At 32.6% G+C, this 72,089-nt stretch overlaps 3 protein-coding genes across 4 annotated transcripts; all 3 read left to right on the forward strand.

Annotated features, from left to right (window-relative positions):
• The first annotated feature begins 11,207 nt into the window (after positions 1 to 11,207).
• On the forward strand, positions 11,208 to 22,122 carry LOC112707148 (probable aminotransferase TAT2). 2 transcript variants are annotated; one of them, XM_025758757.2, is made up of 10 exons: positions 11,208 to 11,717; positions 12,268 to 12,610; positions 12,693 to 12,911; positions 13,053 to 13,112; positions 13,202 to 13,357; positions 13,935 to 14,028; positions 14,122 to 14,247; positions 20,895 to 21,139; positions 21,688 to 21,781; positions 21,875 to 22,122. In XM_025758757.2, exons 1-10 carry the CDS (start codon positions 11,470 to 11,472, stop codon positions 22,006 to 22,008), a joined length of 1,719 nt encoding a protein of 572 aa, XP_025614542.2. In that variant the 5' UTR covers positions 11,208 to 11,469; the 3' UTR covers positions 22,009 to 22,122. The 2 variants fall into 2 exon arrangements, with proteins under 2 accessions (XP_025614542.2, XP_025614543.2); XM_025758758.3 differs by lacking the exon at positions 13,202 to 13,357.
• Positions 19,288 to 20,310, forward strand: LOC112705288 (probable aminotransferase TAT2). Its single transcript, XM_072201166.1, has 2 exons — positions 19,288 to 19,624; positions 20,060 to 20,310. The coding sequence occupies exons 1-2, from the start codon at positions 19,377 to 19,379 to the stop codon at positions 20,286 to 20,288; spliced, it is 477 nt and encodes a 158-aa protein (XP_072057267.1). The 5' UTR covers positions 19,288 to 19,376; the 3' UTR covers positions 20,289 to 20,310.
• Positions 22,123 to 34,751: 12,629 nt separating the features above from the next.
• LOC112707149 (reticulon-like protein B17) lies at positions 34,752 to 37,806 on the forward strand. Its single transcript, XM_025758759.3, has 8 exons — positions 34,752 to 35,249; positions 35,472 to 35,646; positions 35,754 to 35,828; positions 35,917 to 36,058; positions 36,175 to 36,244; positions 36,349 to 36,414; positions 36,500 to 36,622; positions 36,965 to 37,806. Exons 1-8 carry the CDS (start codon positions 34,868 to 34,870, stop codon positions 37,228 to 37,230), a joined length of 1,299 nt encoding a protein of 432 aa, XP_025614544.1. The 5' UTR covers positions 34,752 to 34,867; the 3' UTR covers positions 37,231 to 37,806.
• Positions 37,807 to 72,089: the final 34,283 nt, after the last annotated feature.

Consider the following 72,089-nt stretch of genomic DNA (forward strand, 5'->3'; position numbering starts at 1 on the left):
AAGAATGAAAAAAACACATGTTTATATACGTATGTTTTCTTGAGACCGAAGCAAAGAGGAAAAGAGATCAGCCAGCTCACTTGAATTTCAGCCCTGATAAGTCACATGGTTTTCAAGAGAAAAAAGAGAGGATCACTTTAATCAGTTTGAAATTTTGATTTGAGTTCCAGTTCAGAAGAAATCAAGTTTTGAAGATTAAGAACTAATAACTTTTCTCTCCTTTTTCTCTTTGTTATTTTCGGCCACAAAGGAAATAATGAAGCAGATCGGAAGGTCTTGGGTGAGGGGAGAGCCGTGATTGGCTGGTTTGGGTGGTGGATTAAAATAAAAGATCTCAAGTGTATAATTACTAAAACTAGATGTATTAGAATACAAGTAATAACACATCTAGAGATTAAATTTGAGGTACTAGTATAGATGACACTAGTAACATGTTTAACATGAGAATAGAAGGTATATGATGAGGCATTAGCATTACTAAAATCATCAAAGAGTGCTGGTGTTAACCTGCACTAGTAGACAATGAGCTTGGTTAAACTTATTTCTTATTTTTAACTAAAGCAGATCAAATAATATTATAATATTATCCAAGCAGGTCTAATATTAATATTATAATAATAATAATATATTATTATTTTTCTTCTCTCATGTATCGAGTCTGGCTCGTCAAATTGAAACTAACTACGGAAACCATAATCTAAAACTCCTAACCGATGCATCTCAAAACTAGGCTCTTTGTGACTGTGTCATCGAGCTTATCTCAGTAGAGGTGTGTGCTTCATGATGATGCAGTAGTAGAGGTGCTTGCTTACTCAATGATGATGCAATAGAGGTGCTTGTTTTACTGAACTTTCGAAAAATTTTGTTTCATAAAAACTAGGTCGTTACAGAGTACCTTTTGCAGTTCCCCACCCTGTTTGATGTTCTTTGAAGTCTGGTGTATAACAATCCATGGAGAAGATAGGACAACATTCCCCTTCTACGACGAGCTATACCCTGGATAGATTTCTTAACAGTAAGAACAATTATTATTATTTCTCTCTTTTTCACAACAAAACAAAACTCATACTGACTTAGCTTATCTACTATCACACATCAAATAATGCACTAAACTAAATGCCTATTTAACCGATCTATACATCTAATACAAACAATTACAATTCCAAGATATCTGCAACTGATTTATTCTAATGCATATCAAAAGTTGAAACTTCAAATCTCTTTTTCGCAATTTATTTTGCAAGGAATCAACCGATTATTCAATACAAAAAAAAAACTCTCAAACAAACCCATCCAAACAAACCGACACCTATAAGTCATAATCACCTCCAATAAACAGACAATTACAAGTCAAAGTCACTTCTAACAAATTGGCACCTATAAGTTGGCATCACTTCCAATAAACCAGCGACTATAAGTTGGAATCAATCCACAGAAACCCAAGCTTTCCTTAATTAAACCCAATCCTGATTACTTTCCCTCTTAGCACCGTCTAGAACTCTGGTTACACCTCCTCAAACGTGCGTTGATACTATGTTGAAGTGAGGAGAAGATACGAAGCCTCTGCAATACCTCACCCCCACTTTCTTTTCTTCCACCTAATGAATCTAATGCTCTTCATTCTCTTCAAATCGAAGACATGCACAAAACAAAGGAGAAGAACAGAGAAGTCAAGCAAAATGAAGCTGAAGAGGAAGGAAGAAGCCATCTGCAGCAAGAAGATAGGCGCCCCACCTCTCATCACTCTGAATCTTTGAAGCATCCTTGCTGGGTGAGAACCAGCAACTTTCCTTTTTCCTCTTCTTCAAATTCAAAGAAAGAAATTCTATTCTTCCGCTTGTTCTATCACTACTATTATAATTTTAATTTTTGATAGAACAGTAGTAACCGTAAGCAAGAACTCTTCTCTTGCTCAAGCTGAGGTCGGCTATTTGTCCTTGGAGGAGAGGCTGAAGCTCCAATTCTGTGTGGCTAGGGTTTTGATTCAGGAATGAAGCAAAAATAGAATTTTTTATCTTCAAAAAGAGGTAAGGGTTAGAATTGTAGATTAACAATGGGTAATTGTTTAGACATAATTTTTGATTGATAATGATGAGCTAGTATGGTTGATGCTGCTAAAATTCTATTAATTGTTTGAATTATTGTTGTTGGATGTAGTGCAGATTTTTAATGTTGTGAAAGTGTGATTATATGATGTACATTATGTAAATTTCTAATATATATAGAACTAAGGCTTTTGAGGAGGGTTATGACATAATTTTTGTAGATATGGTAATGAGTAATGGGAAAAATTGATTGGTATAAGTCAAAAACTTAGAGGAATAAATTTGGTTGTTGAAACTTAGGAAACCTTGTTGCAGAAATTTTGAAACATATTGGAGAGCAACTTAAAATAAATTTTGGGAGCAATTTGGCCTGTTTTTACGAGAAAAATCATTTTTCTAGGAAACTTCAAGAGGTCAAGATTCCTCCATAAAAATTTCAGTGAATTTGGCCAAATGGTTTGGAAGATGTGAATTTTTGAAATTTAGTGATTGCTGCAGAATTTTTTTATTTTCTGGTTCTGTAGTATCAACTTCTAGCTACTAGAATTTTTTATTTATTTTGGTATTTTGAGTTGTTTCCAAAGATATTTTAAAGATCTATCAGTCTATTTTAAGTGAGTACAAATTTCATATCCATATCTATTTTTTATAGTTGGTTATGTCTCTTGGAAGTTGGGCTGTTCGTAGGAAATTCAGAACCAATTTAGAGAAACAAGGCAGCACTTCCAATTGACATTTAATTAACCAAACAAGGTGCTATGGACCTGAAACTTATTTGTCCTAAGATTTATGGGTGTTAAGTTTATTCTCACCAAAATTTGAAAGTATCGGATTAGAATTGGATTTATCATAAATTTTTCAAAAATAGAGCTGCCTGTTGTGTTTTTCTGAATCTTCTTAGGGCAGCAGCAAATTTTTATTAAGTTTGCCATCAAATCCAATTATAATCCAAATACGATAAAAATTTAATTTCAATCTAAAGGGGTATGTCCAAATTTGGCAGCATACATGACCTTAGTTAAATGAAAAGAAAATGATAGATTTTTTCCAAAAGAGTTGATGTTAAATGGTGATGCAGAAGTACGTGTATGCAATTGGTGATGTGATGCATGTGCATCATTAGTAGTTTTTACTTATTATTTTAGCAGTTCTTAATTTGTTTTCATGCAAATTTAGTTAATAAACAAGTGGATTTATGAATTATCTCTGCATGCATTGATTCATCAAACATGAATTAAACTTTTGATCATTTCATGAAAATACAAGAATTATATAATGCAAGAAGTGGTGTGAAAGAAATGAATTGATTAAGTGAATTACATTGCACTTAGAGAGGATGAAAGGCCTTTTATTTAATCATGGTAATCAAAGCTTTTATGCATTTTATTTGACTGATAATAGGAGAAATAGAGATGGAGAAACAGAGCCTTTAAGGAACAAAAGTAGCACTCAAACTGCAAGCGCCAGCAATGAAGTAATAGGCCGGCGCTCAAAGTGGCACTCAAATTGTAAGCGCGAATGATGAAGGGCATTCATTTACTAAGTGCAAAGAGCACCTGGAGCTATCCTTTGCACTCAAAGTAGCGGTCACTTGGCGCTCGAATTGCAAGCGTCAAAGAGCACCCCTGGAGCAATCCTCAGAGCTCAAAGTGGTGCTCATTTGGATGCTCGAATTGCAAGCATCAAAGAGTACCCCTGAAGCAACCCCTGGCGCTTATTTGGGCGCTTATTTTCACGCTCACTTACTCAGCACCTTCGATTCTTCACTTGGAAAATTTGATGGCAACGCGTGCGTGTGGGCAATGCGTACGCGTGAGGATGAGAACTTCGCTACTGGAAGTGACCTCCTGGCACTCGAACTGGCGCTAAGTTGGGCGATCGTTTACTCAGTGCCTGCGACAAAGGATACGCGTACGTGTCGGTGATGCGTACGCGTCAGGATGAAAACGAGCGCCAGGATTAAAGGGGCGCTCGTGTACTTAGTGCCCTCGATAAGGGTCATGCGTACGCGCGGGCGACGCATACGTGTGACAAGGGAAAAGTGCCAACGCTCATCTAAACGCTCAGTTACTCAGCGCTAGCATCCTGGGAGGATCCAGTGCTGGATTTAGGCAGCGCCAACCTATCCCCAAATGCATCCAATTTTAAGCCCAGGAAGTCCATCTCCATAGCACACTTTGAAGGCACACCTGAAGCCTAGAATTAGTATAAATAGAGGTGACTTTGAACTGTGAAGGGGGGTCCCTAGCTGGGATTACACATCACTTTTCGCTTGTACTTAGATCTTAGTTTCTTTTCTAGCTTTGTAATTTTGAATTCCTTTTGTAATGAGGCGATGACTCACTAAACCCCTCATTCATTAGGGGGAGGAGCTCTGTTTGATTGTAATGAATTAATGCTATTTTTTCTTCTTGATTAAAGTGTTGTTTACCTAACAGAGAGTCTTTATGCTTCATAGATCCAATTACTATCAAGAGAGGTATTGGATCTACTTGAATTGTATGATGAACTTGAGAAAGAAGTCATAGAATTCAGTTTGAGACTCTTCTCTCATAATCCTCTTGATTGATAATTCTTAGTTCGGTATGTAACATGTAACCACTTTGAATTGATGTCTTGAGGGTTGTGTGGCTTTAGATTAGCAATTGAGCTTCACCTCTTCTCATGAGCAATTAGATCAAGAGATTGACAATTGATTATGATAAGAGAAATTGAGTCACCAAGAGATTGGGACCCAATTACTTACAATCTACCATAGATCTACTTCACATGATTGAGAAGGAGTTGAGAACCATTGATTCAGGAAGAATCAAACACCTCCAATCCCTAATGATCATACCCATTATTAATTCTCACTTTAATTTCTTGTCTTAGTTTCCGAATTGTCAATTTCTCTTTGATACCCATTTTTCCAATTCCCTTTACGTTCTTGCAATTTACATTTCATTGCGATTTACTTTTCAGCACTTACTTTCTTGTCATTTAAGTTTATGCTCTTTACTCTTCCAGTTATTTACATTCCCACTTCTACGTTCAATCATTTAATTTCATGTTCTTTACTCTTATGCAATTTACTCTCTTGTTAATTTACTTATTGAATACACATGCAAAAATCATTAAATATTTGTTTGACTGGAATAGACATTTAATTAAAGTTGCTTAATCTATCAATTCTATTGGGATTGACCTCACTCAAAATGAGTTATTACTTGACTACGACCCGTATACTTGCCGGTGGAATTATTGTTCATAATTTCCGTATCATGATGTGGAGGTATAATAAAAAGAAAAGAAAATGAGAAACAATGAATGAAATAATAGTTGAGAATTGTATGTTGAATAGGCCTTGTGCCAAATTGCTAATGCAAAAGTGTCCGCCTAACTGATAGACTGTCTCTTACCGTGATGCCAAGATACCCTAACTAACATGGGTTCACCCATGATGATAATTGTGCCTAACTAACATGGTAGAGATCATATTCGGGGTTCGCCCCAAGTAATGTCGGGTTACGGGTAGACAACCGACAGATGAGCTCATGGTCTGCGCTAGGAACAGGCATGCATCATTTTGTTTGCGCATATAAACTTCTTGTGAATTATTTATTGCCATTTTCTAATTGTTTATACTATTTACTTGTTGTATGTATGTTTGTGCCCTGTGTTCTCTGTTGTGTGTTTGTTCTTTTTTCTGTTTTACGATAACTTATAGACAAAGACCTTAGGTTCTCCTTTTACCTTTCTGAGAACTCTAGGTTCTCACCATTCTTCTTTTTTTTCTCCCCTCCCCAGATGGGATCGGTAGAGGAGTCCGTTGAGTTTCAGAGTTCAGTACATCGCCCATATTTCGATCCCGGCATGCCATACGTGTTCGCTCTAACTGAAGACCATTCCAGAGATTGATATAGCTGACTTTGTACTCCTTTTGATGATTAGTAGTATTATTTTTCCCTCGCTTTTTTAGTACTTTTAGAGGGGTAGGACCTCTTAATAATTTGTTTCCAGTTTAGGAAACCCGTGTGAGGGTTGTGACTGACTTCCTCTTTTGTATATGTATATAACTATATATAACTTGGTGTAGTACTCGAATTTTGGATAAATGACATGTATCTAACCTTAACTCAGGTGTATATTTGTATATATGTATATATGATATTTTCTGTTATCATGTATTTATCTCTAATATAGCTTAAGTATTAACCTTGCGAGCAACTAAATGATCTTTCATATTAAGTAAGTTAGTCACGCTAAACCAATAAAGGCTTATATTAACATTTGCTTATGAAATATGAGTTTAGATCCAAGTAGGTCCTTACGATAAGTAACACCTAAACGATTATCATTGGTCATAACTGATGCGTGATATTTTGTCAGTATAGAATTTGCTAGTAAAATTCCGTCGCGAGTATAGTCTAAACCAACAAGCAATCACGTGCCAAATTTAGAAAATGTGTCACCACAATTCAAAATCAATAACTAGGAATAGAATCCCGAGTCATTCTCCCTAGGAGTTGCCCTAAGATGCACATCATTGATTATGAGTTCTCTTGGTATTTTGAAGTTGAATACAAGAAAATTAAATGAACATAAATTGAAACAATGAGCAATTAACAATTAGAATAAGAGAACCAAGTAATTGAACTAATAAAGGTGAATGACAATCAATCAATGTAAAATCCTTGGCTAGTGGTGAGAATTGGAAGTCCTTGATGAGTCCATATTTTTTGATATATTTTGGCTTGATTTGAATGGATTCTAGCATACTTTTGTGTTTGATCCCTAATTTGATCCTAAATGTGAAAACATGCATTTTAATGCTTAGATTAGTGATTTTTAATTCCACTTTTATGTCATTCGATGCCGTGATATGGTTTGTGAGTGATTTCAGGCCTTAGAGGCAAGAATGGATGGCCAAAAGTGGAAGAAGACATGTACAAGGGAGAAAACATGAAGAAAACAAGAAGCACACAAAGCGAAGTGTGCGTGCGCACAACCTTGCATGCATGCGCACAAGCAAGAAAATCCATGTGTGCGTGCGCACAAAGGTCAATTTTCAGCCGAGTGTGTGGACGCACACGTCTGTGCGTCCGTACAGGTCCCTGCACGTGGTTGCATTAATGAAACACGTGCTGCCAAATTTGGAGGCCCTTGGCTCATTTTTGGAAGGCTGAAATGCTATTTTGGAGTGCTATATAAAGGAGAATTCAACAACTATCAATGGGGCTCACTTTTAATTAGGTAGTAGTAGTATAGGAAGCTTCCATAGGAGTAGGAGTAGTGTAGAGTAAATTGCTCTACTAGGGTTTAATTTCCATTTAAATTGTAGCATTTTATAGAAGCTTTGATCCTTGATTTTGCTCATCTTTATTGTAAGTACTCTCAATTTCCTCTTCAATTATAGCACATTTACTTTCACTTGCTTTGGTTCAAGTTACTTGCTTATAATTGCAATTTTGAGTTTCTTGAAGTTTTGATTGATGAATTTAATGTTTCATGCTTTCTTTATATTTGTTTGGATGTCTATTGTAGATTTTGTTGATAGTTGGTTATAGTTCTCTAATTTTTCTTGCAATTTTCTATGCTTTACTTTTATGCACACAAGGTGTTTGTGAAAATACCAACTTTTGGTTTTGAATAGATTTTCACACCTTGGCTTGTGGTTTGAGTTCTTAGAATACTAGAGTCATAATGTCCGACATTTAGTGGTAATTCTTGGATAGTTAGTTGACTCTTGTTTTCATTAACGCTAGTCTTTTATCAACTAGTTTGGTAAGTTAGCTAGAACTTATAGATTAAGGTCAATTATGCTTGCTTGACTTACTCCTCGATTGTTGGGGTTAACTAGGCGAGATTGACTCATCATAATTACCATAGTCGTGGTTATGACAATGATAGGATTCCTTGGATCCTCATTCCCAAGTCAAGGCTTCTTTATGCATTTATAGCATTTTTACTAGTTTTGATCTTGCTTCCTTTTACTACTTGCTTTAATTACAATTTTGATTATCGCTTTGTTCTTTTATTTCTTAAGTTCCTTTAATCTTTCGTTCTTCGATTCTAAAACCCCTTTGTTCTAACAACCGAAAGTGTGACATCTCAATCGCATCCTAGGGAAGAACGACCCGAGGTTGAAAGACTCTCGATTTATATGTTTTGTATTTGAATTAAACTTTGATGTTGGTTGATTGTCGGGTTGGGACTATACTTACAACGCCAATTCTATTTTTTGAGAAAAATTCCTAACCCACTTTGGGCCATCGTCAATCCTATCATTATAATCTCCATCAATTGTGACAAGAATTGTCCATTGCTCCACTTAGTTAACATCTAACTATGAAGGAAAGTCAAATGGAGATAATCAATTTGAGTCCACAAGTCCTAGTCAAATCTGAAGGAAAGACTAGCTTTAGTGGCATGCAAATCAACTAGAAATTTCTAATATTTGTCAACAAAGGACATTGACAATTCAAGTGTCTCTAATTACCCAACTCCCAAGCCAAGAGTAAAAAATCTACTCCATAACTATAGTTGGCAATTTTTCAAATACTTGGTGAACAAAATTGAAAGACATTGTGAAATTGAGAAGAAAATTCAAATCAAGATTAACTACTACAAACAACTAACAACAAGCAAGCAATTAACAACAATGAACACGAAATTCCTCAATGCATTAATAGAAATCAATGTAACAAGATCCAAATCTAAGATCCAAAATAACTAGAGTAACAAGAACACTAAATGACAGTAGGTGAATTAGATCTACAAATTAAAGCAAGATAAAAGTGAATTTAAAATAGATCTAACCAAAGGATCCAAATGAATTTCAAATTGAGAAAGCCAAAATCTAGAGAGAAGTGAGAGTTTCTCTCTCTAGAAACATCAACTCCAAAACTAGCTAATAATTTTCTAATGTGTGAATCACCCCTCAATTCTTAGTTGCTTAGGTCTTTTCCCTCTAGAATTCAGCTCCAATTGGACCTGGAGCTCTCCTGAAATCGCTAGCCAAGATTTCACTAATGAAGTCACGTGTCGAGTGTCACGCGTACGCGTCAGGCACGCGCACGCGTCGATAGTATTTTTGCTCATCCACGCAAATGCGCCAACATTTTGCGCCAATTCCAGCAACATGCATCCACGCATGCGCGCAGGCCACGCGTGCGCGTCGATTCCAAATCTCCAAAGTTCCATTCTTCATGCTCCTTCCACTTGTGCATGCTTTCTTCCTCTCTTCTATGTCACTTTTGCCCTATAAACTCTGAAATAACTTAACAAACACATCACGACATCGAATAGTAATAGGAGAGGATTAAAATATAGCATATTTAAGGTCAAATAAGCATGTTTTCAATCATGAAGCAAAATTAGAAAGGAGACATAAAACCATGCATTTTATATGAATAAATGTGAAAGAATGTTGATAAAACTGCCCAAATTCTACACAAGATAAATGCTAAAAGTGGAGTTTATCAATGACATATCAAAAATTAGGGTGTTACATTCACCATATTATCAATATCCATAATAATTATGTTCTATTTTATTTTATTTTAACTCATCTATCTGACATGACTATTATTTTCTAAGTAGTTAAGTTGAGTTTAGAGGCTATTATTTATTATTGCAATGCCGATTTATAGGTCGAAAAATTATCTAAACTAGTTCGGTCTTATTGCAAGCATGTGGCTATGATTTGTTACTAATAACTTGGCCTACACTCTTATAAATCGAAACTATATAAATAAAACGTGTTAAATCAAAGGTATGTGTTGAACAGACTTTTTGGTATAAGCTACATTTTTAGGAGCAATTACCGCAAAATCAAATTAACATCTCCAATAGCTTCGCAGTACTAGGTCCACAAAATAACTGCTTTTTATCATGACAATTTTATAAAAAGAAAAAAAATCCTATAATGCCTTTGTAGGTATTTGCTGCTGCTATTTTTCTTAAGACAAACTCAATATTGAACCGGACGAACTATACCTCTCTCTCCATACTCATTACACAGAAACACTTTCCAAATCATTAAGAAGTATTTTAGATATAGTGCTCACTAGCTTCCATTTCTTCTGGGTGCTTTTACTACAGTACTAATTAATATAAACTGTTGGCCGAATAAGTTGTAAGCACAAGCAACCCAAAGTTTTGATCATATTATTGGGATCTTTAAACATAAATAAAGGATTCTGTTAAAAAATTAATTAAGAGTATAGTCAACTAGAATTAATTAATTAAAAAATAAGCTTGTTTTTAAAAAAATAACCTTTTATTATCTTGATTTTTTATATTTTAAAACTAAAAATAAAAAATTAATTTACATTGTAGTTGACTTCTTAAATTTTTTCATTTAATAAAATATACAACTTTTGTAATCCTGTGATACTTTTTAAAAGTTATTACAAACAAATAATTTGATAAAAAAAATCAACTGTTAAACTTTTAACCTTTTTATTAAAAAATTAATATATTAGAAAAATTAAGTTTTTTCTCTTTCATTCATTGGCTTTATCTGATTTCCCTTCTTTCTTTGATAAGATCTGTTGGGAAATATATTCTTTTTATCTTGATCCTGAGTTTTTTAGTGCTAGAAGAAGGCATGTTTTGGGTTATTGTTATGAGTTGCTAGCTTGCTAGGCTACTAATCGGGCCGAGTTGAGAATGAGATACAAAGACACAGAAGGAATGATTGGGCTCCGGCCCTCTTTTTTCAAACACAGTGCCACAGTGCGGGGCAGGTAGCCCCAAATCAGAGTCCCCTCTTTCCGGGACCACTTTGCTGAATGTACGAAGTATTGAAAGCACACCTTCCACTAGACCACGACCTATATTGTCTATTGAGACGACATTAATAATTTAAATAGCATAATTTTTTTATATTTATCTAAAAATTATAAATTTGAGATTAAAATTTAATATCAAGTATTAATCTAAAAATTGATATTAAAATTTAAATTTTTATTTTTAAAATTTTAATATTTTACTATTTTTAAAAAATAAAAATCTAAAAATTAAAATTTTTAAAAACACACATTAAAATTTTAATAATATTTTATATATAACCACACTTATTTTCGTTAATTAATTTTAAATTTATTTTTTGTAAAAATTAAATTAAATTTTTATTTTTATTTTAGTCTCTTTCTCTTATTTTATACCAAAAACAATATTAAAATTTATTTTAATTTCTATCTCTCATTTTCTCTCTCTCAATTTCAGTCTCTGAATCTCTCTGTATCTTTTTTAAATGTTACCTAACAAATTAGCAGAGAGATCGGAAGAGAAATTAGTACATACCCCACCATGTGAATGGAGGAGAGTAGCGAGTCACACACTCACTCACAAGTCACAAGGTAGCACACTAACTCTGCCTAGTGGCTGTATGTATCTGAAAAAGCTGAGAGGGATAAAGTAAGATATTATCAGAGTAATGGAGAAGTGGAAGTTCCAAGGGAACCAAGGGCTGAAGAGTTCCGCGGTTTCAGTGAGAGGCGTGTTCAACGTGCTCATGCAGAGCATCAGTAAGGAGAAAGAGGTGGTTCATCTTTGTCGTGTTGATCCTACGGATAACCCTTTGTTTAGTGCAGATCCTGTGGCTGCTCATGCTGTCTCTACCGCTGCTCACTCTGGCAACTTCAACGGTTACCCTCCCACCTTTGGCCTACCTCAAGCTAGAAGGTTTCTAATTTCTTGATCATTAATTGTCACATGTTGACTTAGTGGCAATTATTATTATTAATCTTCATTTTCATACGATCAAAATATCTTCACGTGAATTGCGACTATTTAAAAAATTGTACATTATGATAAAGTGTATAGTGCTCACCTTCTAGATGATGCACATGTTCCAAAATTGTAGGAACTGATGGCTTGTCAATTTTTAGTCATCAATGGGTTCCATTTTGGTGCCTGACTCTATCATTATAATGTTAAACTGAAATTGAGAATGGTAAAAATTCACGGGTAGTTCTTTTCATATAAAGTTGATAGTTGAGTATCATTAAATGATTTGATAGATTTCACTAAATTATCGTCTAACGATTATCGATTATCAACTTTATATGTAAATAAATGTATGTGAGTTTCTATTTGTGAGAATATGCTCATTAATATTTGGTATTTGCATATTTGGTAATAGAGGAAACTCACTTGCAGTAGGTGTAGATAAGATGGAATAATATATGGTCTAAATCTAATATGATGTACGAGATGGGAACTTTGGAAACAGGGCTATTGCAGAATATCTGTCTAGAGATCTTCCAAACAAGCTGTCAGCAGAAGATGTATATGTTACAGTTGGTGCCACACAAGCCATAGAAATAATCTTACCATCAGTGTTTGCAACTCCAGGGGCTAACATTCTCCTTCCAAGACCAGGCTTCCCTCAATATGAAACTCGTGCTGCTTTGTGCGGCCTTGAAGTCCGCCACTTTGATCTCTTGCCTAACAGTTCTTGGGAGGTAGACATTGATTCCCTTGAAGCTCTAGCAGATGACAAAACTATGGCCATGGTTCTCATTAGTCCTAGCAATCCTTGTGGGAATGTCTTCACCTACCAACATTTAAAGAGGGTACATATGATATATGGACTATTCATTTAGCTTCTAGATATATGGCGTTTGCTATAGAACCAACAACATGTGATTATTGTAGGTTGCAGAGACTGCAAGGAAACTGGGGATCTTTGTAATATCTGATGAAGTTTATGCCCACATAGCTTTTGGGAGCAATCCATTTGTGCCTATGGGAGTATTTTCGTCAATAGTTCCCGTGATTACACTCGGCTCTATATCTAAAAGATGGATTCTTCCTGGTTGGAGATTTGGTTGGATAGCCACTTGTGATCCCCATGGAATTTTCCAAAAAACGGGGGTTAATTTCATTTTATGCTTTTCATCTTAATCTTTATCTCTTTCTTCTTATAATCACCACTCTAAAAACTCTTAATCTCGTTTATCTGGGATTATTATAGCATTTAATATTAAATTACTTTTTTTTCCTTCTTTTTATCAGATTGCGGCGAATATCGAGAGAAATATGGAGATTACTAGTGACCCTCCAACTTTCATGCAGGTAACAAATGGAAACTAGCTTTTATTTATTTTTCTTTAGCGGTCTTTTTTATATCAAAAGAAGTGATGACTAGTAATGTATGCTCACAGGCAGCAATTCCTGAAATACTTGAGAGAACAAACGATGAATTTTATTCAAAAAATCTTGATATAACGAGGGAGGCTGCAAACGCACTCTATGAAAGATTTAAGGAGATCCCTTCCTTGATATGTCCTCATAAACCCGATGGAGCCATGGCTGTGATGGTACATAATAAAATATACAATGAATGGTCAAATTTATTCAAGAAAGATCACTTCTTTTTTAAATTGATTCCTCTTTTAAAAATTTTAAATTAATTATCTTAGTTTTTTGGTCACTTTTTTTATTGACAGAGTCAAAATTTGACAATATATCATGAATACTTAATAATCTAATTGGCGGTTAATACAATAACTTTATGATATTAGGTCAAATTAAAACCTAATTAAAAGGAGACTTTGAGGTATTGAAATTTTTCAATTTGGTGTTGATTTGACCTGATTTCATAAACTTTTCATATTAACCGCTAATTAAAACTACTAGGTATACATTGTGGTATTAATTAACATGTCACATCAGCAAATTTTTATATTATTAACAGAAATGACTAAAAAACAAATATGACTAATTTAAAATATTTAAAAGACAAATTTAATTAAAAATTATTTAAAAGACTAATTTAAAAAATCAGTGATTTTTCATGCATTAATTCGACCAACTACTTATAAAATATGTTAAGAGTTACTAAAACAACGTTTTTATAAGAATTTAACGTGAAGAAGGGATTACTATATGGAGCAGGTGCAGATAAACTTGTCACAAATTGAGGGCATTGCTGATGATGTGGACTTCTGTGTCAAGCTGGCCAAAGAGGAATCACTACTTATTCTTCCTGGTAAGTGATTGTTTAGACCAGAAAAAAAATACGAGAGGAAGAAAATAATGAAGTATCTCTGAGAATCTGTGTGTTGAAAAATAATAATTATAGGTGTTATTGTTGGACTGAAGAACTGGCTTCGGGTTAGTTTCGGTTTGGAGCGTTCTGCAATTGAAGAAGGCCTTAGCAGGTTAAAAGCATTCTGCCTTAGACATGCCAAGATGTCTCAGCAAATTAGTGCGTGATTTGATTTGGATTTCAACGTGAATTATGGATATCTATTCCCCGCCATTGCTTTGTTGCAACGGTGTTTAATCCTATATTGTTATTATTGTTAACAATAATGAAGAAGCTGGATTTGGTTGCTTCAGCTGCTATGGTTCTTCTGTATTATGTTTTCATTTCATTAATAAACTTTACACTTTTTATGTTATCACTTTATGCCTACATCGTACAGATGTTCTAATGGTGCTCTGTGCAGCAATTTTATTGTCAGAAATTGAGGTGTGGTGCATGCACGGGTGGAAAAAGGCTAGGCCGTCTGTAGTCTGGCCTCTTGTCCTGTTATAAAATAGACACAGATTCAAATTCTCATAAAAGTCTTATTATGTTAATAGATCATGTTCAAACTTACTAATTAGCCTTATTCAGGTCTGTCTTATTCGTTTTCAGTTTTTTTAGCTAAAAACAATGAAAATATTTCAAATCTGTATTTTGTGTTGAGGATCCCTGATTTATTGTGGATCCCTGATTTATGGTCTTCGATCCTTTGCCTCCAACTCTCTTTCCATTCCTTTGTAGGCAGTAGCCCTCTTGATCTCTTCTATTCACTTCCATTGATTTTTTCAGATTTTTCTGTACATTCAAAGGTAAAAGACTTTTTTTTAAGTTTAGTTAAAAATTTTGCTATATTTATTAAATTAAATTTTTTAATATGATATCAAATTTAAGTTTTAAAATGAGTATTTTCATTTTCTTTGTCTCTTCACATTGTCAATTCGTCTTCTATTAGTTGTCTATTTTTGTTAGCTTTTTTCTATTCTCGTATTTTCTATTGCCTAAACTCTTTAAAACTGTTTAACTGCTTGAAAACTTTTACTATTTTATTTTTGTAAATTAAATTGTAATATTAAATAATGTGAAATTTAAATTGTAATTTTTTTTGTTATATTTAGCTTTTTTTTTTAATTTCAAACTCTAAATTTTATTTTTGGTGTTTATCTAAATTATTTTCGATGGTTTATTTTTCAATTTTATAGGGATATAATAATTTGTCTGCTAATGTATTTTTTATTTTTTCTTCTGCTGTATTTTTTGTTGGTTCTTATTTAATTCAAATTCCAAGATGATAACAAAAAGGAATATAAAAAAAAAAGAGTAAATTCAACAATAATAAACATGAGGCATAAAAATTTTAATATAAATATTCATTTGTATTTTTATTCAATATAATATCTTTTTTTGTACTCCTATTTTCAAAGTTAAATTTATCTTTACTTTTATTTGTATGTTTTATTTATTTTGTATTTGTACATTATATTTATTTTTTAATATTAATATAATTTATTTTTGTATCTAAAAATATTAATTTTAAATATTTTTTATTTTGAAAGGTTCTTTTTATGTTATTTTTTCAAATGCCATATGACGGTCTCTTCTTTAACAAAACAAAAAAATAATTTATTATGGAATAATTTATTTAATCAATAACCAAATAATAGAGTACCAATGAATTAAAAATAAAAAAGCTTAAAAAAATACCAGTAAAAAAATTGGCTTTTTGTTTTTTTTATTTTAACATTTTATTCATTATTTTTTTAATAATTTATTTGTTATTGAAAAATGTTTAGATAAAAAATTTTAATATTATATTTATATATTCTTATCTTTTAGTATACTTTTAAGTAATTTTAATGAATTTATTTTATTATATTATATTTTATATATGTATATATATTCTATTATTTAATTAAATAAAAATAGATTTTTTATAAAAAAAAATTAACAACCAAACTAACTGTTATGTATAGTGTAATAAATCAATTGTCAAGTTTTCATACGTGTTTATATTCTTGATATTTATGTAGTCAATATTTTACTAATTTAAATTTGTATATGCACAAACTACTTGGGTTTAAAAATTTTTCTTTACATGGTTCATAGTTGATGAGATATATTTTTTATAAAATAAAATAGTATAAGTTTTAAAATCTTTATATATTTTACATTTCAAATTTGAAGACTATCTATACTGGGATGGATGGAAAAAGTGAAAAAAGAGATAATAAAAAATTATAAAAAAATACAATAGTATTTATTGCAACAATTTATACTACGTGGTTTTTAAAAGGTTTGCGCGCAAAATCAATGTGCCGTAGATTAAGTAGTGTCTACCATGTCATGCAATTGTACTAGATCAGCATTTCGGTGACGAAAATGATAGTAGGGACAAGTTGGAGCCACAATTATAAATTTAGAAATTCTAATTGGAGCCAATAAAAACTGTAAAAATCATTCTAATAATCAGACCAAATTTCAGAGGTTAAATTGAGATTTAACTCTAAATTAGATGTTAGCATGAGAAAAATAGAATAAGTAAGTGCACGAACAAAAATATCAAAGTCAAAGGCTAAGTATAATGCATATTCTATAGCAGCATGCATAGAAGTGTTAAATTCTATGAAAGATGTTTCAAAAATTATATACAATAGAGCTCTGCCCAAATTTGTTACTATAGAATGAAGATGTATTTTTATGACAATACCTGCTGTTAGAAGGATAGAGTGGCTTCATGATCTTGAGTAGTGCTTTAGATAATTAAGTTAAATTAGTTAATATTATTCTATTTTTTAGATTTGATATTTTCTTTGATTTAGTACTTTATTTTTGTTTAGTGCTAGCTATTCTATAATTTTTCTATTTATGTTTGACTCTTTTATTCATTCAAAAAAAATTGTTTGCACGCTTTTATTCAATGATTATTGGAGTAAATTCAAATAAATTATGTATGAGTAGGAAACTATGCCTTTGTACCGATTAGATCATAACTCAAGTATTGAGATTGAGAAAGATGCAAATGAATTTGAACAAGAAATAGGAGATATTATTATGTTTAGAATGATGGTTGACTACAAAATGAAAAAAATTGACAAAATTGTAGAACTTCTGTTTTAACAGAAAGAATGAATGCGGTTGAATTTTTAGCTGTCCATCCAGCTAGATGTTATGAAAATTTTTATATGGAGAAAGAAGTGTTCTTATATTTTTGCAAAACCTTGAGAGAATTTACAGATTTATGTGATGGGAAAAAGGTGAGTTTAGAAGAGGAAGTTGAAATATTTTTTATAATTGTGTTCCACAATTTGCATCATAGAGTTGTCGCAAAACGCTTTTAACATTTATGTCATACTGTAAGTACCTAATTTAAAAAAGTTCTAAGAACAATATATAAATTAGAAACACAGACCACTTATCCGGGACACTGGATGAGAATAAGATGAGAGTGAACTTGCAATGACACTCTGAGAGATGGGTTTATCGTGCATATTTTGAGAGAATCGTGGTTCTCTCTATAAAACTCTAGTGTTCCTTGAATTGAAAAAATACGATGCATATCTGCAATAGTAAATGTCGAAAAGATGTAATAGGATTTTTCGAAATGTGCTGGGTTATCGCATTGGTTCCCGATGAGTCGAGTCTGGGACTCATCCGTCATTAGGACGTCGAGTCTGAAATCCGAATCCAGAATAACTCTAGAGTATTTTTAGATGCATTGAATCCTAAAAACAATTTTTTAAAATCTCATGGATGTATATGTTTTTTTTTACATTTTTTATTACTGTAAGTTCTTTTCCTATTTTTAGTTAATTCTTATATATTCTTTAACTAGTATTTAATTTTTTATACAAATGAATTTTATCTTGTTGATTCTGAATTTTGTTCCAATATGCCAGGCTTTCTTGCTCCATTTCATAAACAAAGATATTATTTTCGAGACTTTCACTTAAAAGGACAACATAGAATAAATTTGAATTGTTTTATTATCGACACTTCTTATTAAGAGATGTTATTGAAAGGTATCTTGGTGTTTTAAAAGTAAGGTTTTCAATTTTAAAGCAAATGCCTATTCTCTCAGCGGCAAAGACAAAATCCTACTACATGCTGTGTTATATATAATTTTATTAAAATACAACACAGGGATGATAACTTTTTGGTAAATTGCTGAAATGATCCAAATAAAAAAGACAATTGCAAATTAAATGTGAAACAATTATCATAGATGAATTAATTATTACTTTCTTAAAGTGTTGAATAGTGATACATTTTTTTTATTTTTTATTTTTAGTTTTAGTGGTGAGTTTATTTTGTTTATCAGAATTATTACACATTCAAATATTTTTTTTATCCAATTAGATCTAACATTAACAAAAACCATTTTCATTAAAAAAGCTGTTATTACACACATTTTTTTTCTTTTCTTCTTCCGCACTTCTTCGTCTTCTTCCTCTTACATACCTCCTCCTCCTTCTTTGCACACATAAATTCTTCTTTTGCTTCTCCTCACATAAATTCTTCTTTTGCTTCTCCTCTTTCTCCTCTTCTTCTTCTTCTTCTCCTCTTTTATTATTATCATCATCAATAACACTAATATTTTGCTAATGTATTATTTTTTTATAAGATTTATTGGGAGATATATTCTTTTATCTTGATCCTGAATTTCTTAGTGCTAGAAGAAGGCATGTTTTGGGTTATTGTTATGAGTTGCTAGCTTGCTAGGCTACTAATCGGGCCGAGTTGAGAATGAGATACAAAGACATAGAAGGAATGATTGGGCTCCGGCCCTCTTTTTCCAAACACAGTGCCACAGTGCGGGGCAGGTAGCCCCAAATCAGAGTGCCCTCTTTCCGGGACCACTTTGCTGAATGTATGAAGTATTGAAAGCACACCTTGGCTTCCATGAGATATTGATGCATGCATAACACAGAATTTAAACTTTTCACATTTGTTTAAACATACCAATGAATTGACCACTCAGATCAATCTAAACTTGATCAATCTAAGTTTTTTATTAATCTTGTCTCTTAAGGAAGTATAAATTTGATAGTATCATAATAATAATAGTATAATATAAACAGAGGAACACTCAATAATTCAATATTGCATTGCATTACATATGCGTAAACAACGTGATGTCACGCATCTATAAAAAATTAGCAGAGATCGGAAGAGAAATTAGTACATACCCCACCATGTGTTCGGAGGAGAGTAGCGACACTCACAAGTCACAAGGTAGCACATTACCTCTCCCTAGTGGCTGTATGTATCTGAAAAAGCTGAGAGGGATAACGTAAGATATTATCAGAGTAATGGAGAAGTGGAAGTTCCAAGGGAACCAAGGGCTGAAGAGTTTGGCGGTTTCAGTGAGTGGCGCGTTCAACGTGCTCATGCAGAGCATCAGCAAGGAGAAAGAGGTGGTTCATCTTTGTCGTGTTGACCCTACGGATAACCCTTTGTTTAGTGTAGATCCTGTGGCTGCTCATGCTGTCTCTACCGCCGTTCACTCTGGCAACTTCAACTGTTACCCTCCCACCTTTGGCCTACCTCAAGCTAGAAGGTTTCTAATTTCTTGATCATTAATTGTCACATGTTGACTTGGTGGCAATTATTATTATTAATCTTCATTTTCATACGAAGAAAATATCTTCACGTGAATTGCTACTATTTAAAAAATTGTACATTATGATGATGACGATGATTCGTTTAATTTAGTGTATAATGCTCACCTTCTAAATGATGCACATGTTCCAAAATTGTAGGAACTGGATGGTTTGTGAACTTTTAGTGCGTGACTCTATCATTATAATGTTAAATTGTAATTGAGAGTGATAAAAATTCAGGTGCAGTTGTCTTCGTATGAAACTCATTAATGTTTGGTATTTGCATATTTGGTATTAGATAGAGGAAACTCACATGCAGTTGGTGTAGATAAGATGGAATAATATGTGGTCTAAATCTAATCTGATGTACGAGATGGGAACTTTGGAAACAGGGCTATTGGAGAATATCTGTCTAGAGATCTTCCAAACAAGCTATCAGCAGAAGATATATATGTTACAGATGGTGCCACACAAGCCATAGATATAATCCAGTATTTGCAACTCCAGGGGCTAACATTCTCCTTCCAAGACCAGGCTATCCTCAATATGAAACTCGTGCTGCTTTGTGCGGCCTTGAAGTCCGCCACTTTGATCTCTTGCCTAACAGTTCTTGGGAGGTAGACATTGATTCCCTTGAAGCTCTAGCAGATGACAAAACTATGGCCATGGTTCTCGTTAGTCCTAGCAATCCTTGTGGGAATGTCTTCACCTACCAACATTTAAAGAGGGTACATATGATATATGGACTATTCATTTAGCTTCTAGATATATGGCCTTTGTTATAGAACCAACATGTGATTATTGTAGGTTGCAGAGACTGCAAGGAAACTGGGGATCTTTGTAATATCTGATGAAGTTTATGCCCACATAGCTTTTGGGAGCAATCCATTTGTGCCTATGGGAGTATTTTCGTCAATAGTTCCCGTGATTACACTCGGCTCTATATCTAAAAGATGGATTCTTCCTGGTTGGAGATTTGGTTGGATAGCCACTTGTGATCCCCATGGAATTTTCCAAAAAACCGGGGTTAGTTTCATTGTATGCTTTTCATCTTAATTTTTATCGCTTTCTTCTTGTAATCGCCACTCTAAAAACTCTTAATCTCGTTTATATCTGGGATTATTATAGCATTTAATATTAAATGACTTTTTTTCTTCTTTTTATCAGATTGCGGCAAATATCGAGAGCTATATGGAGATTACTAATGACCCTCCAACTTTCATGCAGGTAACAAATGGAAACTAGATTTTATTTATTTTTCTTTAGCGGTCTTTTTTACATCAAAAGAAGTGATCACTGGTAATGTATGCTCACAGGCAGCAATTCCTGAAATACTTGAGAGAACAAACGATGAATTTTATTCAAAAAATCTTGATATAACGAGGGAGGCTGCAAACGCACTCTATGAAAGATTTAAGGAGATCCCTTCCTTGATATGTCCTCATAAACCAGATGGAGCCATGGCTGTGATGGTACATAATAAAATATAGAGTAAATGGTCAAATTCGTTCATGAAAGATCACTTCATTTTTAAATTGGTTTGTTTTTTTTAATTAAATTTGTCTTTTAACAATTTTAATTTAATTACTTTAGTTCTTTCCTCATTTTTTTTGTTGACGGAGTCAAAATTTGATATGACGATAAATATTTAAGAATTCTAATTGACTGTTAATATGATAGGTTTATGATATTAGGTCAAATTAAATCCTAATTAAAAGAAACTTTGAGGTATTGGAATTAATGGATTGATTTGATCTAATTTTATAAACTTTTTATATTAGTCGCTAATTAAAATTATTATGCATATATTGTGGTATCAGTTAACTTATCACATTAGTAAATTTTAATACTGTGGACACAAATAACAAAAGGACAAATATAACTAATTTAAAATATTTAAAAAATAAATTTAATTAAAAAATATTTAAAAGACCAATTTAAAAAATGAGTGATTTAAGAGTTACTAAAACAACGTTTTCATAAGAATTTAACGTGAAGAAGGGATTACTATATGGAGCAGGTGCAGATAAACTTGTCACAAATTGAGGGCATTGCTGATGATGTGGACTTCTGTGTCAAGCTGGCCAAAGAGGAATCACTACTTATTCTTCCTGGTAAGTGATTGTTTAGACCAGAAAAAAAATACGAGAGGAAGAAAATAATGAAGTATCTCTGAGAATCTGTGTGTTGAAAAATAATAATTATAGGTGTTATTGTTGGACTGAAGAACTGGCTTCGGGTTAGTTTCGGTTTGGAGCGTTCTGCAATTGAAGAAGGCCTTAACAGGTTAAAAGCATTCTGCCTTAGGCATGCCAAGATGTCTCAGCAAATTAGTGCGTGATTTGATGCTTTGGATTTCAACGTGAATTATTAACAATAATAAGAGTATTTTAATTATTCTCTATAATAAAAGTATTGTAGTTATTTTTTATAAAAAAATATTAATTTAGATCAATTCAATATTTGATTTATTATTTTTTTGATTTAATAAATTTGTCTAGTCTAATTTTAAAAAAATTAACATAACTTAATCGATTATATATGTTAAATTTTAATTACTGAAAAACATTTTTAAAAAAAGATATTTTAGGCATCTTTATTTGAGTGGCTCCCATAATTTTTTGTGACTAACTTTGATGTATAGTTAACCATTATTAGATAATGATCTATTTAAATATATCAAATAATTTAATAATTTTTAATTATTAACTTAAATCTATGTGAATTTTTATTTTATTTTTTATTTTTATATAAAATTTTGATCCAAATTAAAAATTACTATAATTTATTAATTATTAGTTATAAGTTCTAATAATTAGTTAAGTAAATATACTAGAAGCAAATTGGTTTGGCCATTTTTATTTTTATTTTTAATAAAAATGAAAATAAAATATAAAAACATATTTGGTTGAATAATTTAATATTATTTTCAGTCAAAATATTTTTAAAAAGAAGTATAAAATTAAAAATGATATTTTTTCGTTTTCAATATTTTTTTTTAGCTAAAAACAATGAAAATATTTTTAATCTATATTTTGTGTTGAGGATCCCTGATTTATCGTGGATCCCTGATTTATGGTCTTCGATCCTTTGCCTCCAACTCTCTTTCCATTCCAGGCAGTAGCTCTCTTCTATCGATTTTTTTAGATTTTTCTGTAAGGTAAAAGACTTTCTTTTTTAGTTTAGTTAAAAATTTTTGCTATATTTATTAAATTAAATTAAATTTTTTAATATAATATCAAATTTAAGTTCTAAAACGAGTGTTTTTATTTTTTATTTTTTGTCGATCTTTTCATATTGTCAATTCATCTTCTATTAGTTGCCTATTTTTGTTAACTCTTCTATTTTCGTATTTTCTATTGTCTAAACTCTTTAAAACTGTTTAATTGCTTGAAATTTTTTACTATTTTATTTTTGTAAATTAAATTGTAATATTAAATAATGTGAAATTTAAATTGTAAATTTTTTGTTATATTTAACTTTTTTTTTAATTTCAAACTCTAAATTTTATTTTTGGTGTTTATCTGAAATATTTTCGATGGTGTATTTTTCAATTTTATAGGGATATAATAATTTGTCTGCTAATGTATTTTTTTTTCTGCTGTATTTTTTGTTGGTTCTTATTTAATTCAAAGTCCAAGATGATAACAAAAAGGAATATTCAAAAAAAGAGTAAATTCAACAATAATAAACATGAGGCATAAAAATTTTAATATAAATATTTATTTGTATTTTTATTCAATATAATATCTTCTTTTGTACTCCTATTTTCAAAGTTAAATTTATCTTTACTTTTATTTATGTGTTTTATTTATTTTTTATTTGTACATTATATTTATTTTTTAATATTAATATAATTTATTTTTATATCTAAAAATATTAATTTTAAATATTTTTATTTTAAAAAGTTATTTTCATGTTATTTTTTCAAATGCCATATGACCGTCTCTTCTTTAACAAAAAAATATAATTTATTATGGAATACTTTATTTAATCAATAATCAAATAATAGAGTACCAATGAATTAAAAATAAAATAAACTTAAACAAATAACAGTAAAAAAGTTGGCTTTTTTTTATTTTAACATTTTATTCATTATTTTTTGAATAATTTATTTGTTATTAAAAAATGTTTAGATAAAAAATTTTAATATTATATTTATATATTCTTATCTTTTAGTATACTTTTAAGTAATTTTAATGAATTTATTTTATTATATTATATTTTGTATATGTATATATCTTCTATTATTTAATTAAATAAAAATAGATTTTTTTTATAAAAAAAATTAACAACCAAACTAACTGTTATGTATAGTGTAATAAATTAATTGTCAATTTTTCATACGTGTTTATATTCTTGATATTTATGTAGTCAATATTTTACTAATTTAAATTTGTATATGCACAAACTACTTGGGTTTAAAAATTTTTCTTTACATGGTTTATAGTTGATGAGATATATTTTTTGTAAAATAAAATAGTATAAGTTTTAAAATCTTTGTATATTTTACATTTCAAATTTCAAGACTATTTATACTGGGATGCATGGAAAAAGTGAAAAAAAAAGATAATAAAAAATTATAAAAAAATACAATAGTATTTATTGCAACAATTTACGAATATGTTAAGAAAAATATGTTATAACTTATAAGGATTGACATTTAAGAATTAAGTTTGAAAATATATAAATAAAGAATTGACGTTGAGATGATTATGGTGCGGAAAGGGTGAAAAAAAGGTTTAATTGATTACGCATACAACATCAAAATTTTTTAACTTTATTAGCTAGAACTGAAATTATATGAGATGTGCAATTAGACAAAGTGTTAATAGCCAAATTCGTCCCTGAAAGATACTTCGATCTCTATTTTAGTCCTTGAAAGATAAACTTAATCAAAAGAGTCCTTCAAAGATACCCGACTTAATCAGGTTTGTCGTTCCGTTAACTCTCTTGATGACTTAGCTAACGTCTCTGACGTGTGACGTTAACTGCTACCGTGGCAGACAACGAAAATGATGCCGTTTTGATTGAATGCCCTGCTAGCCATGATTTGGCGTCGTTTTGTGGACAGAGTATATTCAAAACGTTGCAAACTCTCACCCCATTCCATAGCAACTATTTCTATGTTTCGCTCCAAAATGTTTCGTCTCCCTCAAGCCATGCCCCGAACCTTTCACCTTGCATTCGAATGACGCCATCCACGTTTGTCAGTGTTGGTTGACGATCAAAGCAGAGTAGGTATTGCTACTGAGAACAGAGTTCGTCGTCTCTTGGAGAAACATTGATTGTGGAAGAAGCAATCGTGACGGTTAGAGGTAAGAATGAAAGCTTTTTCATGTTTTTTGAGTCATTTTGTGGCCTGATGTCTTCGTAGTGGTGTGTTGTATGTTTTCGTCTGAATTAGGATAGGGTTTGAGGAGGCTAAGGGTTTGTATGACTGTTGTTGAAGATTTTGAGTGTGTCAGAATGCATTGCTTTGACTGCCGTTGTGATGATATTTAGCTATGGGTCTTTCATTTTAATGATGGTTCTTTTTCGTTGTTGCATGTTCATTTTGGGGTTAGGGTTTGTTTTGTTATGATTGAGAATAGCTAGTGGCAATCTGTAGGCTAAAGGTGTTTTCTTTTTTGTTATTGTAGATGGAAGGTCCTCCGATGACTTTTGTGTTTCACCATAGTGGATTGTTTAAAAAGATTGTGGAAGGAGATATGGTATATGAACCTGATAACATAGAGGTGTTAATGGGGGTTGAAGGAGACACGCTTGACATCTTCTTTGTAAGGGATTACTATAGGGAGTTGAATTACATTGAAGCTGGAAACTGTTGGTGGAAAGATCCTGGAGTTCCCCTTTCATCCGGGTTGAGAAGGTTAGTCACAGACGCAGACTTGCTTGCCATGTGCAAGGATTGTAGGAGAAACCAACATGTAATCAATATCTACCTGGAGAATTGTATTTCACAGCCTTGTATAGTAGACAACATGGAGGAGGAAGTAGTAAATGTGGAAGCAGAAAGCTTGAAACAGAGGAAGTCTTTCGAAGCTAAGAAGTGCAGTTCTCAATCTACTAAGATACCCACAACAATGGTTCCTCAGTCCAAGAAGCAAACCTCTCAGCCCAATAGACCAACCTTACAGCCCAAGTCACAGCCCAACAAACCAACAATGAAGACCAATTCTGAGCCCAACAAACCAAAGATAAAGCCCATTTTTCAGCCCAATAAACCAGTCCATATGCCCATGAAGACAAAATCTCAACCCAAAAAAAACAACATCTCAGCCCATGAAGCCTGACCCTCAGACCAAGAAGACAAGCTATCAGGCCAAATCAGTCCCACCTCAATCAAATGCATCATCACAAGCAGCTAAAAACTCACAAGAGAATAAGAATAAATAAAGTAGCAGTGGCTGCATACTCACAAGATCTGGAAGACAAGTAAAAGAAGCTCCCCTCCAGGAAGATGACAGTGACTCTCATGACTCTTATGAAAGTGCTGAAGATGAACTGTACAGGCCTTCCAAAGTTGTAGGAGACAACTTGTATAGTAGTGACAGTGATAGTGATTCTGGTAACAGAAAAAGAAGTGAAAAAAGGGACCGTAAGTCTGAAGTCAGAGAGAAGCACAAGCCCGCTAAAGCCAGATTAGGTGATAAAGAAATAGACACTGATGACTCTAACTATGAGGGTTCTGAAGATTAACAAAGCTCAATATGGGTTGGTGTGGGGCTATGCCAATGAGTTGCTGACTAGCAACCCCGGGTCCACAATACAAGTAGCTGTTATCCCCATGCCTCAGAGTCCTCCCCTGTTTGATCATTTCTATGTTTGTCTTGATGCCTGCAAGAGGGAGTTTAAGGCAGATTGTAGACTCTTAATTGGTCTTGATGGAGCATTTTTGAAGACACTACATGGGGGTCAAATTTTAACAGCATGTGGACAAGATGCTAACAATCACATCTTTGTGATTGCTGATGCGATTGTCAGCGTCAAAAACAAAGACAATTGGAAGTGGTTCCTTGAGTTACTACACAAGGACCTGGGAGACTACAGGAAGAACAAATGGTGCTTCATTTCAGACATGCAGAAGGTGAGAATGTTAATGACTCACGATAAGAAACTGTTAGGGCATATTTAATTTAATGAATAACATTTAAGGACCAATTTGATTTAATGAATATAGATGTGGGATTATATTGATTTAACATCTTTTCGTGTGTTTGTTTCCTTACAGGGTTTAATACCAGCTGTTCAGGAAGTGTTTCCTAGGGTATACCATCGATTCTGCGTGTGGCATTTGTGGCACAATTTCTCAAAACAATGGTCAAGCATTGAACTAAAAGATTTGGTATGGGAATGTGCTCAGTCAAGGATAACAAATGAATTCAACCGAAACATGAACAGAGTTAAGTTAATCAATCAAAAAGCTTGGGAATATCTCAACAAATGGCCTAAGGATGCATGGACAAAGGCGCATTTCAGTGAAGTTCCAAAGGTGGATAACATATGCAACAATGCTTATGAGTCTTTCAACGCAAAAATCAAGCATGAAAGGAGCAAGCCCATCCTGACATTAGCTGAGGAAGTTAGAAGAATCATCATAAAGAGTATTGTTGACAATTAGAAGAAGTTACAAAAACTATCAAGGGATTCTCTCCCTTGTTCAGTAGAGTAGACTTGAAGCCATGACAACGTTGTCTAGCCACTGGACTCTTCAATGGTCCGGTGATGAAAAAAAAGAACTCTATGAAGTTCATGGCTGGCCAACCGATATGGTGGTTGACCTGGGAAAGCACACATGCAGCTGTCGCTTTTAACTCACAGGTAACAAGTTCAACAGTTACTTATTTTCATCTACATTCATGCACGATTTTTAAATAATCATTTAATTGTCTTTGTAAGGGATGCCGTGTATGCATGCAATATCGGCCATACAGGATAAGAATGACAAAAGGGCTGAAGAGTATTGTCATGACTGGTTGAAGATGGAAGCGTACAGGAAGACTTATTATTTCAATGTCAACCCAGTGAAAGGACAGGATCTGTGGGAAAAAATTCCACACCCAGCTCCAGTCCCACCACCATTTAAGGCAAAGTCTGGAAGACCAACGAAGAAAAGGAGAAGGGACAAAGATGAGCAACCAACTGGGTCAAAGACAAAGATGAAGAGGAAGTATAATCCTATCAGATGCATGTATTGTTGTGAGATAGGACACAATAAGAGAAGTTGTGCAAAGAAGAAAGCTACGGAAGCTGAGGAGCATGCCAAGCAGCTGCAGCTGCAACTAGCTGTGGTTGCCCACTTGCCCCTGCTGCAGATGGGGCTGAGCCTGAAGTAAACTCTATCCCAAATGAACATAATCCAGCTCCAGCAGATATAGCACCATTGCCTGCACTTCCATCACCAACACAACCTCCAACAGTGATTGACATTAGCCAATCTGAAAACATTCCACCAACCCAAGATACACAACAGGTTGTATAATGACTACTCAACTATTAAACATATGTGATTTCTTTTATAATCTAAATCTAACAAATGCATCTGCCATTAAATTATGTAGGAACAAGTCACAGCTAGGCCACCCAAGTTACAGGTCATTAAAGGGAAAGCCAGACTTAGGTCCTCTCCTAAACCTATTGTAGCCGCACCAGTGGCTGTCTCTGCTAAGACAATCAAGGGGACTAGTTTAGCCACTGCTAAAAAGCTGGCCAACGTTATGACCTTCATTTCTACCCCAGGCTTCAAGTCCCAAGAAAGACTGATAAATGACTTTGATTGGTGTTGAAATGTATTCTGCTTGATTTTTTTGTATGAATCTACTTTAGATTTTTTGCACAGGGCAATTGAAGTTTCATTATCAACATTGTGCTTATCTATGTAATTGAAAGTTGTACTATGCCCTTTTATTTTGGTCTAGCCTATTTTTTACGTTTGTATCCTCATGTAAAACCTTATGACTTTGCTGTGGTTTTTATCTTTAAGACAATGTGACATTTAGCCTTCTATGGCAACTCAATGTTTAAGAGTACTTTGACTACTGATTATGTTCATGTCTTAATACATCTTACTGTAACAATGATTCGAATTGATTTGGAACATTTGATGGATTGTGTTGTCTTAATCTTAAAAAATCAAATGCAAACATCTATTCTCATTCAAGGCATTCATCTTATTACACCATGACATATCAACAGAATTTGGTTTACTTGGAACTACATAACAAACAACAAATGATCACATTAATGATAACTACCACAAACATGAAAACTATCAACAGTTTCAATGCTTTAACTTCAGTTTTCAAACTGTCCAGTCTCCATGTCACCTTCAACCTCCATTCATCATAGTCACTTTCAACCTGCAGCTCAGCCCCATAATCTTTCTTTGTTCCACCTTCGACCACCCCTTCATAGTCATCATCGTCAACCCACTTAAAGTAATTGCAGTGAATGCCCTTCTGCAAATTCAAAAATTAGAAAACAAAAAGATGAAAAAACCCAACCGTACAAAACAACATGAAAAACCTTTAACTCCTTCCACAACACTCACCCGATACCTTGGACATGCACGAAATAGTCTATCTGAGTTCTCTGTTGTCCCAGATTTTTTTATCGCAACCTTCAACCCACAGAAACATGATTCTTCATGGGTTTTCTCCTAATTCGCATTGAAGCGCCGGAACCATTACTGCCGTTCGACAGAAACAATACACCACCGCCACGGCCTCCATTTGCTGCCTCCATCGTCGCCCCAAACCAGCAATTTCAACACTTACCCAGACATATGACCCTCTGATTGTTGAATGCGACGTATTTATCGTCGAAATTAGGATTAGGTTTCAAATACTAAGGGACTAATTTGAACTGTTTTTCTAAAGTTATCTTGTCAGCAATAGTTTATGACACGTTGGCTTCTGCCACGGTGGCAGCTAACGTCACACGTTAGCAGACGTTAACCAAGTCATCAAGAAAGTTGACGGAAGGACAAACGTGATTAATTCGGATATTTTTGGGAGACTCTTTTGATTAAATTTATCTTTCGAAGACTAAAATAGAAATCAAGATATCTTTCAAAAATAATTTTGAATATTAACTCATTAAACAAAGTTAATGCTCCTATTGATGTATAGAAGGACATGTATACGATATGTATACATTAATTTTATTTTATTGTCATGTTATAATTTAGGATAAATATAAACTAAACAAATTATTTTATTACATAGAAAGAAAGATATTTATAAACAATTCAAAAGGAGTGAATTTGAGTGGAATTATAAAATTCTCGGAGAGATATTCAATAATAGCATGAACAATTAAGACATGTTTTTACTAAGGAGCCACCAACTTTAAATGAGAATAAGTTATTGGAGAAAGACTTTTTTTTCGAAAGGTGTGCACATTGACCCAATTGTTAATCTTAATGATGAGGACTATGAAAAAGGGGGTAAAAGATAGAAAACCATTGAGTCATTAGGTGAACGACAAGGTAAAGAGACCAACAATGTAAGGTTAGATAAATTGGATGTTGCATGGGAAAAATAGACTGAATCAGTAAGTGCACGAACAGAAATATCAAAGTCAAAGGCTGAGAAGTATAATGCATATTCTATAGCAGCATGCATGGAAGTGTTAAATTCTATGAAAGATGTTTCAAGAATTATATACAATAGAGCTCTGGCCAAATTTGTTACTATAGAATGAAAATGTATTTTTATGACAATGCCTGCTGTTCGAAGGATAGAGTGGCTTCATGATCTTGAGTAGTGCTTTAGATAATTAAGTTAAATTAGTTAATATTATTCTATTTTTTAGATTTAATATTTTCTTTGATTTAGTACTTTATTTTTGTTTAGTGCTATTCTATAATTTTTCTATTTTTATTTGACTCTTTTATTAATTCAAAAAAAATTTGTTTGCACGCTTTTATTCAATGATTATTGGAGTAAATTCAAATGAATGGATTATGTATGAGTAGGAAACTATGTCTTTGTACAGATTAGATCATGGAAAAGTTTAGGGGTCAGTAATTTTTGTGTTTTTTAGTCAGTACTTAACCATCAAAACAAAAGTGAGTAATCTCTAACCATTAAATGTAATCTCACATCATTAAAAATACTATTGATGGCCAATTGATTGTTACAAAACACTAAAATTGTTGACTCTCTAGCATTCCTCATAGATCATAACTCAAGTATTGAGATTGAGAAAGATGCAAATGAATTTGAATAAAAAATAGGAGACATTATTATGTTTAGAATAATGGTTGACTATAAAATGAAAAAAATTGACAAAATATTTTGTAGAACTTTTGCTTTAACAGAAAAAATGAATATGGTTGAATTTTTAGCTGGCCATCCAGCTAGATGTTATGAAAATTTTTAAATGGAGAAAGAAGTGTTCTTAAATTTTTGCAAAATCTTGAGAGAATTTACAGATTTATGTGATGAGAAAAAGATGAGTTTAGAGAAGGGAGTTGCAATATTTTTTATAATTGTGTGCCACAATTTGCATCGTAGGGTTGTCGCAAAATGTTTTTAACATTCATGTCATACTGTAAGTATCTGGTTTAAAAAAATTCTAAGAACAGTATATAAATTGGGACACAGACCACTCATCCGGGACATTGGATGAGAATCGGATGGAAGTGAATTTGCAATGATACTCTGATATCAAAGTTAGAAGAATACTTGAGGTCGAAAATTAGGATTATGGTGCATACCTTAGGAGAATCGTGGTTCTCTCGTTATAAAATTCTAATGTTTCCTGAATTAAAAGGATACGATGCGTATCTGCAATATTAAATATCGAAAATGACGCAATAAGATTTTTTGAGATGCGCCGAGTCACTGCATTGGTTCCCGATGAGTCGAGTCTAGAACTCATCCGTCACGAGGACGTCGAATTCGAAATTCGAGTCCAGAACAACTCTAGAGTATTTTTAGATACATTGAATCCTAAAAATAATTTTTCAAGTATATGTTTTTTTTTTTTACATATTTTTCATTAGTGTAAGTTCTTTTCCTATTTTTAGTTAATTCTTATATATTCTTTAACTAGTATTTAATTTTTTTTTACAAATGAATTTTATCTTGTTGATTCTAGATTTTGTTCCAATATGTCAGACTTTCTTGCTCCATTTCATAAACAAAGATATTATTTTCAAGACTTTCACGAAAGAGGACAACTACAGAATAAATTTGAATTGTTTTATTATCGATACTTCTTATTAAGAAATGTCATTGAAACGTATTTTGGTATTTTAAAAGTAAGGTTTTCAATTTTAAAGCAAATGCCTATTCTCTCAGACGGCAAAGACAAAATCCTACTACATGTTGTGTTATATATAATTTTATTAAAATACAACACAGGGATGACAACTTTTTGATGATAACTTTAAGGTGGTTTTTAAGGTGGTTATTGTTTATCTAGTACTTTCCATTATTAAAATGATCAAATAAGAAAGATAATTGCAAATTAAATGTGAAACAATGATTATAAATGAATTAATTATTACTTTCTTAAAGTGTTGAATAGTGATAGATTTTTTTTATTTTTTATTTTTAATTTTAGTGGTGAGTTTATTTTGTTTATCAGGATTGTTATACATTCAAGTAGGTCTAACACCAATCAAAATCATTCTAATTAAAAGAGCGTCATTACATGCGTTTTTTTTTCTTTTCTTCCTACGCGCTTCTTCTTCTTCTTTCTCTTCTTTCAAATACACGTATACGTCCTCTTCTTCCTTTTTCTTCTTTCAAATTCACACGTACCTCCTCCTCCTCCTCCTCCTCTTCCTCCTTCGCACACGTAGATTTTTCTTCTTCTTCCTCTCTTTTTTCGTTATCATCATCACCAACAACATTAATATTTTGCTAATGGATTATTTTTTCAATAAAATTGAATGGAATACAATTGCTAAATTGGATTGAATTAAATTGAATGGACGTAGGTGTTCTGAATTAAATTGAATTGATAATATCTAAATTGTGGACACAGGTGTTTTGAATTTGATTTTATATAATGGATAATGTTTCGTTTATTTAGTATTATATAATTGTTTCGCCTTAATAACATGTTCGGTTCATTATACAAAAAGCTATTTTGAATTTGATTTTATATAATGGATAATGTTTCGTTCATTTAGTACTATACAATTGTTTTACCTTAATAATGTGTTCGGTTCATTATACAGAAAGCTGTTTTGAATTTTATTTTGTATAGGATAATGTTTCGTTCATTTAATACTATACAATTGTTTCACCTTAATAACATGTCGGTTCATTATGAATTAAATTGAATGGACGCAGGTATTTTGAATTGAATTGAATTGATAATCTCTAAATTATAGACACATGTATTTTGAATTTGATTTTATATAATGGATAATATTTCGTTCATTTAGTACTATACAATTGTTTCACCTTAATAACGTGTTTGGTTCATTATGTAGAAAACTATTTTGAATTTAATTTTATATAATAGATAATGCTTCGTTTATTTAGTACTATACAATTGTTTCACCTTAATAACATGTTCGGTTCATTATGCAGAAAACTGTTTTGAATTTTATTTTATATAATGGATAATGTTCCATTCATTTAGTACTATATAATTGTTTTACTTTAATAACATGTTCGGTTCATTATAAATTGAATTGAATTGTTTTGAATTGAATAGACGCAGATATTTTGAATTAAATTGAATTGAATTGATAATGTCTAAGAAGAGGAGAAGAAAGAGGAGGAAGAGAAAAAGAAGGGAAGAAAAACCTACGTATGTAAATTTGGAAGAAGAAGAAGAAATACGAGGAGGAAGAGAAGAGGGAGGAGAAGGAGAAGGAGAAAGAGAAAGAAGCGAAGAAGAAGAAGGAGTGCGTGATTTAAAAAGTTATTACAACAACTTGAATAGATTTAAATAAAATTTTATTTAGATGTAGAGCTTTATTCTTTGTATCTATATATTAAAAGATAATATCATCTAGATTTAATATTGTTATTTTTGTTAAATAATATATTTTTATTATAAATACAATTACATTTTTTAAAATAGTAATTTATTTCATGTTGGATATTGTATAAAAATTAATGTTAACTTAAAAGAACTTAAATAAAAAAAATTATAATAAAATAAAAATATAATTTTAAATTGTACAATCCTAGAATTACATTTTAAAGATATACTAACTAAACATGATTTTATTATTTTCAACGTTTAGAAATAAATTCTTTTTTCATAAACCAATCATATTTTTTAAAATATAAAAAATTAAAAATAAAAATATTTTTAAAAAATAAAAATAAAAAATATTTTCACAAATTAATCAACCTTTTAATTTTTGAGGGGGCCAAAAACATTTTGTTTTTGGGTGGGGGTCAGGTGAAGAAATAATTAGAAAAAGGTTAACCTATTGGGCCAGCTGACACATGCCCATTGGGCTAAGGTATATTGTCTAGAAATTAGAAGGGTGATAACTCAAGACCAAAAATCAGAAAAAAGAAAAGAGGGATGACTGAAAATAATCTCATGCCTCATGCACCAACAACGTTTTGAATTCCTAGACATCTCTCCCATCTTCTAAATTTTGAATTTTATTTTAAAGGATAAAATATAGTCTAATATCATTTATTTTATAAGTAAAATTAATTAAAAATATAAAAAAATATTTAATAATAAAAAATTTCACTTTATCTTTTAAAATAAAAATTTAAAATGTAAGAGGATACAAATTTAAATAAAATAACCTCCAATGACTTACAATTTAATATCCCGAATACAATAATATTACATAAATATTAAAATCAACACCAGTATAAAATATATATTAAAATATAAATATATATTAAAAATAAATTAAATTATATATATTTATATACAAATATATTTATAATTAATTTTAATAATTAATTTTAATATATAAATAATATTTTTGTTTCGAATATCAGTGATTTTATAATCTATTTCGGGCCTAGGCCCGTTTAGTTACCAAAAACCACCACTTCTTTATTTTTTTTTTTCAGAAAATGGTCCATTCTTTAGCGCATGCGCCCTCTCTCTCTCTCCCCCCAACGGCTACTTGTGCAGAAAACATCCTCACTATTCAAATTCTCAAGAGTCAAGACTGAAGAAGCTCCTCACCCACTTCATCATTAGAAGCGTTACATCATTCAATATTTCAATTCAATTCAAATAAAATCATGGATGATTCTTCTTCTACACCACAGAAACAACAAGACCCTCTTCCCATGTCAATCGACCCCACCACCACCACTTCGCCCCTCCGCAGGTCCAGGACACGCCTTGCCGACCGCCTTCTCGAACCGGAGGATTCGCCGGAACCCGCCGTGCCGCGAAGGAGGGCCAAGGCGGGAAGAGGGGTACAGGCGGCGGTCGCGGCGGCACTGCCATCTCCCAGAAAGTCTCGGAAGCCGAGGAGGCGCTCCGAGCCTGACGTTCGGGACGAGAAGGACGCTACGGCGGAAGAGGCTGGAAAACCTAGAAAGCGAAGGAACACAGTGCGGTCCAAGAAGGAAAAATCAAACCCGGTGCTCCCACCACCTTCAATCCCATTTCCTCCAAGTATGCCCTAACGTTTCGGTTTTTGATGTTTGAAACGTTTGATGATTCTTGTGATTCCATTTCGTGGCTGGTTTTGCGTTTCTGGTTGTTTTTCTTCATTTTTCTAGACGAAAATTATGTTAATCTGTGGAGAATCAGATCATACTATTATCTTGGAAGTGCTTCTTCCTTCGCTAATGGAAAAATCACTTCCCCCCCCCCCCCTTTTTTTTTATATAAAAGCTGAAGAAGAAGAAGGAGAAGAAGAAGAAGAAGAGAATGGAGGTGATTTGGAGCGTGTTGGTCAGGTGATCAGTGATTTGATCATGTGGAAAGATGTGGCTAAATCAACCCTTTGGTTTGGTTTTGGGTCTCTCTGCCTCTTATCTTCTTGCTTTTCCAAAGGACTCAACTTTAGGTCTGAAACTTCTCTTCAATCTACAATATCTGTGATGTTTTGTTTTGCTCTTTATATAACGATCATGGAGAAAGATCTAAGTGATTTTCCTGCATGCTTTTGTTCAGCATTTTCTCGGCAATGTCACAATTGGCTATTGTTTTTCTTGGTGTCTCCTTTGTCCTAAACACAATTTGCCAAAGGTACAGTTGTTCTTTCTACTAGATGGTGCCATTATTATTCTATGAACTCTCTCCGTGAAACTTCCTAAGACTTGATGTTGTGTTTCAGGAACCAGGTTGAGAAAAAGCGCGAGTTCAAGCTGAAAGAAGATGACATTTTGCACCTTGCAAAATTGATTCTGCCTACTTTGAATCTCACAATTTCAGTTACAAGAGAGCTGTTTTCAGGAGAACCATCCATGACCCTCAAAGTAATTCAATCAATCTTAGAAGCTGAAATATTTCTTTCCCTTTCTTTCTAGTTTTCACTTTTTTATTATCATGTGTTAATGTTCAGAATGGCTTAATCTTCTCTGTGTGGTGGTAGGTAGCTCCTTTCCTTTTACTAGGTGCGGAATATGGACACTTTATTACAATCTGGAGGCTGTGTGCCATTGGTGAGGACACCAACAAACCCCATAGAGTCTGCTCTGTTTTTTTTTTTTTTTTTTCATTATAATTTAGTCTGGTTTACATGTCTTGCTGTTATATATTCAAACAGGGTTTTTAATCAGCTTCACTGCTCCGAAGCTTTATTCTTGCTACACCGAAAAGATAAACCAAAGAGGTCCAATTCCACCTACCCCTTATATGAATTTTTGTAGGCTTGTATACATTTTTATGCTTAATAGTAGAATGGTTTTGTCATGCAGCTGATCGCTTTACATTATGGTTGTTGGACATATGGTGTACTTGTACTCACAAGAAGAAACTAGTAGTATCAGCACTTATGGCTTTCTGGAATCTTTCCTCGATAAAAACTCGAATCTACACAGGTAAGTCCCCTACCAGGACCTAAGTGATCAGATTGCTATTTGTTTCAAGAACAACACTTTGCTGCAAATAATAGCTCTTGTTTAAGAAATTTTAACATGAGATGAGAATAGGTGCATTCAATTTTATTTTTCACTTAAAAGGGAGGACAAGTGATATAACTTATAATTTATAAGAGACCATATTATAAGAAATCACCCTTGACCTTGTTATCAAGTGGCAAAGTGAATTGAGAGTATCCGAAGGACTTCCTTAGTGTGCACTGGCCAGCTTTATTAGTATATGGATATGGCAAGTTTGAGTTGTGATACCTGTTTTTATGACTTTGTTATTTCTTCTTGCAGCTTTTATGTTGCTGGTATTATTTAGATATTTAAAGCAACATGTTGTGCAACAACTAGAAAAGGGAGAAGCACAAGTAGCTGAGGAGGAACAACAGCAGGCAACGGTGGTGGCACCAAGGGAGGAAAAGGAACCACCGGCTACTGTGGTGGCAGGAACTGAGGAAATGGAAACAGCACAGGCACTAGTGGTGGTAAGAACAGAGGAAATGGAACCACGGCAGGCATTGGTGGTTAGTGGGGAAAAAAGAGGTGCTGAAACTAGGTGAAAAATAATGCTGTGCTTGCTTCTACTGCATTAGCTAAACAAAAATAATCAAGCAGCACTTTCTTGATTCCTGACCCTATAGATGCACAAAAATATAGTCAATTAGATGCACAAACAGAATTCAAGTTAGTGCACAAGTTGGGGCATGAAGCAGTATTATTTTTTCTTTGCTCTCTCCCTCCCTCTCCTCTCACTCTTCTTTTTCAAACACATCTTATTTTCGATGATGTATCAATTGTATTATAATGATTTATCAATTGTTATAAATAGAAGAACTTTTATAACAAAAAAGTTTAATTACTTTGTTGGTCCCTATAGTTTTGCGAAATTTTTAATTAGATCCCTGTACTTTTTTTCCTTTTAATTGGGTCCCTACATTTTTTTTCTTTTATTTGAATCCCTGCACCAATTTTTTTATAGTTGGGTCCCTATACAATTAAGCCAATTATTATCAAGAGGGGTCTAATTAAAAAAAATTTTCGTGCAAGACCCAATTAAAAGGAAAAAAAGTATATGGATCTAATTGAAAATTTTGCATAATTATAGGAATCAATAAAATAATTAAACCTAACAAAAATGATAGGTATATTTTTTCATTTACGATATTTACGCGTTTAACTTCAATTTTAGCATATTCTTTACTTTTTTTAACTTGATTGGATGTTGTAAAAAATATTTTGCTTTATTGTCTAATTTTCATTCTATAAATATAAAAAATATTTTTTACATATCGAAAATCAATTATTATATATTAATGTATATTTATATCATTATATGTCTAATTTTGTATAATTTCAATGTATATTTTATATTTTAACATATATTAAATAATAGTCACACAAAATCGCTTATAATTTTATTTGTGATTAATGTTAGTAGTATATGCCAACATAGAATATGATTCTGTCACAATTACCGCTTCATTGCATAAGGCACCCCAATGGCTAAAAACTACTATTTTGGTACCATAAAGAGATCATAATATATTAACAATGTTATATGTATAATTTTTGTGTATATTTTTTTGTAATTTTTTACTTTTACTATATATTAGAAGTGATTAATAAGAAGTGAAAGAAGATAATAAAATATTTGTTTCTTATACTAAAAAAATGTATAAAAAAAAGTACAAAAATAAAAGAATGGCATTTTTATTTCATTGCTGCAAAGTGAATACAAAAGGCATATGCAGTAATGCACATATACAACATAAAGAATGGCAGTCATGGATGTTATTTTTTAATATTTTGGGTAATCCACTCAAACAAAATTGATAAAGAATTTTGTGTACTATATATCACGCATGCATTTATGTACATGATGATTTATAATACGTGGAATAATATAAAAGAATTTGGGTGTTTCAATTTTGTTTAGATAGAGATAGAGTTGTGGATCATTATGCAGATGGAGTTTTTCTGCACCCAAGTTCATGATTGCAACCTCTAGTATATGAATTAGCCTCTGTGTCTTGGCACGCTGCGGGATGTCTTTTGCTGCATCCAAGTGCTGTGTTACGTTGAAGTACACCATAGTTAATACCACGACCACCCGCCTCAGCATTCCCTGAGAAAACTGAGAACAACAAAACAAGACAATAAATCACTGTAACAAAGAATTTCTTTGTTGGGAATGCCATTTTCTTCTAATTATGCTACTTTATTTTTTTATCTGTCACTTTAATTAAAAAGAACTAAAGTGACAGATAAATAAAATAAAAGAAATTATTAATGCAATCAATTATGTTTTTTCAAGGAAGAATGCACTTGTTTAAATAAGATGTTCTTTTCATTCTGTTATTAGCCATGCATGAAAATAGTAATGTAATTTGTGGTGATGCGTAACTAACAATTATAGCATGCATATTCCTGATGGTGATTCCTTTTTCCCTCTTAAGATGTATTCAAACTTTGACTTCGTCCTTGTTATATTTAATTTATTTTAGTATTTATAAAATTTATTGTTTAATTTTAAATATCTTTTATTTGACATTATTGTCGATGCAAAAAACCATTATTTAGGTGGTAAAAGCTTACCTTCCACATATATGAAAGAATACATGTGTTAAAGGGAATATATCTAAATGTGTATATAGTTAATAATAGTTAGGATCAATGTGTATATATTACTTTGATAGAAAATTAATAAAATTTTATTGTTTGTATAATTATGTTGATAAAATAATTAAAAAATATAAAATTATAACTAAACTAAGATTAAGTATTAAAAAGATAAATTTTATTTTTAATTTTAAATTATTATCTATGACATATGATCTCATAAATATTTACATGTTATTTTGTAGAATCTAAAATAAAATTAAAAATGATAATACTACGAAGACAAAAAAATAGTCAAAACTTGTCTTATTTAGTATTTATTAATTATTACAACAATTAATAAATTAATAAATATTAAATAAGACAAATTCTAATTATTTTTAGTTAATTTTTTTATTATTAAATATTTTCTAATTAAAAATAGCTCTAACATTAGAGATATTCTAACACATTATCATAATTAAAGAGTTAACCTCTCTATTAATGGTCTCAAGTCTCAACTTTCAAAGATGTAACTAAAAATCTAAAACATAATTAAATAGTTAAATACAAATTTAAAACCAAAATAATATAAGAATAATTTGAGATCAAATAAAAATATTAAGAAAGAAACACACTTATCCAATTTTTTAATTGTACAAGTAAATAGAAAAATTATTTTTTCTAAAATGTACATCCATATGTAACAAATTTTATATTTACAAATTTAGTTATATAAAAAAATAATTTTTATAAAATATTTAAATAATATGTAAAATTCATTATCTTCTCTTACATAGGAATCTAATAAAAGAATCCAAAATTTTTTTTCGTATGAAAAAGAAATCACTACTAATTATTATTATTGTTGTTATTATTATTTAGGGTCTAAGTCCAATCCAAATGATATTACAGGCAAGTGTTGATGATGGACATGATAATCTCATCATCTCAATAACAAGAAAAGGCTTTCCTGAAGAGCAAGCTTTTGAGTTTTGAGCCCTTCACGCACCAAGCTTTCATTACATATGGATAAAAGGAGACAATATATGCAGCTGAGGCTTGGCACAGATGGAGAATTTCTACGCCTCTCATCAACTGCACCTGGGTTCAAATCCTAGCAGAGGCTGGATGTTGCAAGAACCCATAGTACCTATGTAGTGTGTGTGAGTGTGTTGTGTGGATGTGTGAAACATGAGGTTAATATTTAGGATTGGGGGCTGTCCAATCCACTTGACCAAAAAAACCGGAATCACCATCGACAAATTTTTATATTTGATGGTAATTTTCGTCGGATTTAGCGATAAAATATAGATAATAAAAAAATAGAATCTGTTGAATATTATTGTCAAAAATTTTGCGACGGTAACGTTGGTGCCATATCATATATCTCTACACTATTATATCGACGGATTAATCCGTGAAAATTGTTTTTAAAATGTTTTTTGTTTAAAAATTGACTGTGTTGTTACTGTCGGTATATTCCGACGGTAGTCCTATTTTTTAATAATCTTTAATGTGCTTTGATAATTAATAATTCAAAGTACTTTAAATCTGATGTGAAATATCAAACATATAAATTAAAAATATGGAATGATGATAATTGAAATATTTGAAATAATACTAATTATATTACATTCTTCTCAAAGTTTGGTAAAGAAATACATATCATAAAACTATATTTACATTAACCCTATTCATATTCCTCATCTTCTTCCCCTGTTTCACCATTCTCCTCTTCCAAGGTAGTTTTATGATCATCGAACTCGTCTACTTCTTTTTCATCGCTATCGACTCGTCTTCTTCTTGAAGATCGTTGTCCTCTAGTGGTAGTGCGTCGGCATATATTCCAAGGTCAATGATGTCATCATCCATAACAGCCGATTTAATGGTGATCGGCTCACCGGTATCAACCATTATTTTCAAAGGAGTTGAGTCATTAATCTGGTAAGGTTCCTGACCCTCTGTCCCCATCATCAGACTCGATACGGCCTCTTGACTTAGTCTTAACCACAACCACCCAACTAGACTTGCATGAACCCGGATAAAACAAATAGTATACCTGTTGTGCATTTTGAGGTAGAATAAAATGATTGTAGTGCCTATATTTCTTGGTTATATTAACTTCAGTAATATCGTAGTTCTTGTGCTTTCATGTTCCTTGTCGTGAACTTGGATCATACCATTCATATTTAAACACACACACCTTGTATGTAGTGCAACAGAAATACTCTTAATTCATTTTTGTTGTACAACAATCAAACCAATCAGAATGACTATTGCCTGAATCCCACGAACCCAAACTCCGGTGTTATCTATTTTCTTTCCAATTAACCACTGTAAAAAATGGAACCGATATCCATTAATATTGTATATCAGGTAGCTAGTGCCCTTATTTATTGGGCCCCAACTAAGTGCAACTATTTTCGAATCTGTTGTGTCAGTTAGATGCACGCTGATGTATTCTCTGAACCAACATGAAAAATTGTTCAATGAGGTATCTGAATTTGCCTCTTGGAATAACCTATATGATAGAACAGGATAAAGAAGTTTTGATTAGATTAAGAAGTTAGTATCTTACTGATTGCAATATTTACGAAGACTTAAAAAACTCACATGAGGTAAGGTAAAATCTGGTCATAGTTAAGCAACAAATACAGATATGTGGTATCGATTTTCTTATGCTCTAACCAGTACTTACTGCCAACATCCATTGTAGCCCCTTCTGGAGCAAAGATTAAGTATGTTGATCCCCCCTGATGAGGATTCTCCCCTCTCATTGTTCCTTACAACCTTTGTGCTACGTGACTCAACATGAGGCTAAAAATAGAATGAGCAAAATGTAGATATTTTCTTAGCTAGATGTTTCGTGTAAACTCCGTGAAATTAATGAATATTAATCAATAAATTAAATATTAATAAAAGAAATTAGAAATATAAATTTTATAGTAAAATAAGATAGATCTAATTAAAACAAAATTTTGACACTAATTTTAAAGAATTTGGCCCAAAATTAAACCGAACGGGCCAAACCGGGCCTGAGGCCCGATTCAACCCAACCACACTTAATCAAACACAACTTCTCTTTCTCCTTTCTCATTATTTACGCTGGAAACATTTTGGAGAGGAAGGGAAGGTTCCAAAACCCTTGCTTTGATTTCAAACCCCCATATCTCTTCACTCCGAGCTCCGATCGTCGCACTGTTTGCATCCACGCGTCTGCAGCGTCGAGCTCTACAAAGCTCGGTGACTAATTTGGTAAGGAAGTCTCAATTTCAATTTCAGTTCTTCCTTCCCCAATTCTTTGAAAATTGCATATGGTGGGTGTTGAGATTTTAGTCCTTTTGTATTATAAGATCCGATTAGCTTGAGGAGAACGTTCAATCTTGCTCCTTTGGTGCTTGTGTAAGATGAGAATCCTAGAATTTTAGCTAATCCACTGATTAAGTATTTTGGGTATTTAATTTTGTATATGTGTATGTGATAAATGTGAATTAGGTGTGTATACATGTAAGTTAGAGCTTGGTGGTAAACATTAGAGACTTGGTGGAGTTTGGGTGTAATTGCTGTTGAGATTTTGGATCCTTGGGGCTGTGTTTGGTGCCTTTTTGGTGGTGTTTTGGGTTATACGTGGAAATCGGCCAACATATGGTTAAGATGATCTTAAGATAGGTTGGAATACATGAGTAGTATTGAATGCTTAATGCCTTTGATGATAATGTTGTTATTGATTGAATATTTGTTGGATGACTATTGGTTATGATGATACTAGGTGGTTAGGAATGAGTTAATAATGGTGATATGAACGGGTGGTGGTATATTGATGATTTTGTTGACATTGTTGAGAAATGATGCATATGGTTGTTTAAAGTTGAGGAATAATTGTATATGGTAACTTGTGGTGATTGTGATGTTGAAATTAGTATGTTGGGGTGCTGATTTTATATATGGAATGTTGAGGTTGAGTTTGGTTTTTTATGAAAATAGAGGTTGAGAATTTTTGCATAAATTTGATTTTTGGCCGAACTTTGGTGAGCCATAACTTGACTTTCGGACCACCAAATTGTTTCAAACCTATTTTATATGAAAATTGGGTCCGTGGAGTTTACGCCGTTTGAAGAACGAATAAAAAATATTTTAAACCAAGAAAGTTATGCGCATCAGAAGTTCGATATGTAAAACTGAAATTCTGCATACTTAGTCATTTCTGATCAAACTGCAGTGTATGCGTACGCATACCCCTCATTCGCGAAGGGTCGTTTCTATCCAGACAAGGGTATGCGTACGCGAGATGGACTAAACTGCACTCCCATGTGTACGTGTTGCCCACGCTTACGCGTGGTTCCTATTTCAGCAAATGTGGATTTGTGTTTTAAAGCCTAATTTCAAACTTCTAAACCTCTATTTTCATTCATTTAGTCCTTGATCTTATTAGTAAGCCTAGTAATAGGATGAAGTTAGGGAATGGTGGTAACTTGGGGGTGAAGCAAGGTTGGAAAATTGATGAATTATATATGGAAATGTAAATACTTGGAGTGTATGTGGTGCCATGGCTTTAATGATTAATTGTGCAATGATTACGAATGTTTATGAGGCTTATACACTCAATTTTATCTGAGATACGAGTTTTCCTAGGTAAAGTACCGTGGCTTGCAACCACGTGTTTCGGGTTGAGACTCGATATTCTGTTGACCCTACGATGTAAGAGGTGAACAGACACTTATAAATTCCCGGAAAGGTTCCCCCATTGAGCAATTATATATAAATAAGAAAAATTTGTGCATAGACTCTTGGGGATGCGTGTCGGGAGATAGTTCAGGGTTTAGTAGCCGGACTTATCGGGTTGGCTTGATAACCGACAGATGAGACTCATCAGCCATAGGACATGTATACATCATGTGCATATTTTTTAATTTCTTGTTTATGCATTAATTGGGAATGCCTAATTGATTATAATATGCTAACTATTATACTTGTTATCTGTATTACTTGTATTCTACCTGTGTTTGCCATTGTCTGCTTTTCTGTCTATGCGAATTCACCAGAGATGGAGGAACGGAGGAAGGGTAGAGAGATTTAGTGTTCTAGTTAAGTTTTAGTTAGGTTTAGGAATCCTTAGAAGACCACCCGTCTATGGTTTCTATTTTAGCCCTTTAAGCATTATAATCTGAGTGTCGGTGTTCTAGGATTGCCTCCGGCATTCCCAGGACCTTATTATCTTATGTAAATGGCACCTTTACCATATTGAGAACCTCCAGTTCTCATCTCATACATTATTGTTGTTTTTCATATGCTGGTCGAGAGGTACCTCACTAGGCGTCTGGAGTTCTGCAGTGAAGTGGTCATTTTGGGACTTTACTTTTGATCTTTTGTTATATATATATAGACTCTCCTCATGTATATACTTGTTTTACTTTTGTACCTCTTAGAGGTGTATGGAGAACTAGGACTTTATGTATGTATTTTGGATTGTAGGTTATGTATATGTATGTAAATATTCTTCGGTCAGCCTTAGCTTTACAGGCTGATTTAGGAGCTTGTTATTTTGTACTCTTGACCCTCTGTTCTTACCTTCTACATATATATTTGTGAACTCTAGCTTTCTTCATACGCAAGTAAACTTTAATCATGAGTGTTGCGCTTTTAATTTTACGATTTTTTACCTATTCTTCAATGCTCCTAGTATACTACCTTCTTTCGACTATTATACGTATATATGTTTTATCTTAGAGGTCGTAATACCACACCACCTCTATTTTACGACTTAAGTGTAAAGCTCTGTGTGTTAGGGTGTTACACTTAGCAGATGATGCCCTCACTCTGAGCTATATTCTTTACGGTGCGCTTCAATGAACCAATAATCCTCTCAAATTAGTACATCCACCGAAATTAGACCGGCCTACGTAGTATTGCTTCGTATGATCGGTGGATTATTAAGTGTTTTATAACGTCAAAAAAGGATGAGAGAAATATTCTCTGTACCTTACAAAGTATGATGAAAATGTCCTTGTCTAGTTGTCTATGACTGTGAAATCATTAATGCTAAGTTTTATAGCACATAACTCCTTAAAGAGCTCACTTATTTCAATGAAAAGTTTCCATATGTTGGTTGGAAGTTCTCTGAATGCAACAGAAAGCAAAGACTCCATGAATACATGACAATCATAACTCTTCTACCCAACAAGTCTACCGTGTGACACGTTTGCACACCTACTCAAGTTAGAGGCGTAACCATAAAAAAATCTCAATCCTTTAAAATTATTTTACAAATATTTTATCTCTGGTCATTCGTTAGAGTGAACATTGCCTTTGGCTTTTCCCACTGCCTGTTCTCAAGTCTCTTTAAGTTTAGATCTGCCACCTGCAAATGTCCACCAAGTCTAACCTAGCCTTATTATTATCATTTGTTCGCTCATTGTCCATTACTGTGCATGATATTATCAAACATATTTTTTTTTAATGTGCATCATATTAAGACAATGTAGAACCAAGTTGTCTTTCCAATATGGCAACTTACAAAATATACTCTGTTTAATCCAATTATGCTCCCTGCCATATCCTGAAAGTCTCAAACCTATTCTATTATCGACGATTCTTGGAATTCTACTAACACGATGCCAAACTTGCCTACCACCCAACCTCATAGATGCCTCTTGTTGGTCAGTTTTATTCTTTTTGAATGAGTCCTTTTTGCACCAAAAAGGGCGATCCATGTCGAGGAATTTTTTTATGGCAATCAAACCACGAATTCTTACCGTCATTCGTCAACCAAAATGCCTTTGTATCCTCCATATAAATGGTACATGCCATTTTGCCATGAGTGGACCAACCTGATAATATTCTGTATGTAAGAAAGTCGTTAACGGTCCATATCAATGTATCATGCAGTTGGAAGTTTGTCTTCATCGAAATATCATAAGTTTTTACACCATGGATCTACAACTCCTTTAACTCATCCACCAAGAGCTGCAAGAAGACATTTATTTTGGCCTTTAGATTGTTGGGAACAAGTATATGATGCAAGTTAGGAACATATATAGGTCTTTCATGCACATTTTGGGACTCAAATTATAAGGTGTCACGTCTATAGGCCAACAAGAGTACGCGTTACCAAAATTGAAATTTGGTGTGAAACCGTCAGAGCACAAAGTTAGTCTAATGTTTCTGGGTTCGCTCGCAAATATAGGATGACCCCGATCAAAATGTTTCCAAGCTTCTCCGTGTGACGGATGCGTCATGATTCCATCATCTTTCTTGTTGCTACTAAGCTAAGTCATGGGAGGGGCCGAACTCATCAATGCATACAATCGTTTCAGCTTAGAGATTAAGGGCAAGTAGTGCACTCGTTTCATTAGAGTTCTCTTTAACCAGCGTTTACCAATCTGTTCTCTCTCAACTTGGAACCTCGATGATCTATAAAATATGCATTCAGTTAGATCTCCATCCCTCTTATAATATAGTGTACAACTATTCAAACAACAATAAAAATTTACCAAATTTAGGCCCAATTTTGAAATTAGCTTCTTAACTTTGTAGTGGTTTTGAGGATGCCAGTAGACCCGATAGGTACCAGTTCGTTACAAAGGGTGGCCCACTTATCAAAAGACTCTTGGGTATGATTTGACTCCGACTTAATACGCATCATTCTAACAAATGCAGACAACTTCGAACGAATGCATCCCTTGTACAATGGTTTCACAGCAGATTCTAACAGATGATAAAATCTCTTTACCTTTGGATTAGGCTTTTGTTTAGCCTTTTTCAATTTCGTAACACCTGTTGCATCAAACACCATCTTGTTATATCTCTCTTGGTTACCCTCCTAAGTTATTTCTTCCATGTTTAGTTCTCTCACCACCTGAACCCCCGTTGATCGACAATTAGACTTATTCAAATTAGAGGCAGATTGGTTAATTCCATGCTCATCCACTTTTATGTGTTCTGTCCACATCTAATATCCATATTTGAATCCATCATAGTAGAGGTGAAATGTTATGTCCGCAGGTCCTAACCACTTAATCAACCAACACTTTTGACACGGATACCAAGATACTCCTTCAGACCTAAACAATTCCATGCTGAAGACATGTGCAACAAACAAGTCAACTCCCTCAAAGAATTCAGGTTTTAAATCCCCCCGGCCACCGTTATCCCTCTCAAACATCCATAGACGATGACTTGGAATCATATTGAAGCATACCCTAGACTTCAACGAACAACACAAATTATTAATTTTTAAAAAAATTTAGCAGAGTGTACCCTATAATTAGAATCTCTCGCCAAATACAAGTATCTTTTTTTGATAAACCAAAAATATTTTAGACAATTTAAACGAGACAGAACTTCTCCTTAATTTAGAGACATCCATCAAATAAATATAACAGTTTTCACAGAGAAAAAAAATGCATGCAAGCATAAATTATAACATGTACACATTCAATAAAACATAAACTCCTAACCGTTCTAGTATGCAGCTCCTTATAACTCCACAATTTTCCAACAATCAAGGGTTTCGAGAAGGCGTCACTACGCGACCTTCCCCCACTTCTGTCATAAAACTCTATCCTAGAAAAATTGAGTCCAATATAAAATTTAAAGAGTAAAAGACAAATAGGTCCCTGACCTTTTTAAATGTGGACATTTTCATCCCTCAAAATTGAAAAATACATTTAAATTCCTCACCTTATAAAATGTGTGACAATTATACTCATTCGTCGAATTGAGACTCAAAACGGCAACGGAGAATGCTCATCTGGAGGGATGGAGACTAAGCTGTCTATTTCGGTTGATGATGTGGATGGAAAACAAATTGTTAATGGATAAATTGGTCCTTATGCTTTAAAACGGTCTTTTGTATACTCCGTGGAGCACCATACGAGGGTGTTGCCACTGCTTCCGATGAACCGCCCTCGTTTGGCAACAGCAACTTGAAAACGACACTACTGCCTGCTACTTTGGGGATCCATTCTCAACCATGAGAGATCCTTTGCTTCACTAGCTCTACATCCCTCCTAGTTCTTCCTCCTCTTACTTCGAAGAACCACCACTACCACCACCACCGCTGCCGCCGTTGTCGCCTACCTTGCCTACTCCATGTTATACCAGTTATGGTGGTCCACCCTTTCAACATGACATGAGATCTTCCTCCTCTTCTTCTTCTTCATCTTCTTCTTCAATTAGCTGCAACAATATATTCTCGAACATGATTCAAATCTCTACCAGCACTAATAACACTTCTTCTTCTTGTTCCTTTTCGTCTTCTTGAAAATTAGCCATCTCTTCCTCTTCTTCTTCTTCTCATTCTATGCTCTCAAATGTTAACGCCATGGTTAATGCAACATCAATCCCCTCCAACAAGCAAGATTGCCATCTTCTAAACAACGCTTCCACACTTTAGATTTCATCTATCCCGCTCTTAAGCACATGTACTCTTCCTTGGTCTTCTTCTTGTTAATGATGGCACCATGAATTTTGTGAAACCAAAAAGAAAAAAAATTTTTATGAATGGCATACAAATTAATTAATTATTATTATGCTGAAACAAATTGTTAATGGCGTCGTTTTGAAGCATAAGGACTAATTTGTCCATTAACGATTTGTTTCCTATCCACATCATCAACCAAAATAGACAGCTCAGTCTCCACCCCTGCAAGTCAGTATTTTTCGTTGCCGTTTTGAGCCCCAACTCGATAGAGGAGTATAATTGTCACTCATTTTATAAGGTGAGGGATTTAAATGTATTTTTCAATCTTGAGGAACAAAAATTAATATATATTGATATCAAAAAATTAATAGTAAAATATAACTATAATTGTTAACAAAATTTTTGGAAAAATTACAATTATTTTTAGTAATTAAAAAATTATTGCATAGTATCTTAGGAAAAAATGATTCAATTATTAATTTTTAAAAAAATATTTTGGTAAATATACAATTTAATTAATAAAAAAACAATTTATTAAAAGGTAGATAAGCAAAATTTAATGACAAAAAATAAAGTTTTTGTTAAATGATATTTTTGTAAAAAATAAATTTTTTTTGAAAAATGGATAAAGTTAACATTAGTTAACATAAAAAAAAATTTAAAATGGATTAAAGATGAGGTTTTTTAAAAGTTATCAGGGAGGAGAATATACATTTTACAAATAGAGGGAAGGAGAGTATCATTTTAGCATCTCTCAGGAGAGAGGAGTAAAATTTTCTCAAAAAATAAACTCTAACTAATCTCAGAGAAAATAGTACTGTCCTAATAAAAAGGACAACATATTAAATTTACAAGTTGAAACTAATTCAAAAATTAATGTGAAAGAATAAGCAAACTTCATTATTCCAATTAATTGAAACCTAATTCTAATTTCACCAAACTAACAACAAGCATCACAAAAATAAGCGGTATAAATTTAATGCACTTGAAAGAAAGCTATTGAGTTTAGAGAACTAAACTATGATTAAGATGATGATTAAATATTAGTGGGTTATTTGTTTGTATAATTTTGTTGTGTTTGTAGGCAGAAAAATAATTAATTGACATTGGCCCAACAAGCATGAAAAATAAGCCCATATTACATCTGGCCCAATATGATTCAAAGATCTCATATCATATGATAAATGGCTATGTGATGGGCAGATATTTTATATACTTTTTGCCATTATTTTCTCAATATTTTTAGTATATTTTGTTAAGTTTTATTATGTTTTAGTAGGTTTTAATGTAAAAATTACTTTTTGGATGCTACTTTAAATTTTTGTAGTTTTCCTATGATTTTAGGAGATTTTTTGGTGAAACTGGCAAGTTTTGAAAAACTTTGATTCAAAGGCAAAGAAAGGACTGTAAATGCTGTCAACTCCTGACCTCCGTGCATTAAAACAAGAATTTCTGGAGCTACATAGGTCCAATTAGCTCACTCTCAATGATGTTCGAAATCTAACTTCTAGGTCTTTCCAGCAATATATAATAGTCTATACTTGTTTTTGGAAATGAAGGCCCAAACGAGTGTTGAACGCCCAAATCAACCCCATTCTGGCGTTCAACACCCCAAGAGGAGCAAGGCCAGCGTTGAACGCCCAAACCTAGCGTTCAACGCCCAAGAGGAGCAAGGACGCACCAAGGCACCCCCTAGATGGTGCTCATCGCCCACTCACCCAAGTTGGATGCCAAGCCCAAACACTCACCAAGTGGGCCCCAAAGTGGATTTTAGCACCCTGTAGCTTATTTTATCTTATCTTGTAACTTTTAAATTAAAATTTACATCTTTTTGGTCTAGTATTTTACTATAAATAAGAGACTTCCTTCCTCTTGAGGATCATGCCTCCTAGGAGGGGAAAAGCACAGACACTATTTCTCTGGTTCACTTTCTAAAGCATGAGTCACTAAACCTCCTAGGTTAAGGTTAAGAGCTCTGTTGATTCTCATGGATTAATAATATTACTATTTCTATTTCAATATATGTTTGATTCCATTCTAAGATGCATTCTCGTTCTTCAACTTTAGGAATCTGGGGTGGAACGAGAGTATAACCCCTTTTTCTACATGAGTTCTTGCGAGTCTCGGGAGGGATAGCATTGAACTACAAGCTTGAGATCACATCTCATAGATGGCTAATCCACAATCTCGTTGGGGACATGGAAACATCTGTTCAGCTGAGTTCTGAGGCGATTATGGCCTTTGTGGTATAAATTAGAATCATAAAGCTTCATTCTCCAATTCGGAAGATCTGACCTTGTTTGTGACATTTTGAGTAGGATCATCAGAGATTGAATTGTTAGAGCTTCACCCTTGTTCAGATTAATTGACCATTGGCGTGGCATTTGATGTGAATCAGAGGAGATTAATGACCATTGGCATGGAGTTAATCACTTACAGTTTGCCATGGAATGAATCGCTCATTATTGGAATAGACAGTAAGAAAAGTTACTCCAGAAAGATAAGGCATCTCCAAAGCCTTGACTGATGTCTCACTATTGTTTCTTTCCTATTTCTTTATTGCTTTATTATTTATTTTATGCGCATTCAACAACAACCAATCAACTTTGTATTCGCCTAACTAAGATCTGCAGGATAACCACTGCTTGCACAATCCAGCAATCCTTATGGGATCGACCCTCACTCACCTAAGGTATTACTTGGACGACCCAGGGCACTTGCCGGTTAAATTGTGCAAAGTTCTAAATTTTGCGCACCAAGTTTTTGGCACCGCTGCTGGGAATTGTTCGAGATTGACAAACTACCGGACTATCTTGTTGCTTAGATTAGGTATTCTTTATAGTTTATTTGCTCTTTTGTTTGTAAAGAGGAAAGGAAAATCCATAGCTTCTGCCTTCAAACCTTGGGAAATGAAGAAATTCTTCACCAAGACTCATCAAGACCACTTCTATGAAGTAGTGGCAAAGAAAAGGGTGATCCCCGAAGTCTCTTTTAGGCTAAAAAAGAATGAGTACCCAGAGATCCAATAAGAAATCTGGAGCAGAGATTGGGAAGTCCTAACCAATCCTATCCCGGAAGATGGATTACTAATGGTGCAAGAGTTCTACGCCAATGCATGGGTCACAAAAAGGAATGATACAAGTGTGAACCCAATCCCCAAGAATTGGCACACCATGGTCCGAGAGAGACTCTTGGATTTCAATCCGAAGAGTGTAAGAGTGGCGCTCAAATTACCACAAATGTTAGGAGACCCTCACTCTTACACTAGAAGGGTCAATACCAACCAAAGGTTAGACTAGTGCTTGCGGACATTTGTGTGGAAGGAGCACAATGGAGGAGGGATGCGCTAGGCATGCTATACCAACTAGGTAGGCTTGACCTCAAGCCTGTGGCAAGAGGATGGTTGGAATTTATCCAATACTCTATCATCCCAACAAGTAACCGTTTTGAGGTTACCATAGACTGAGCAATAATGATTCACTGCATTATGCTTGGGAATGAGATGGAGGTACACAAGGTGATACCTCAAGAGCTGTACATGGTGGCAGAAAAGCCTTCTACCAAAGCGAGGCTGGCATTCTCACATCTTATCTGTCACCTATGCAATTCAACTAGAATTGTCATAGAAAAAGACACCCCCATAGAGGAGGACAAACCCATCACGAAAAGAAGGATGGAGCATGTTAGAGAGCCTACGCACGCACTACAACAAGAGCATGTGCAATCGCCTCAACAAGAAATTCCTGAGATGTCTCAAGGGATGTATTTTCCTTCCCAAAACTATTGGGACCAACTGAACACCTCTCTAGGAGAATTGAGCTCCAACGTGGATCAGCTGAGGTGGGAACACCAAGAGCAGTCCACCATCCTTCATGAAATAAGAGAAGATCAAAGAGTCTTAAGGGAAGAACAACTAAGACAAGGGTAAGACATAGAGGATCTTAAATGCTCCATTGGATCCACTAGAGGAAGCAGTAGCCGCCATCACTAAGGTGGCCATGTTCCATTACCCCTTTGCTTATGTTATTTTTCTGTTTTCCATTGTATTTCATTGTCTGTCTCCTATTTCTAGTGCATGATCATCTTTTTATTTTGTCTTAAGCAATAAAATATTCCATATATCTCTCACCATGCTTAAAAGAAAATTTATTTGAAAAGGAGAAAGGTGAGATACATAATTTCGAGTTATATAATAAGAATAGTTCAATTATTTGATGTGTTGGCCTTGCTTTTACTTTCTGAATGCATGAATTAATAGTGCATATTTGATGTTGGAGTAAAGTGTGTTGACTCTTGAAAGAATGATGAAAAAGGAGAAGTATTATTGGTGATCTGAAAAATCCAAAAATTGATTCTTGAAGCAAGAAAAAGCAGTGAAAAAAAAGAAAAAAAGAGAGAGAAAAGAAAACAAAAAATAAATAAATAAAAGAGAAGAGAGAAAAAGCCAAAAGCTATTAAAACCAAAAGGCAAGAGCAAGGATCCAAGGCTTTGAGCATCAATGGTTATGAAGATCTAAAGAAATAAAATCTTGGCCTAAAAAGTTCAAATGAGCTACTTTCCCTAACTAAATGCTTGTGGTGTGAAGGTGTCAAGTGAAAAGCTTGAGACTGAGTAGTTAAAGTCGTGATCCCAAAAGCAAAAGAGTGTGCCTAAGAACTCTGGATTCCACTGTCTGGGACGTTAAGCAAAGCTAAAGTCAAATCCAAGGGTTCCCCCCAATTAAGTGTCTGTGGCGTTTATGTATCCGGTGGTAATACTAGAAAACAAAGCGCTTAGGATCACAGCCAAGCTCAAAAAGAAACTGTGTTCAAGAATCAAGAAAAGCTAAACTAAGAAAATCAATGATATTATCCGGATTCTGAGTTCCTAAAGATGTCAATATTTCTAAGCATCAAAGGAAAGTGAGATGCCAAAACTGTTCAGAAGTAAAGAGCTAATAGTCCCGCTCATCTAATTGGAACTGAGCTTTATTGACAACTCTAAGACTTATTGTGTTTTTCTCTTCTCTTTAGTCCTACTTTGTTTTCGGTTGCTTGAGGACAAGCAAAAGTTTAAGTTTGGTGTTCTGATGAGCGGATATTTTATACACTTTTTGGCATCATTTTCTCAGTATTTTTAGTATATTTTGTTAAGTTTTATTATATTTTAGTAGATTTTAATGCAAAAATCACTTTTTAAATGTTACTTTGAGTTTTTGTGGTTTTCCTATGATTTTAGGAGATTTTTGGGTAAAATTGGCAAGTTTTGGAAAAGTCTGATTCAGAGGCAAAGAAAGGACTGCAGATGTTGTCAACTCCTGACCTCTGTGCATTCAAACAAGAATTTCTGGAGTTACAGAGGTCCAATTAACGCTCTCTTAACGGTTTTCGAAAGCTAACTTTCAGGGCTTTCCAGCAATATATAATAGTCAATACTTGTCTTTGGAAATGAGTATGATAGGAGTATGATAGGAGAACTCACATTCTTCCTAGGACTCCAAATCAAACAAACTTCTAGTAAAATTTTTGTACACCAAGGTAAATACGCCAAGGAGTTAGTAAAGAAATTTGGTTTAGAAAATTCCAAACCAATGAGTACGCCTATGCATCCAAATTCTAAACTAGAAAAAGATGAAAATGGAAAGATGTTGATAAAACAAGGTATAGAAGAATGATATGATCTCTCATGTATTTATCCTCCTCTAGAATGGATATTGTTCATAGTGTGGGTGTGTGTTCTAGATTTCAATCACAACCCAAAGAATCACATTTTTCTACTATGAAAGGATGATTAGATACATTAATGACACTATTGACTATGGTCTTTGACCCTAAAAATGATGAATTCTGTATAGTTGGTATTGTGATGCAGATTTTTTTGGTGACCGTGTAGATAGAAGAAGTACTTCAGGAATTTGTTGTTTTCTTGGATAATCCGTGAATGTGTGATCAAGAAAAAAAATAAACTACTGTTGCTTTGTCAACGGCTGAGGCCGAATACATCTCAACCTTCTCTTGTTGTTCTCAATTAATTTGGCTTAAAACACAACTTGCAGATTACAAATTGCAAGTCAATAGTATCCCTCTATTTTGTGACAACTTGAGTGCAATTAACATTTCTAAAAGTCCTGTTTTACACTCAAGAACTAAGCACATTGAAGTGAGATTTCATTCCATAAGAGAACATGTGCAAAAAGATCGCAAGGAGACAAAACTGGATAGATGATGACTCCCTCTAGGTTCCATGAAGTTCAGATTGAGTGTTGGTTAAATTGATTAATCTGGGACAAGACTAAATCCTTGGTGGTCCATTATGTTTCCTTAAAACCACCATTGTGCCCAAGAGGAAAAAAATTTGTTTTGTGAAGTAGGTCTTACTTGCTTGTTTTGATCATACACATCAAAAGAGTATTTGCTTTTAGGATTTTCATTTAAGTCAAATAAGTTTCAATTTTTTTTAAAAGGATTTATTTGACTTGTCATTTCAAAACTGCTTGCATTAATTTTAAATTCAAAATTCTTTGAATCACGTTTTTATTTATTTCCTTTTCAAAGAATTTCTAGACATTTAAAGCAGTTAGTATGATAACTTCTCATCTTTTCCATTACTCTCACTTTCTCTTACGTATGGAATGTTTGTAACTTGCATCTTCAAGTATATTGGTGTTGATATGAGCAATGAGACCCAAGAAGACAGAATTTTATACTTTAAGGGTAGTGGTGCAGTAAAGTAATCTAAGAAAAAGGGCACAAAGGCAGCTAAGGACACAGTTTTGGAAGAATAAGAAGATCCTCTTTCAACCGAGGATGGGGGATCTGATGTCCAGCCCAGTTTAATGCTACTGTTTTCTTACAATATATTTTCTGATGATACAATTTCTTACAATTTCTGATGACACTAACATTATTACCTGTTTTGCACTTGTGGTTTACATGTTGGACTGGTTCTATGCAGGTTTCCTTCCTTGATAACAAAAAGGGGAGAAAGTGTGAAAATGAATTGAAACAATATTTGTTTTGATTATGGTTGAATGCTATTTCAATTCTATTGTGATGAAAATTAATTTTTGCTCTGTTAATGAGTTTTAGCTCTGATTGTGAACATGGGCTGTACATGTTCATTAATATAATGATTGATATTTTGAGCTCTTGAATTGTTATGAACATGCTCTGAATTAGGATCTGAATTTTTTGAATATTAGCTCTGATTTATGATCCTTTCAAGGCTGGTTGTTGATTGTTTGATAAGAAGCGTTGATTTTTTTGTGAATTAAACAAGTTCCTGAAGACATAAAAACTGTTTGAATATATCTTTAATATTAGCATTATTTCTATGAATGGATTGTTCAAAACAGGTTAATCAAAGCAAATATTCAGGGAGAGCTTGGTAATCAAAAGAAAGGTGGGAGTTTCATAATAAAGGAAACATCAAAGGAAAGTTTCTAAAAACTCCTTTCATTTCATTTCAATTCATTTAATAATGTTTGTTATCAAGGGGAAGATTGTTGAGTTTAGAGAAGTAAACTATGATTAAGATGATGACTAAACATTATTGGATTATTTGTTTGTATGATTTTATTGTGTTTGTGTGCAGGAAATTAATTAATTGACATTGGCCCAAGAAGCATGAAAAACAAGCCCATATTACATCTACCCAATATGATTCAAAGTACTCATATCATATGATAAATGGCTATGAAAGCAAGTAATTTGAACAAGAAAGATAAGAAAAGAAATATGGCCCAATATCAAGTTCAGCTTGAACAAACTATTCATTCCAACAATCTTGATCCAAAGATTGAATGGCTGAACCATGAGAAAGAAAGAAAACAAATTGGCCCAAAAACAAACATAAAGCCTAAACCGGTGGTCCATATTCAAATTCATTCCTCTAACTTAGTTTCTAACTAAGTGACTTAATTCCATTTTACTTGAACCATTCACTTCACACCGAAAGCCAAATCCTCTCTTCTCTTTCTTCTCTTTTCTTTCACATAGGTTAGGGCATAATTGAAGAACAAAAAGAAAATTTTGAACTCCAAACAAAAGAAGAGAAGGTCAAATAGGTTAGGGCAAAAGGGAAGATTACATCAGAAAAGCAAATCACAAAAAAGGAGGTTTCTACTTTTGTGCTTCGTTGAAGGTTATTGAAGAAATCTTCTCTGTGCTAGTACTAAAATGGAAAATTCTAGATGTTGAAGATGATGAAACTCTGCTGCTTATCAATGATGAAAAATTAAACTTGGGGCCAAAGCAAGGACGCACGGCTCAGATTCAAGATTCTTGAAGAAAAAAGTTGAAAGAGAAGGCTGGAGGTAAGATTGAATGTCACTGCTTCTACCCTCTCTCTCCTCTGTGAATGCTGCTGCTACATCTATGTATTGGGAAAAGAAAACCAACATGTGCTGAAGCAAGATTTTAAGCCTTGGAAGCTTCACTCCTCTTTAATAGGGGTGAACGAACAAGGATTGAAGCAAAGAGTGAGAGCACACATTTGGATTCCCATAGCTTCTTGAGCTGTTTTTGTTCTTCTCCTTCATGGTTTTCATTTTGTAATTTTTCTCAGTTTAGTCTGTCAGAGTTTCATTGGAAAAAAGGCAAACATGGTGAAGTTTGTAAGAAAAAACCAATGAGTAAAAAGATAGTGAGCTAGACTTGAAGAAAAAGCCTAAGTTATTTCAGAAATTCTTTGTAGGTGTTTCTGTTTTTGTGTCATGATACTGAGAGGATTCTCTTACAAGTTGGGTTAACACTTTGCAGTCAAAAACTAGGGTGAGTCCTAGTCCCTTGCAAGTTGGGTTAACACTTTGTAGTTGAAAGTTAGGGTGGGTCCTAGTCAAGTTCAAGTTGGGTTAGAATCTGGACTTGTCCCAGATAGGATTGAGTAAATCCTAGGGAAATTGGTGCTTGTAATCTATTGAAAAGGTAGTGAAATTCCATCATTGTTGTGATGGAGACTGGATGTAGGCTACATTGCACTGGGTAGTCGAACCAAGATACATCTGTGTGCTACTCTTTACTCTCTTCTCTGTTTTTGGTTTTGCAATATAGGGGATAAAATTCAAGTATCTCCTACCTTGTCAGGAGACAAAACCAAAGTTTCTCATGTGTTCTCTCGACAGAAAATAAAGTTACAAGCAAAGTTAAAAGGTGATCAAGATTCAACCCCCTTTTCTTAGCCACTGATTACCATCAAAACCCATTCACTAAACTCAACTAAAATCTTCCAACAACTCAAGCACTCTTAATCTCACCTTAGTTAACGTACTCTAACATTATTTAATTTTTACATCCATTAAATTAACACAACAAATCCTAATCACACACCTCATTAAACAAATTTAACCACTGATTTAACCTAAACCCTAACAAAATGCTCAACTCAAAAATTAATATGTAAAAATAAAATAACCATACCAACAATAAATCCGATGATAGTGGCTGCAGGGTGACAAGCGGCAATGACAATGACGTGAAAGGCAATGATGGCAGAGGTTACAGCTGGGACAACAACAGTAGAATCGACGACGACGTATAGTGTCACTTTCGGTGGGTACTCTAGGCGGCGGTGGCGACGACGACGAGCTCCCGACGAGCTACAGACGGTGGCGACGGTCACAGTTCGACAGCGTGAGAGAGAGAGAGAGAGAGAGAGAGAGAGAGAGAGAGAGAGAGAGAAGAGATTGAGCATTCGTACAAGTGAGGGAAAAGTGTTTCACGTTTGAATTTTAACCAAATTTTACTGTCGAATTTTTCCGATTGTTAATCACTAAAACGACGCATTTCATTAAATCGATATATCAGTGGAAAATCCTATGGTAACATTGACGCCGGCAGTGACGGCGGATCCAAAAAATTTTAAAAGTGGGGGTAAAATAATATAGTAAAATAATAAAAATATTAGCATTAATATATTTAGATATTTAAATCTTGGAGTATATTAGTTAGTCAAGTTTCTAAAAAGTAAAATGTAAAAAATAAATATAATTAACACATCTAAAAGTATACTAATTTAAAAATATCTTTTTATTTCAATGTTTTGGTAATATTGTATGAGTAATACATTTATTATTAATAGGGTTAAGTACGATTTGGTCCCTAAGGTATAGGTCAAAAATTTTTTTCATCCCCAACCTTTTTTTGCATACAAAATTGTCCCTAAGGTTTAACTTGATTTTAAAATCGTCATTCGGATCAAAATTCACTTCTTCTTCTTCACCAAAATACTCAGTTTCTATTCTTCTTCTCCATCACAGTAGCATCTCTTCTTTTTTTTTTCTTCTTCTTCTTTAACAACAACAACAATGAAGCAGAAACAATGTAATCAACATAAAAAATAGAAACAAAAATAGAAATAGAATCAGAAGCAGAAGTAGAAATAGAAACAGAAGTAGAAGCAGAATTAGAAATAGAAATAAAAGCAGAAACATAAGCAGAATCGAAAGCATAGAAAATAAAAGTAGAATCAGAGGCAGAAAAAATAGAAATAGAAGAACAATGGATTAACAAAATCAAAATTGGAAACAATGTGATTAATAATGGATTAACAAAATCAGAATTAGAATCAGAATTGTAAATAATGAATTAACAAAATCAGAATCAGAAACAATGTGATTAACAAAATAAAAAATAGAAGCAGAATTGGAACCCTAGGGAGGAGGAGAAGCGCAGAGCAATCACCGCCGAGTACCGTGAGGGAGACGAGAGAGCGCGAGCGAGAAAGGGAGAACTGATCAGAGAAGGAAAAGGGGAGCCATTGCACCATCGTCGAGTTTCTGACGCCGTCGTTGAACCTCATCCGTTGAGTTCACCAAGAAAAAGGATGACAAAGACAACAAGTTTGAGAGAAAAAAACCTGAAGGAGAAGACTACGCCGGAGTGGGAGCTGCCTCCATTTTCCCTTCTTCTTTCTCCCTCTCGTTTATTCTCTTTCTTTTTTTATTTTATAATTTTTTGGTTAGGGGTCATTTGGTCATAAATTTTAAAATTTTGATAAAAATGATGATTTTAAAACTAAGTTAAATCTTAGGGATAATTTTGTATGTAAAAAAATATTGGAAATAAAAAATTTTTTGACCTATACCTTAGGAATCAAAATCGTACTTAATCCGTATTAATACTAGCGCCTAATTAAGCATCTAATATCCCTCAAATCAAATTTTTATTGATTATTTTTTATATGATACAATAAAGAATTATAACTCAATAGCTAAAAAATATGTAAAGAATATAACTCGAATGAACTAATTTAGAATTTTCACTATTTTTTATTTTAGTATTTGAATTTTCACTAAAATTATGTGAGAGGGACAAAAAACTTGTTAAAAAAATAAATTTAAATCAAACAATGCAACCATAATTATATATAGATATAGATATAATAATATCTTTTTTCTATTAAGTAAATATTCAAATATTTTTTTGATATTTAATTACAAAGTTGACATTTTATAATATTATGGTAAAAGCTTTTTCGATGAAAATAATATTAAAAGTATAAACAAAAATAAATTAAACGAAACAATAAAAAGTAAACAAATGATACATATTACGAAAAATATTTAATACTAATAATTTTATTTATATTTAAAATTTTAAACTTGACTTTAGGTAATTAAATAATTAGATTATTATTAATTATTATTATTATTTGTTTTAAATTTATATAATACAATAATTTTTATCATTGTATTAATATCTAATAACACAAATGTTTCTTACATATGATTTTTTTTGTTAAGTGTGGGGGCAAATAAATTATTACAATGCATGGGACAATTATCTACACATATATACTTGTTATTAGTTTTTTGAAAATTCAATAGAATAATTGCCCTCACACTAATACATGTAAATCCGTTTCTGATGTCGATGAGTTATATTTTCGCGTCAATAATTATCATCGGCTTTAGCGACGAAAAATCTCTTTTGACAATAAATACGCTAATATAGATCGACGTTAAATTCGACGTTACTCATTATTTTTTTTATTTTTTTTTGTAGTGAATGTTATATATATATAATTTGTGTATATTTTTTTTGTAATTTTTTATTTTTATTATTAGAAGTGATTAATAAGAAGTGAAAGAAGATAATAAAATATTTGTTTCTTATACTAAAAAAAATGTATAAAAAAATAGTACAAAAATAAAAAATGGCATTTTTATTTCATTGCTGGAAAATGATTAAATGAATACAAAAGGCATATGCACTAATGCACATATACAACATGGAGAACTAAACATACATAACATGCAGTCATGCATGTTATTTTTAAATATTTTGGGTAATCAACTCAAACATAATTGATAAAGAATTTTGTGTACTATATATCACACATGCATTTATGTAGATGATGATTTACAATACGTGGAATAATATAAAAGAATTTTGGTGTTTCAATTTTGTTTAGATAGACAGAGAGTTGTGGATCATGATGCAGATGGAGTTGTTCTGCACCCAAGTTGTGGATTGCAACCTCTATTATATGGATTAGCCTCTGGCACACGGCACGCTGCGGGATGTTTTTTGCTGCATCCAAGTTCTGTGTCACGTTGAAGTACACCATAGTTAATAGTACGATCACCCGCCTCAGCATTCCCTGAGAAAACTGAGAACAACAAAACAACACAACAAATCACTGTAACTAAGAATTTCTTTGTTGGCAATGCCATTTTCTGCTAATTATGTTACTTTATTTTTTTATCTGTCACTTTGATTAAAAAAAACTAAAGTAGCAGATAATTAACTAATTTATTTTGATATTAGTTGATATTCAATCAATTATGTTTTTCCAAAGAAGAATGCACTTGTTTAAATAAGATGTTCTTTTCGTTCTGTTATTAGCCATGCATGAAAATAGTAATGTAATTTGTGGTAATGCGTAATTAATCATTATAATAGCATCCATATTCTTGATGGTGATTCCTTTTTCACTCTTCATTCCATTTTTAAGATGTGCTCTGTGCTCAAGCTGTGACTTCGTCCTTGTTATTTAATTTATTTTAGCATTTATAAAATTTATTGTTTAATTTTAAATATCTTTTATTTGACATTATTGTCGATACGATAAAAACCATTATTTAGGTGGCAAAAATTTACCTTCCACATATATAGAAGAATACACGTGTTAAGAGAATACATCTAAATGTAAATATAGTTAATAGTAGTTAGGATGAATTATTAGTGACCTCTATTAGCTAGTGGGCTTGTGTATTACTGCTGCACTTGGTAATAATTCAATCCAATAGAGTAAGAGAAATAATTCACGCACGTTCTATTCATGCACACCTTCTGTTTCAGCTCTGCTTCTAGCTAGCTTCCTCATCAACATGCACAAAATTAAACATACACAAGGGGATATAAATATGGTGGGGATCAATAATGTGGAATTGAAATTGATTTTAGTGGTAAACGGTTCAGTATTGTTTAAATAAAGTTTTGAATTTGAGACTTTATAATATAATTATTTTTTTATAGGAGATTTACCGATTTTAGATTACTCAATACGGAGCCCTAGATATATACTAGCCAGAAGAATAATAAAAAATTAAAAAATAATTACATTAAAAAATTCTAATTCATTCTCTAAATGATCTTTTCAATTTCTAAATAAAAAAGTTTTAAATATACTACAAACAAAATTACCTACTCAACCACATTTTTTTATGTTATGTTTGAAGAATTTTGAATAGGTTACGTTTTTTTCGTATTATTTTTTATAAAAATAAAAAATAAAAATTACAGTTGTAACATCACTTAAAAATATCTCTTTAAATATTATAAAAATTACTTATAAAATATAATTTTATCTTAATATTTATGGATACATTTTTCTTACTAAAGTAAACACTTTTTAAAATTTTAAAGTAATTTAATTATTATATTTTGGGTACGTTTAGAAAGCGTTTCCTAATATAAGCGCATTATAACCCTTAAATGAAGAATAAATTATCATTTTATGACCATTTGTACTATGAAAGATAAAAACGCTGATATATATACCCGCATTAAATCGAAACTAAACTTGTATCCACATAAGATGTCCTCCGTATGACAAAAGTATCTTGTTTTTGAAGGGTTGGAGTGCCAGGTAAGGTGTTTTTCTCACATGGAAGACATCTTGCGTGAGTACAAGTTTCTTGGTTACCCTCCCAAGTCATTTCTTCTATGTTTAGTTCCCTCACCACTCGAACTCTCGTTGATCGACAATCAGACTTATTCAAATTAGAGGCAGACTGGTTGTAACACTCTCATTACCAGAATGTCACGCTTTCGGCTGCGGTACTCTGATAGCAAGAAGTATTACGACTACTTTATATACTTAATATTAAAATAGGAGCCTATGACTCGACACCGTATCGCTGATTTTTTTGAAAACCGGAAATAAATACTTTAGCTTAAAAAAAAACAAACATGCATAGATTCATATACAAGACTTCTTACATAATAGCTTATAATGTAATATACATATAAAACCAATATCATATAAACCCAAACGCAGTATAACTCTTCATAATGCTCCTTCATCTGATTACTGAAAAGATAAAGCTGTAGGGGGTGAGAACCAAACCACACGGTCTCACCACGGAGTTTCAGAATTGTCATAAGAAGATATTTAATAAGAAAACTGCTTTCAAGCTTAGTGATTATCATAGCCTTATGAATCTTTTAAAAACCAATAGCTAATCATTCAAAACCTTTTCAAAGAAACAATATTTAATCTTTCAGAAATCCAAAACCTTTCTTTTCTTATAAGAAAATCTTAATCAGAAACCAACCACGCAATCAATCAACACAATCATCAATTCAGCACCAAAACTCATTCTCAAAAGTAGCACACCAGGACAAACACAGGCAAAACAGACAAGAAAAGCACAGAATTAGGTAGCAATTACAGCAAATAGTTCAGGTAGCAGTTAAGAACAGTTTAACAATTAGGAAAACCTAAACAAATTGAAACCCAAGTAAAGCATACAAATGCATATGATGCATGCCTGTCCTATGAGTAATGAACTCATCTGTCAGTTATACAGCCAACCCGAAAAGTTCGGTTTGCTAAACCACTGGACTGTCCCCCCGATGCGCATCCCCATGAGTCTATGCATAGCTTTTTCTCATATATATATATATATATATATATATATATATATCAAATCGCTCAATGGGGGTACCATTCCCGAGAATTTATAAGTGCCCGGTCACCCTTACGTCGTAAGGTCAATAGAGTATCGAGTCTCAACCTGGAGCAAGTGGTGGCAAGCCACTGCATCTACCTAGGAAAACTCGTGTCTCAGATAATTCAAATTCATAAGCCATATGAATAATTCATTCAACATTCATCAATGTCTAAGTCATTCTCAATATCATCATTATTTGTCAATCCATATCTCATCTCTAAATTCAATCGAAAATCATATCTCAGTCAATCTTCATCAACCTTCTTTCCATTCCGTTCATCAACAACCCTAATTTAAAAAATAATTCTTTCTTTGATAAATAAATCAATCTTAAAATATATAATGTTTAAAATCGACTCTTTTTAAATAATTACTTCAAATAAAACTTCCAATTTTATAAAATTTCGGCAGCATCTCCTCTAAAACTCGGATTCTGTCACCCTTTTCGGGTCCCAACCAAACCAAACCAAATGCCTATTAATCATTCAAATCACTTTCAATTACCATTATCACAACAACAACACTCAACCCAAGGAAATTACAAAATCCAGAATTCAATCAACCAATCCTATAAATCACAATTTAAACCAACTTCAATCAACAACATCAATCAATAATTAAGAATTCTCGATCTTCTCAAATAGTTTCAAACCAAATCATTCCTCAAACCCTTTTCGAATCATTTCCAAAATAGCAAATCATTCTCAATAAACAAACCGTTTTCAAATATCAAGTCCTTTCCAATTTTTTTTTAAAATCATATTCCGATTTCAAATTTTAATATTAAACCTTTTCTAAAATCAAATCGTTTCCAAAATCAAACCAAATACCAATATTAAATCTCTCCCAAAATTTAAGGAAAACCACTTTAACAACATCAGTCAACTAATCAGAATATTCAACTTTCTCAATCGATCAATCAATCAATCGAACTAATAATCTCATTCATCCAAAGCAACTCAATTCAATTTATAAGACTTACGAAATGATAAAAATGTATTTTATGCATTATTATCGATTTATAACAACTCTGAAAAGTAAAACAAGTTTAAGAAAAACGTCCCTACCTCAATCACGACTCAATTACATGACAAAACTCCATTTTCTCTTGGCCCGCAACGCAGCAGCCGTAATCTCAGCTCCAGACCACTTTCGCAACAATCACAACAACTCTAATTACAACATATAATAACAAAAAACTCAATCATATGATAAATAATGCTGCAAAATCTCAACTAAAATAACAACGACAAAAGGACTTTTCGAAACGAAAAGGCTTACCATAACTAAGAAGGAACTGAGCAGAGCAGCGGCAGCTTCAATCGTGACCCGCAATAGCCAGAACTCGACCCTACGTTACCAAAACTTCAGGATCTCTCGCCAAACATAATAGAATATTGATTTCAAAAGTTCTGGAACGAAATTCTTACCGAGACAATGACGGTTCCACTGGCGGTTACCAGCAACGGCAGTTATAGCGACGGTGACATCAGCGAACAGCCTAACGGTGATAGAAGTCACAACGGTGCGAATCAGAGGCACGAAAGGCAGTGATGGTGTCCACGATGATGGCACAGCGGCGGCGCTGGTTCTTCCCAGCTTGTCGAGGTTCATGCCCGGTCTCTTCTCTCTCATCTGGGCTCGACAGCGACACGGGCTTCAGGGAACGGCGACGCCAACCTCTCCTCGCACGGCCCTCTCCCTAGGTTTTGGTCTTCCTCCGTGACGGTGTGCAGCAGAACGTGATAATCAACGGTGGAATAGGTTCGGCGATAGCAAGCAGCAACGCCATGGTGGTTAGGCAGTGACGTGACGACGGCTGGGTGGTAAGTTTGGTGGCGGCTCGGCAGTAGAGCGCAGCCCTCTGTCGCTCTCTCCCTCAACCCCTCTCTCTTTCCTCTGTTTTCTTTTTCTCCATGGAAATGTTTTATGCTGCTGCTGGGTTTGGTCAGAGAAGGGAAACATTGGCAGTGGTTAGGGTTAAGTTAGAAGGGGTTATAATTTTGTGTATTTGATTTTAGGATTAGGGTTTAATTTGGGACGAATGTGAAATTATGAATTTTTTTGGATAAAAAAAAGGTTTTGTTAAATTTTAATAAAATTAAGAGATATTGTATTGAATCAAATTCTAAATTAATTCCTTAAAATTATTTTTAAAAAAATATTATTTTAATTATTAATTTGTTGATTGGCTTTTAATTAAGTATTCTAATTTAAAATATAAGATAATATCATTAATTTTCTTTGTTTATAAAAATTAAAATATTAAATTCTAAAATCTTAATTATTTAAACCAAATCATATAAAATTCTTATTATTTTACATTTGCTAAACTTTATAATTTAAATACAGAAAATAATTCGATAATTTTAAAATAAGATAAAACCTTAAATTATTTTAAACTTAATTAATCAAAATCTTCTTTAATTATCTTTAATAAAATAATTTCTGAAACTAAAGTACTTAATGAATAAATAAATCGAAATTAACTCTTAATAAGATTTTCCGAAATTTATGGGTCTTACACTGGTTAATTTCCTGCTCTTCCAATTTTTTTTGTTTCGTCCACATCCAATATCCATACTTGAATCTGTTACAATAGAGGTGAAGCATTATGTCCGCAGGTCCTAACAGCTTAGTCAGCCAACACTTTTGACGCGGATACTTATATACTCCTTCAAACCTAAACGGTTCAATACTGAAGACATGCGCAATAAATGCATCAACCCCCTCAAAGAATTCAGGTTTTAAACCCCCGACCACCGTTACCCCTCTCATATATCCATAGACGATGACTTAGAATCATATTAAAATACACATCTTAGGCTTCAACGAACAACACAAATTATTATTTTTTTAGAAAATTTGACAGAGTGTACCTATAATTAGAATTTGCCGCCAAATACAAGTATCATTTTCTGACAAACCAAAAATATTTTAGATAATTTAAACGATAATTTGGTAGAACTTCTCTTTAATCTAGAGACAACCATCAAGTAAATATAGCAGTTGTCACAGAGGACACAACTGCATGCAGGCATAAATTATAACATGTACACATTCAATAAAACATCAAATTCTAACCATTGTAGTGTGCAACCCCTTAGAATTCTACAATTTTTCGACAAGGCACCACTACGCGACCTTCTCCCACTTTCGTCTTAAAACTCTAACCTAGAAAAACTAAGTCCAATAAAAAATTTAAACAATATTATATTCAGAGATAAAAAACCAACCTAAAATATTACTACACAAATAACAAAAAAAGTAAACTCCAACCGATCTCAAAGAAATTAGTATCGTCCTAACAAAAAGGATAACATATTAAATTTACAAGCTGAAAATAATTCAAAAATTAATGTGAAAGAATAAATAAACCTCATTATTCCAATTAATTAAAACCTAATTGTAATTTTACTAAACTAACAATAAGCATCACAAAAATAAGCGGCTTGAGTTTAATGCACTTGAAAGAAACTCCTTCACTAAACTCAACTAAAATCTTCCAATAACTCAAGCATTCTTAATCTCACCCTAGTTAACTTACTCTAACATTATTTAATTTTTACATTCATTAAGTTAACACAACAAATCCTAATCACACACTTCATTACACAAATTTAACTATTGATTTAACCTAAACCCTAACTGAATACTAACGTCACAAATTGATATGTAAAAATAAAATAGCCATAGCAACAATAAATCCAATGATAATGACTGTAGGGTGATAAGCGACAGTGATGATGATGTGAACGGCAATGATGACGGAGGTTACAGAGAGGACAACAACAGCATAATCGACGACGACGTGTAGCGGCACCTTCAATGGGTATTCCAGGCAGTGGCGACGATGACGACGATGAGCTCCCGACGAGCTAACGGCAGTGGTGACAATCACAATTTGACAGCAAAGGAAAGAGAATACGAGGAGAGAGAGAGAGAGAGAGAGAGAGAGAGAGAGAGAGAGAGAGAGAGAGAGAGAGAGAGAGAGAGAGAGAGAGAGAGAGAGAGAGAGAGAAGAGAGATAGAGCGTTCGTCCAAGTAAGAGAGAAGGATTTCACGTATGAATTTTAACCAGATTTTTTCGTCAGATTTTTTCAACAGTTAATCATCAAAACATTGCATTTCATTAAATCGTTATACTAATGGAAAAAACTGACGGTAACATTGGCGCCAGTTAGTGACAGATCCAGAAAATTTTAGAAGTGGGGGTAAAATAATATAGCAAAATAATAAAAAATATTAACATTAATATATTTAGATATTTAAATCTTGGAGTATATTAGTTAGTCTAGGTTCTAAAAGATAAATGTAATTAACACATCTCAAAATATATTAATTTAAAAGTATTTTGTTGATTTCAATGTTTTGGTAATATTGCATGAGTAATATATTTATTATTAATAGTGTTAAGTACGATTTTGCTTCTTAAAGTATAGGCCAAAAAATTTTTTTGTCCCCAACATTTTTTTGCATACAAAATCGTCTCTAAAGTTTAACTTGATTTTAAAATCAACCTTCAGACTAAAATACTCTTCTTCTTCTTTTTTACCAAAATAATCAGTTTCTATTCTTAGCTTCTTCTCCATCACAGCAGCATCTCTTCTTCATTTTCTTTTTCTTCTTCTTCTTCTTCAGAAACAACAACAATGAAGCAAAAACAATGTAATAAACATAAAAAATAGAAGTAGAATCAAAAGCAAACATGGAATTAGAAATAGAAATAAAAACAGAATTAGAGACAGAAATAGAAGCAAAAACATAAGCAGAATCAGAAACATAAAAAATAGAAGCAGAAGAAATAGAAACAGAAAAACAATGGATTAACAAAATCAAAAATGTAAACAATGTGATTAATAATAGGTTAACAAAATCAGAATCAGAATCAAAAATAGAAATAGTGAATTAACAAAATCAGAATCAGAAACAATGTAATTAATAATGTAATTAACAAAATAAAAATAGAAGCAGAATTGAAACCCTAAGGAGAAGCAGCAGCGCGGAGCAGTCATCATTGAGCATCGTGAGGCAGATGAGAGAGCGCGAGCGAGAAAGGACAGAGAGAGAGAGAGAGAGAGAGAGAGAGAGAGAATATATAGATCAGAGAAGGAAAAGGGGGGCCGCTGCGCCATCACCAAGCTTCTGACGCCATCGCCGAACCGCCACCATTGAGTTCACCAAGAAGAAGGACGGCGAAGACAGCGAGTTCGAGAGAAAGGAAAGGAGAAGACCAACCGGAGTGGGAGCTACTTCCATTTTCCCTTCTTCTTCCCTTCCCCATTCTTTCTCCCTTTCGTCCGTTTTCTTTCTTTTTTTCTTAATAATTTTTTGGTTAGGGGTAATTTGGTAATAAATTTTAAAATTTTGGTAAAAATAACGATTTTAAAACTAAATTAAATCTTAGGTACAGTTTTGTATGCAAAAAAAAGTTGGAGACGAAAAAAATTTTCGCCCTATACCTTAGAGACCAAAATCATACTTGACCCTTATTAATACTAGCGCCTAGTCAAGCATCTAATATCCGTCAAATCAAATTTTTATTGATTATTTTTATATGTTAAAAAAAGAATTATAATTCAATAGCTAAAGAATATGTAAAGAGTATAACCCGAATGAACTAATTTAGAATTTTCACTATTTTTTATTTTGGTGTTTGAATTTTTACTAAAATTATATGAGAGGGACAAAAAACTTGTTAAAAGAATAAAACTTCATATCAAACAATGCATCACAGTTCTCGTTATATGTAGGTATAGATAAAATAATATTTTTGGGTGGATACTCCAGTGAGAATTTTATAATTGTCTTCATATGAAATTTTTTTTTTTATCATTGGATGACGAATTATAGGGTTAAATTTTGATATATTATAAAAGTGTTGTTTTTATATAAAATATGGTTAAATAAATAAATCACACTTTTATACAAAATATCTTTATAAAAAGATATTTTTAGTATCTTTATTTGAGTAGCTCTCATATTTTTTTCTATTAAGCAAATATTTAAATAATTTTTCGGTATTTAATTGCAAAGTTGAAATTTTATAATATTATGGTAAAAGTTTTTTTGATGAAAATAATATTAAAAGTATAAACAAAAATAAATTAAACGAAACAATAAAAAGTAAATAAATAATATATATTATAAAAAAATATTTAATACTAATAATAATCTCATTTATATTTAAAATTTAAGTTTGCATTTAAATAATTAAATTATTATTAGTTATTATTATTAGTTTTAAATTTATATAATACAATAAGTTTTATCATTCTATTAATATCTAATAACATAAATGTTTGTTACACATAATTTTTTTAAGTGTAAGGACAAATAAATAATTAAATGGGAATAATTATCTACACATATATACTTGTTATTAGTTTTTTAAAAATTTAATGACTTTAGTGATGAAAACTTCTTTCGATGATAATTTTTTATAGAGACGAATTTCTCTTTTTTTTTATCGAAAAATCGAACGATAAATTCACTAAGATTGGCACTAAATTCGACGGTATTTAACATTTTTTTTAATGAATATTATATATATATAATTTGTGTATATATTTTTTTTGTTATTTTATATATATAAATTGCGTATATATTTTTTTGTTATTTTTTACTTTTACTATATATTAGAAGTGATTAATAAGAAGTGAAAGAAGATAATAAAATATTTGTTTCTTATACTAAAAAAAATGTATAAAAAAAGTACAAAAGTAAAAGAATGGCATTTTTATTTGATTGCTGCAAAGTGAATACAAAAGGCATATGCACTAATGCACATATACAACATAAATAACAAAAAATACATAACATGCAGTCATGCATGTTATTTTTAAATATTTTGGGTAATCAACTCAAACAAAATTGATAAAGAATTTTGTGTAGTATATATCACACATGCATTTATGTACATGATGATTTACAACACGTGGAATAATATAAAAGAATTTTGGTGTTTCAATTTTGTTTAGATAGAGAGAGAGAGAGAGTTGTGGATCATGATGCAGATGGAGTTGTTCTGCATCCAAGTTGTTCATTGCAACCTCTATTATATGGATTAGCCTCTGGCACACGGCACGCTTCGGGATGTTTTTTGCTGCATCCAAGTTCTGTGTCACGTTGAATTGCACCATAGCTAATAGTACGACCATCCGCCTCAGCATTCCCTGAGAAAACTGAGAACAACAAAACAATACAACAAATCACTGTAACTAAGAATTTCTTTGTTGGCAATGCCATTTTCTTCTAATTATGCTACTTTATTTTTTTATCTGTCACTTTGATTAAAAAAAAACTAAAGTAGCAAATAATTAACTAATTTATTTTGATATTAGTTGATATTCAATCAATTATGTTTTTCCAAAGAAGAATGCACTTGTTTAAATAAGATGTTCTTTTCGTTCTGTTATTAGCCATGCATGAAAATAGTAATGTAATTTGTGGTAATGCGTAATTAATAATTATAGCATGCATATTCTTGATGGTGATTCCTTTTTCACTCTTCATTCCATTTTTAAGATGTGCTCAAGCTGTGACTTCGTCCTTGTTATTTAATTTATTTTAGCATTTATAAAATTTATTGTTTAATTTTAAATATCTTTTATTTGACATTATTGCCGATACGATAAAAACCATTATTTAGGTGGCAAAAATTTACCTTCCACATATATAGAAGAATACATGTGTTAAGAGAATATATCGAAATGTATATGTAGTTAATAGTAGTTAGAATGAATTAGTGACAGGTTGTTATTTTATTAGCTAGTGCGGTTGTGTATTACTGCTGCACTTGGTAATAATTCAATCCAATAGAGTAAGAGAAATAATTCACGCACGTTTCTGCTTCTAGCTAGCTTCCTCATCAACATGCACAAAATTAAACATACACAAGGGGATATAAATATGGTGGGAATCAATAACGTGGAATTGAAATTGGTTTTAGTGGTAAACGGTTGAGTATTGGTTAAATAAAGTTTTGAATTTGAGACTTTATAATATAATATTTTTTTTATAGGAGATTTATCGATTTTAGATTACTCAATACGGAGCCCTAGATATATACTAGGCAGAAGAATAATAAAAAATTAAAAAATAATTACATTAAAAATTCTAATTCATTCTCTAAATTATCTTTTTAATTTCTAAATAAAAATAGTTTTAAATACACTACAAAAAAATTACTTAATCAACTATATTTTTTTAAATTATATTTAAAAAACTTTGAATAGGT

This window comes from Arachis hypogaea, chromosome 8, assembly GCF_003086295.3.
Source record: "Arachis hypogaea cultivar Tifrunner chromosome 8, arahy.Tifrunner.gnm2.J5K5, whole genome shotgun sequence".
Lineage (NCBI taxonomy): Eukaryota > Viridiplantae > Streptophyta > Magnoliopsida > Fabales > Fabaceae > Arachis > Arachis hypogaea.

Bases quoted from the DNA above. Each gene is read 5' to 3' on its own strand.
- LOC112707148 (XM_025758757.2), top strand. From the start codon at position 11,470: ATGGAGAAGTGGAAGTTCCAAGGGAACCAAGGGCTGAAGAGTTCCGCG. The intron at 11,718-12,267 runs GTTTCTAATTTC...CTTTGGAAACAG, and splicing joins GGCCTACCTCAAGCTAGAAG to GGCTATTGCAGAATATCTGT. The intron at 14,029-14,121 runs GTAAGTGATTGT...TAATAATTATAG, and splicing joins ATCACTACTTATTCTTCCTG to GTGTTATTGTTGGACTGAAG.
- LOC112705288 (XM_072201166.1), top strand. From the start codon at position 19,377: ATGGAGAAGTGGAAGTTCCAAGGGAACCAAGGGCTGAAGAGTTTGGCG. The intron at 19,625-20,059 runs GTTTCTAATTTC...CTTTGGAAACAG, and splicing joins GGCCTACCTCAAGCTAGAAG to GGCTATTGGAGAATATCTGT.
- LOC112707149 (XM_025758759.3), top strand. From the start codon at position 34,868: ATGGATGATTCTTCTTCTACACCACAGAAACAACAAGACCCTCTTCCC. The intron at 35,250-35,471 runs GTATGCCCTAAC...TTTATATAAAAG, and splicing joins TTCAATCCCATTTCCTCCAA to CTGAAGAAGAAGAAGGAGAA. The intron at 35,647-35,753 runs GTCTGAAACTTC...GCTTTTGTTCAG, and splicing joins TCCAAAGGACTCAACTTTAG to CATTTTCTCGGCAATGTCAC.